Here is a 72,089-nt window from a genome sequence, read left to right as displayed (position 1 = left end):
GAAATTACCGATAGATGCTGCTAATGTCATGTTCCGTTCATGCGCTGCTTATAATTGCATCATCCATTTCTATGATATAGAAATGTTTGTTTATTTCTGGTTGTCTTGTTTCTTTCTGGTAGAATGTTATGTTTTGCCATTGGTCAGTTCAGATAGATTTCCACGCTTCCGATTGGCTATTTGAACTGACCAATGAGAGGAAAGATAGGGAGATGGATTGTATATATACTTGAGTAGGTTTTTTGTATCGTTCAGTGTACGTCTGATGAGGATCTTGGCTAGAAGGTCGAAACGTCATGTGTAAATGTGTTTTTTATATTAAAGAATGCAGTCTTGTTCAGCATTGTGTTTATTTTTCTAGAATTATAGATAACTCCACAATATATGCATGTCATTGGAAGAAATTGTATTCATAAGAAATACTTCTCTTATTATTGAAGAAATAGGCAAACGGTAAGATTCATCCCTGCACTTTCTCATCACTTGCTTTTACACCATCCTCCTCTTGGAAAACAAGTATTCATTTCTGTCGCTTTTCTTCCTTGCTTTTCTTTTTTAAAAAATAAATCTGAACAAAAAGAAATAAGCAGAATAGGAAAGGAGAGGAAGTTAGATTGGTGATAAAGAAACTGCTTGCCATTGCGAAGATGAGTTCCGCCAATTCCTTCTGTCCATTGAATACAAGGAGAGGAAGGGGTTGAAAGACAAGGTCTCATCTCCGACCCAGTTGATCGTCATTGTGGTTCATGTCACGGGTCTAATGGATCACTGGTTCCCTCCGGGGAGTCCAAGCCATCCCTTTTATTTCCCTTCTAGTTTTTTTTCTTTTCTCCCGTGGTTCTTCTGACCATCGCTTGACCATGCTTATTTGTCCACACTTATCAGAAGCGGTGGGCCTCCATGGTAACCGAGCGCCCCTAACGACCTCTCGTGATTGATAAGTGCAGTTCTGTGGTCACCAGACAGCCAATGTCTGTATTTTCCTTCTTTTTCCATTTTTTCCCCTTTTTCTTTCTTTAATATCTACTGTAGTAGCTAAGATAATTCAACTTCAGCGTATCAATTCAGAAAAGTTCCCGACTAGAGATTTTTTTAAAATTCCCTTCTCCACTTTTTTTGTATGTTTATACAAAGAAAGATGGTTTCGACTTCGCAATAGATAACACAAAAGAAAAATTTACAGTAGTAAAAAATGTTATTTTTCGTTCGCTCTATGATATTTTCATTATTATTATTATTATTTGTTCTTAAATTAAGTTTTCATTGTACTATTGTAGTCTACAATGGCCCGTAGAAGTGGTTCCCAAACTAGGGGACGTGAAGAGCGAGCAAAGGGGCGCAACCTACTGGCTGAAATAAATCGTGAAATTATGAATAAAGCACCATTTGTAATGACCCTTTACAATTTAGATTTTGCAGTTCCGTGCCGTGGGGAGGGCGAGCGGGGCGATGGTTCCGGGCGCCCAAGTAAGGGGGCGCCAAATTCGGGAGAAAAAGAAAAGATATGGAAGGAAAAAGAAATAAAATGTACTGAAAATCAATATAAAAAACAAACTTTATTTTTCAATATTTTCGTACGCTTCGCGCCAACCATGGTGGCGCTTCGCAGCTGGTTTGTCCACCTCACTCATGTACGGGAGAGCCGTCGTATATTCTCGCCCCGGGCGCTGAGTTTCCACGGCACGGCACAGCTTCATAGACGCTACTAAATATTGCTCTCTTTCTATGTTACCCGTAACATTTCGTTTTTAAGCTTTTTAAAACATAGTATTGACTTTTTTTTTTCTAAATTCATGGAACGGTTGACAATGTTATTGGAACTACTAAAAACATAAAAGTTACATTTAGATAAATTATAACTGATTTGCAAGGAGCAAGTCTTAATTACGTTATTTCTTAGAGTTATTCAATTTACAGATACTGTATTATGAATGATGTAATATAGAAACGTTAAATTAAATACCATACAAACACAAAATAATTATTGTGAGGATCGTTATAGTGCACGTTACGAACTTCTACGAACATACGTCACAACTGTAAGCACGTGCTACTATTTTACCAACACAGTTATAAGCAGACGATAGTAAGAGGAAACAAGAAGATACGAAGACGGTCCGGAGGAAACCGAAGATGGACGAACCTTCCAGAGGACATCTATAAAAGTGGACCGCAAGACGACCAAAGTATCAGTTCTTGACTGATCAGTTAACTTATATCATATTCTATTGAGGTCGCTTTGGACGAGGGAGTTCCTAATCAAAACCTATCTCTGGAGCCTGCTCTGGGCAAAGGAGATATCCTAACTACAACCTATCTCCCGAAGCCGTTATGGGCAAAGGAGGTTCCTTATAAACCGTCTCCCGAGATCGCTACAGACAGAGGAGACTTCAACAAACCAACCCCGGAGGCTGCTCCGAGCGAAGGTGTTTCCGCACAAAACCTATCCATACTTTAAATATCCGAAGCCACTGCTATGTGCTAAAAATATAACTGAACCTGGAAATGTTTTTATTAATATTAGAAAGAAACTTTAAATTGTTTATAGAAACTTATTTTCATAATAAATTGGTGAAGGAGTTCCGGACGATTTATTGACTACCGAAAAACATTTCACTATTGAGTAGGAACTGCAGTTTTAAATATTAAGAAAAAATCTGGAAAACAGTAATACGGCACAACTATGGTGTTCAGAAGTCTTGGTAGAAATAAATATAAATTGTGAGAAAATAATTATATTCCTTTATTAATAATAATAATAATGATGATGATGATTTGAGGATCCAGTGCTGCATCCGAAATCGCAGAGGGGTTCAGACAAAAAAAAAAAAAAAAAATATATCATATAACCAAGGAACTTAAAGCAGCAGGTGGAGATATGAAGTAGGCGCGCACTCCAGAAATTTTTCCAAGACAAAAAATTGAGTGAGCACAAGTAAGACTTTTGCTCTCTTATTGAATGAGTTGAGTTGATTTTAGTTTAGCGTCCCTTTCAGCAGCGAGGCTATATGAGACGTGGACCTACTGATTAACGTGGAATCCGAACCACATGAGCTCCCTCCGGGAATCGAACCCGGGTCTCCCACGCCAAAGGCGCGTACGCTAACCGCTTAGCCACGGAGGAGCTCTCTCTTATTGAAGTCCAATATGTAAATCACTGAATTCACCCTAACTCTTCCTATTGTACTTTCTTCTACGTATGTACTGGAAAAGAAGAAAAAGTTCAGATTTATCTCATAGTTGGCAACCCTACTATATGTCGTATTTCATCCAAGTTTTCTCTAGACTTTTCTTCCAGTCGTTGTTATTGCATCATCACCATAATCATAATCATTATCATTGTCCTTTTCTCCCATATTTTTTGACGCAGGGTAAGTTTGTGGATATTACAGGATTCTTGTTTTCCGATTTCCATTTAGAAGAAAGAAACAAAGAAGAAAAGAAGAAAATGTGACATAGAAGAAAAAAGAAAACACGAAAGAACCACCCTAACTCTTTGGAGCAGAAATTTATTGCAATCGGCATGGTCAGTTAGTCAAATTGGGAAGCAATTTTTGGAGCTCTGTAGGAACCAAAAAAACAAAGAGCAAATGTTTGTGTAAATGAAGATTAAGAGGCGCTTTTCCTCCTCTATATTTTCATAGCTGTGTCTTGGCTTTTGAATTATTGTGGCGGCATTTTTATCTTTTTTTTTTCATTTAAAGATTACCCATTTCTTTTATGAAAAGGGAAGCGCTATTGTTTTCCAGATTTTGTTTTTAATAGATTCGTATTCCAAACACGTTTTTTTTTAGGTGTTTTTCTCGACAGCAGATTTCTGTTTCTATTTGTCTGTATAACTCGGAGGAGGAGTGGATACTAGACTAACAACAGATCTACGATCACTAGTTTTACGGAAAACGGTGGCTCAGTGGTAAAATACTTATCTTTGATACAAGGGGTCCTTGGTTAGATCCCAGGACACATGAGAATTTGGGGTGGATATCATTGTGTTCATGAGTTTCCGTTTCCTCCCACGTTCTCATTTCACTAATCTTTTCATAATTATTCATTTCCATTAATCAGTCTCTCCCTTGGTCTAAAAATTATATACGTAGGATGTTAAAGTTCTTCTTTTTTTCATGTAAAACAAATAACCAATAGCTTCTTAGACATTTAAAGAAGGAAAATGTTCTCACAATCAGAGAAAGAGGAATAAATGAAAATTAGTGGGTTGGTTTAAACAGGGCCGGTCCTAGGCGACTTCTGCCCCGTGCAATGGCATCATTTACTTCCAGCGCCCTTTCTAAAGAAAGAACAAAATCTTGCAAGCCACGATTTTAAGTATGCTATCCATCATGAACAGTGAAGGGGAGGGAAAGGCACTCGCACTCAGAAAGGCCTAAACATTACAATCTCGTTGTGTGTTTTCAAATAATATTCTCTTATGTTAGTGAAAGATAAAGCAAACACACCTGCAGAGGAAAGATGGTAATTCTTTTTATAGAATTCAATATCGAGCTTCAATCTCAAATATCAGTTTACAATTCGAGCCCAACTAGCTCTTTTATCTTTATTTCTTGATTTTCCTTCTACATCTGTTAAAATTTAAAAAAAAAAGTTTCCACCTTTAACGATAAGAAACTTGTTTGTGACAAAGGCAAAACTAGTTTTCATATCAAAACTGTGATAACTAACTAAATGGATAGGTGTTCGCTACTGTTCAAGACTTGAGTTCTTGTATTTGACAACGATCAAGCAATTCATGCTGAGAATTGTTCGATCATTTGCTTTAGAAGTGCCCATGTGACCTTAAACTAATACAACCTAAACATGATTTATGAATGTAATATTCAAATAGAAGATCAGCTTAATAAATTTATCTACCATCATTACAAATTCTGTTTTCAACAAGAAATTTTTATTTTAAATAATATAGTTATGACAGATTTTGCCGCCCCGTGGAAATGCAGGTGTTGCACATAATGATAGAACCGGCCTTGGGTTTGATTTGAATTTAGTATTTTTTTTAAACACCAAGATTGTCCGTGACTTACAGCTTAATGTGGGTTTCAAACCACACAAACTACCACTTGAAATCGAAACCGACTATCTTGTACCTAACCATATATCCACAAAGAAATTTATGGAATAAACGAAGTATCGTAAATAATGTCTTCTCTGAAATTTTTTAGTTGAACATATTCTTTCTCTGGCTCCTTGATGCTTGATATATTGCGCAGTAGATAGTGACTACACACAATTATGTCGCGACATTTTACGCAATTTGCACAAGAAATAGGTTACTAAGGAACAGAATAGGCAACAATATAAAATGTTTATGTTATAAGGCACACAGAACAAAGCTTCTTTTTATGTGAGAGAAGTTACGTTTTAGTCTGACTTCTTAAATCGTCCTTCTTCGCTGGCCTCACGCATTACATGTACCCCTGTTGGATCTTCCTCTGAAACGTGTTCGGACATTGTAATGAATCAGGTACATTACATATATATCTGCATCATCATTACTGTCCATGACTGCGAAGTAGGAAGAACGTCACGAGAAAAGAAGATACACTTTTCGAGCTGTGCTTTTGACACATTTCAAACTCTACTACCAGTCTGTTATTGCATATTCTTCCTGCTCCTCTCACTGATGAGAAATTGATGACCAACGATCCATCAAAAAAAAAAAAAAAAAAAAGCTTGACTTGTTACAATCGCCGCCGTTGCAGTGATTCATCCAGCGAGTGACCACAGTCATACACAAGCAGCAATTAAGCATTCAAAAGGAACTAAACGCGGGATCAATCAACCGAGGATCACTGTGATGGCAGGAAGAAAGAAGACCATGCACAAAAAAAAGACCAGAGAAAATGGAAAGTTTGCACAAAAAACGGGAAACAAAAATCCAAGATAAAAGAGGCTAAAAAGTGGGTGTTTGTATGTGACTCACATAGAAAGAGAGAGATGTTCATTATGCCTCTTTCTATTGATTGACAAGAAATAGTCTTTCTTGCAAAAGAATGAATATTTAATTGACTAACAAATCCTTAAAAAGAAAAAAAAAATCTTTGTATTACTTGTCCCAATAACAAAGTTTACACCGCTAGCTTATCTGAATCATACTTTATAGAAGTACTGTTTTCCAGATGAAAAATAATGGAATTTGTACACCGGGGTTATAGGTCAATGGATGTCGTTCATGCTGTATACAGGGTGTCTCAAAGGTCCCCTGACATAGGATAACTTATTATCATAGAGTTATAACAAAATGTAAAAGAGGAAACAGTCTCCAAATATGATGTTTTCAATCTAAAGTGAAGGAATTTTTTAAATCGGACGAGAAGTTGGAGCTGTACACTCTTTATGTTCCCAATGCTAAATGAAAATGCAACGTTGCCATTTACCGGGGTGGATAAATTTTGTAAGAGTATGGTGAATGGGGGAATATTTGAAATAGTGGCTAGCCACAACACGTTAGCGTAAAAGACAGTAACTTCATTCACTTATGTTGTGGGTCAAGGTAAATGACAACGTTGCATTTTCATTGTTATCCAAACTATTCAAGTTAGCAAATGTCTAGTATACGCACGAAAACATGACGTACGCAATCCTACGCGTATACAATCAACTGTGAGATGAACTGACAATGGCAGTTGCGCGGAAGAAACAAGAAGTTATCGTCAGCGCCCCCTGTCGTTAGCGTCATCTCAGTGGAGGAATCAAGGTTAGCCAGCCAAAGCGTTAACGCGATCTACCGAAAAAGTCCCCGCGAGTTACTAGTGGCTCGCGATCGACGGTTTGGCGATCAATGGTCTACATGATACCGTATCTGGTAAACCTATTGTGCTTACAGCTTCTTTCTGTCATTTGAAGATCGTTAGAGCACCCTCACAATATTATACCGTACTGTAGATGACAATGAAATAAAGCATAATATGCTGTAAAAAGCACGTTTGCGGTAACCATTGTCTTCAGTTTGCGAATTAAAAGTAATATTCCAGGTAGTATTTTTTTCTTTTCATAGATTTGAGTAAAGCTTTCGATACAGTGTCACACGATACAAGTCCTATCTTAGTGACAGATGATAGAGTGGAAATGAAAAGTTAAGTTTATGAATGCAATATCAGTGGAGTGTGTTACGACCTTTACTCTTTTTTTTTTTTTTTTTTTTTAATCTATGTAAATAAATTTTCTACCTTATAAATCTGTTTCATATGCTGACGACACAATACTTTAAAGTACAGAAAAGACTTTAATGGGAGTTAAAAACAATGCACTGTTAGAATGTCATCAATATGGTTAAAGTATAATAAAGTTTATCTCAACGAATTTAAGACAGAAACCATACAGTTTTTATCTTAGTATTAATATGACTGAGGTAGATGTGTGCTATGCTGTGAAACTTCTGGGAATCAATCTAAACCCGAAGGTAAATTAGAATCTGCATAATGAAAATCTAACAACATTGTACACGTATATAAATTACTTTCAGGCTTATCACATATGTATACGTAATATTAGTATTTTCAACAGCTTAAACGTGAAACACCCCGGTCTGATCAAAATTGCGAAGTGGAAGCAATTTATTCGTTTCAAGATAATTTTTATAATTGATTTTTAATACATTGCCCAAAAACTTTTGATATGACTGACACTAACGATATAGGATGATAGTTATTAGTCTTACCTCTATCGCTTTTCTTATGTTAAGGTGCTGTGATTGTCAATTTAAAGCAGTCATGGAAAATTTCCTCTAGGATCATCCAATTAGATAAGTAAACTAAAGATTCAACTATTACAACATTTTTTCAACAAATTATTAGAAAGAACGTTATTGAATATTATGCATGAATCGTGGATTCTTATGACTGTATCTTCTTCACCCGCTACTACCTATACTATATAATCCTGCGCCACACGAGGGAGGTTCACTATAGCCAGTTATTAATATGCAAGGCTCTCGCTGTTGTTTCCGAGTTCAGTCTTGACGAGGGCTCATGTGATTTGAATCCCACATTAAATTGTAGATACAGGTCTCATATAAACTCAGTGCTGAACGAGACGCTAATTCTTAACTCAACCAATCTATGTGGTAGTAGTGATTGATGGTGGTATGATCTCGTGTAGCGTAATCGCTAACGCTCTCGTCTTTGATGCAAGCGATCCCGGGTTCAATTCCCGGTAAGGGCACTCAGTTGAACAAGTGTGAGAGGTTATTCACGCCAGCCGTCCCGAGTGAGGTTTTCCTCACTCACGTCAGATAAATGCCGGGATGATACCTAACATACAGGTTCCAGGTCGCTTTCTTCCTTCCTCATATCTTTCTTCTTCCTCAATCATCTGGGCAGTGTGATTGCAGAGGGATGTCATTTCTCATAGGTGAGAGGCTAACAGGGCCACAATTGCCGAACCCAATTCCCAGAAATCCCATTGCTAATCCTAATCCTCGTTGTTTTTTGTTGTTGTTATTTTTCTAATTTGAACTTCCACATCCTAACTCTAGGTACATTGATTGAGTAATGTTGCCCACAAAATGAGATGAGACTGTTAGAGTTTTATGAGTTAAACTAGAGCATTATCTACAAGTATTGGACAAGGTGTTTCTTAGAAATAATCAGACAAGGTGTTGGGGAAATTGTAATAACAAAAGAAGATCGTTACTGTAAAATATAAAGAATGTGTAAAAATAATGTTGATGTGGGAAAGGAGTCATAAGTGGCTGAAGTTGTTTTGTATGTTGTAATGAAGCCATAATTGGCTGAAGAGATTGATAATTAGGTTGATGAGCCAAAAGTGGCTGTTTATAATTTAGGCTTATGAGCCAAGTGTGGCAAGTGATATTTTAGGTGGTTTATGGTAAAACCAAGTGTGGCTGGTTATAGTTGTAAGCCAATAAAGGTTGATAGTGAAGAGAAAGTGTTATCTACATTCTTAGCTTGACTTAGGTACATTTGGACGTTAGTTGAAATAATATTTCCGCACACCTAAATTTATACCCTAATAGAGACCATAAATAAGATTTTCTGATCTTGTTTCGTAAATTTTGTGTAAGTCTTATCTCATGAAGGAAGAACTTTTTCTCGTCTCGTCCCAGTACTCGGAAAGCTTTTCTCGCCTCGAATTTTTTTTCTTGTCACCTTTAGTAAAGAGCCTATCCGGTTGCAACGATGTGAACAGACTTTGGGAGAGATGGCTTGAAATTCAACATAAATCTAGAAGAGACGTAGATTGGATATTTCAAAAGAAAATTGTCCTAAAATGGATGGAACATAATTTTAAAAAGCACGAAACATTAACATTAATGTCAATGGAAAATCAAATGAAAAACAAATAATTCCTTCACTTATCTCAAAAACGAAAAGAGGGAGATCGCTGAAAATCAGCTTAGACATAGAACATACTATGCAGATTCTACATTTGAAACAGAAATTGTCCTAAAATGGGTGGAAGAAGCACGAAACATTAACATTAAAGTCGATAAAAAAAATTCCTGAAAAAAGATGAGGTTGCCTACATATCTGCAATAAGATTTCAATTAGCCATATCCTTTTTATAGTTTTTGAAAGACTTAATAAAAAGCTTAAAAACGATGTACAGCACGTAAGGTAAATATGGATAGAACACTGTAAAAAGTCAAGTTGTTTGACTAAAATCAAGAATAATGATGTACTATATGCTTCTTCTTCGAATTGCCCGGAGGTTATGTGCTTGAAATATATGACATCTTGATTTGGAATCTCCAGACTCAATCTAGCGCACAACGTGACTTTTGACTGATCACGTGACCAGAGATGGAGTGGGTCAGTGGGTCAAGTTTTCTGTGTGGGTCAGTGGGTCGTGGGTCACAGCATGCGACCCACCGTGACCCACTGCGACTCCCCCGTGACCCACCACCCACCATGACCCACTGCGACCCACCACCCACCATGACTCACTGCGATCCACCGACTCAGTCTGACCTACCGACTCATTCTGCTCAGTACATTGTAGACAGTATCTTCTGAAGACTGGTGAATTTGCCTGCGTTTTACTTTCAAGACCTTCATTTCCCTTCCTTTTCCATTTGTTTCTGTCTACTTACCTGAGGTGAGTAGGTTATATCTAAGTGAAAAAAGAATTTCAGGCACTTTTGAATATTGATATTTGTAATTGTAATAATAGCGATAGGACTTATACTACTACTTGGCTTTCGAGACCTGTGACTTTTTAGAGCTAACTACTGGAAAAAATACATTTTTGAATCACTGTAATATATAAATTATTATATAAAAAATTGAATGTAACTATGTGTGCCTGATCACGACGGCCAAATTGCAAAGTCAAATAAAATGACTTTTGGTATATAGTTAGGCCTTAATCCAAACTGGGATGTTATATTACTTTCACTATAATACATATTCTAAAGAGGTAGGACCCGAATTTTTGCGAAAAAAAAAATGAGTATCTCGCAAGTCGTTAGACTTACGGAGCTGAAATTCAGTGTATTAACTCTTTGTTGAAAATAACCAGAATGTGTCCTAGCATTTTTTTAAATTCTCCTTTATTGGGGGGAGGGGGCACATTCTATATATGGAAAATTGGAAGTGAGTTGGTTTGTAAAAATGATCAAAAACGATCGATATTAGTTGAAAAAAAATCAGAAACGAAAAATACAGTGCTTCGCTTTATATATCCATTACTTTCTACTATAATAATTGCTGAAGCTTATGATTATTATATGGAGCGCTTACAGTACAGGGCAATCAACTCATAAAGTTGTGAGAAAATATACATAAAATTGCACTGTAAGCTTAACTACACGGAAATTTTAAGTTTGGATTGTATGCATAATTATATGGAAAATTTTACACTTTGTTTTTTTACGTTGGTCTACTTACCTTAATTTGGGACTTTCAAATATCATTCCTTTTTCTGCTGAAAAGTATCGATAATTCAACAAGGAAATAATTATACTGTGATAATTTAATTGAAATTCATCGTAATTTGGCCCATGACAAACAGCAGTGTGGTAATTGAAAGGGAAAATGGGGGGGATTCCCAGGCACCTCTGAACAATTCCCTGAAACCTCGTTCCCTTTTGCCTTCTAGGGGGCAGGGAACTTGGTAATGATGTCAAACTTTCATGTGTAATTACAAAAATTAAATTTATAAACAAATAAGAAATCATCAGTTTATCAGGTTTTAATTGATAATTTATGCACAAGGTTTCCTATCGAACATGTGATAGATGAAGTTTCTCTTCTCCATGAGTTGACATTGTCAACTGATATAGTCGATATGAAAAAGATGTTGTATGGTGATAGAGAGGTGATACTTCTCGCTGAGTATTTTAAAACGGACCAAGAAAAATCGTTATCAGACGTAAGTCTAACAAGCAGATTGTCGATGAGGAGATGCAGAAATTTCTACGTCGGATAGAAGTATTATCAATTTCCACTTCAAAGTGCGAACGGGGATTTCCCCTTATGAATTTACAGATGACTGATATTAGAAATAGATTAAGTGCTCAAACACTGTCTAATTTGTTGTTCATCAATGTTAATAGTAGAGACCTGCATGGGCCGAACTTTTCGACCCGAGCCCAATTCAGCCCGAATGTACCTAGGCCGGGTCCAGCCCGGGCCCGAAAAGTTTTGGAGATTTTTGGTCCGAGCTCAGCCCGGCCTGGCCCGATAAGTTTTTTAAAATTCTTGGCCCAAGCGAAGCCCGGGTCCGGTAAATTTTAAAAATTTTTGGCCCGACCTCGACCCGATAAATTTTTTAAAAATTTAGCTCGAGCCCCAATCTTTCTCAAAATTTAGTATTAAACTTGATCTAACCCTCAGAAACATTTTCTAAACTCTGGTTCACAACCTGACTCTTGCCTCCCGAATGGTACCATTGCCTCCTAGAACTTTTCCTGTCATCGAGTCGAGAGAACAAAAACTCCATTTCCTGTAACAAAAATCTAACTTAATTGATTTTTAGCATAACGTGAAGATGACTGTATTGTTTAGCGACAGACAAAACTTTCCCACCCCTTCTGTCATATTCTTGTCTTGAACCATTTTGGGTTCAGTGAAGATCAAAGTCAGAGCTCAATTTACCGCGCAATGCCTGCAATCCTCTATAGTGAAAGCTAATGCTTTCGCCTTCGGTGCGAGCGGTCCCAGGTTCGATTCCCGGTGGGGTCACTCGGTTTAAAAAGTGTAACAGCTTAATCAGGCCAGCCACCCTGAATGAGGTTTTCCTGGGTTTTCCTCATTCACACCAGGCAAATGCCGGGGTGGTACCTAACTTATAGGTCCTAGGCAGCTTCCTTCCTTCAATTTTCCCGGAGTGTGTGCTCGCCGAGGGACATCATCTCTCAAATCGTGAAGGGCTAAATGGCCATAGATGCCGAAAGCCCAGAAATCCAAATCCTAAATCCGCCTCTATAGTGAAAGTGGAGCCGCTAAGTAACAAAACTGTAAATAGCTATTGCATTCTTTGTAATGTTTTTCACGGGCACACTTCTTCAACGTTTGGCTTTATTCCAATTATCGTATAACGAAAGTCAATAATTATTGAAGAATTGTAGTTAATCGGCCCCAGCCCGGCCCGACCTGAAGAGAAATCAGTGTCGGCTCGTCCAAGTCCGGCCCGGCCCAAAGAAATAACAGTGTCGGTCCGCCAAGGCCCGGCCCGCGGGCCGGGCCTGGCTTCGGGCCGAGCACGGCCCGTGCAGGTCTCTAGTTATTGGCCACCGGTAGACAAGCTCAAAGTAGACGAGGTAGTTGAGGTAGTTATTTCTTCGCTGAAGGGTGGACATCATTCTACTGCGAATGATTTGTTTTAAGGTGTTAAATTACGAGTTATGGAAAATGTATACTTGTATTACTAATGACTTATTTGTGTTATTCAACTTTTTACCGAATTTTTAATAAGTCTCTTCTTTCCTTTTTATAAACTAAAAGGTAAACTTCTTTGAATAAATATTCATAATAATTGCAGTTATGCATATTTGTAACTTAAATTTAACGTGGTGTTTTAGTGATTACACAAATTACAATTATGAGCATACTTTGTGGAGATGCTCTCACAGATTGTACCCGAGCACCTTTATATACTATGAAAAACTGATTTTTCAAGTCTTTTGGAGAAAAATACTGCGAACTGAGAAATCATAACCTTTTCCATATTGTTCAAGGGTATTTTCCTGCGAATAGAAGTTTCTTTTGGAATGCGTTGAGAAATTAACACTTGCAAGAATACTCTCTTAGTACAAGTATATTTTATTCACACACTAATTTCCCTTCAATTTCCTCACTGACAAACACTTTACCATTTTATGTCGTAAAGGTCAGATCCACCGTTATTGCAACAGAGTGGTGCTTGAGCGATTGACCGTAGAAATTCAAACTACGATTAGTGACAATGTCACCGTCTTGTTTTATTACATGTGTAAACTCTTTAGTCAGTAGATAAGAGAACGTGGATCATGTGTCAGAGTTGATGACGATGGATTTTGGTGAGTCAGAGTAGGTCACAGTGGATGACAGTGGTTCATGGTGGGTGGTGAGTCATGGTGGAACACGGTGGGTCACGGTGGGTGTGGGTCATAGTGGTTCGTGGGTCAGAGTGGGTCAAGTTTTCATTGACCCACGCCAACTCTGCACGTGACACAGTCTGGTGCTTATGACAAACCGGGTTGGTCCTTTATATACAAAATTTATGCCTTTTTTTCTTCTTAATGCCATCTAGAAATTATCAAAATTCTTCCACGTCATCATAGGTGGACGAAAGATATAAGAGCATTTAAATCATATGTATCGTTAAAATATATTAAGTATTGGCTTACATTTCTTCAAAATGTTGATAAATACTTTTCATTATGTGCGTACGATCATTTTATTAGTTTACAGCTTTTATATTGTGAATAATGTAACATTAAAACAATGTGAAACCTGACACTTGAGTGAATGAAACATTGTTGGCCACGAGACTCAAGAAAATGTCACATGTCGAATTCGAAAATACACTTCACGTCTCGCCGGCATCACTATTGAGTATCCTTCAGTAAACAGAGTAACTTTATGATGCTTGGAACAGACTTGTCAGTGTAGTCAGTGGAAGAACTTTTCTTTAGTTCATCAGTATTGACTTCGATATGAAACGAAATCCTTTAGTTTAACGTTCCACGATTATGTCCTTTAGGCTAAGGGAGACGGATGATTAAAGCAAGTAAATGATGATGGAAGAATCGATGGAAGGAGAATGTTGGAGGAAACGGGAGTACCACAAGAAAATCCATGGTCACTATGTTCTCTACCACCAACTTTCTTGATCGGGGATCGAGCCAGTGACCGCACACCAGAGGTATGTAAGTGCTCTACGACTGAGCCACCTTGCCCCCAGTGTTGACGTTATTTTACGTACGCATACGTACGTACGAGTAATTTTCATTGTTCATTCTAACGATGAAACATTACAAAATTGAATATCTGTGTTATTATCATTTATGTTGAGCTTCTGAAAACAATAATTCTATTCAGGAATCCAGTATAGCGACACCAAATAAAGAAGAGCTGGCATTCCAGTTCATAATGTACGTAATTATCACACTTTTTTCGCAGGTCTATGATATTAGTCAATCTTCCGTATATAGATACAGTCGGAAAATGCAGTAATCCTTGGTAATAGAACGGTACCCATCAACTCAGCATTGTCTGCCCTTTTGTTTGTTCAAAAGCACATTTTGAGCATCGCTTCTGTGCGGTAGTAATAGATGCATGTAGCTATATATTTATACGTAACATTCTAAGTGCAAACATCATTTACTCTGATTTTGCAGATTAACAGTACAATGGGGCTCCGAAACTGCCGTTTCACTTAAAACATCATAATGAGTGAGATCGAGTGAATGCAGGGCCCAACGGAATTCATGTAATCTTCCATAAGAATGGGTGCTAGAAAGGGACTTCTTGTCTGTATTTCCCCCTACGATGCAACCACATTATTCAGAGTACGCTTTTCGGACAGTTGATTAAATTGAAATGCATGCGAGACTGAATGAGAGAGTTTTTGGTTTGGTCATCTGGAAAGCAAAAGACTCGGTCATAGCCTAAAATGTGTGTGGTCACAGCCAAGGCTTCACATTTCTGCCTTGTTGCTTTTGTTTTAGGTTGCAGGATTGATTGTTGTTTTTGTTGTCACCTCGTTCAAACAAAACCCTGGGTGTTGAGGGGGGTACATAATCCCTCGGGGAGGGATGCCTTTTTCTATTATTTATTTAGCATAGAAGGGAGAACTAAACGATTTTTTGCCTCTTGTCAGATGAGGTTTGGTTTAAGCAGAGGTTCGGGGAGGGGGAGGATATAGTAGAGATGTGATGTGGACAAAGCGAGGTCATTTCCTGAATCGGACGAACGAAAGCCTGTAAGCGGATCTGGGAGGCATTCATGAGGCAGTGGCGGCTTGATGCAAAACAGTTGAATTGCCGTTTCGCTTTTGTTTTCCAGCATCATCCCGGTTCGCTTACTGTGGATGTGATGTGAGGGATCGCCAATGCCATTTAAGTTGATGTTCCAGTGCAAAATCTAGCAATAGAAGGAACATTTTCCCACTCGAGGAAGTCCGAGAAGTTTCAAAAGCATTGCTAAAGTAACACTATGGTAACACACACATAAGTAAAACACTTCGCATGCAAATAACATGGAAGAGAATCTCCTGTTGTAAGATAGTAACACTCCGCCAGTGAAGTCAAAGTAAGTGAAAGGTATCATGAATCGTACAAAGTATCTACTTCATGGTATTAGGAAAATGAACTCTCCGTAAATGTTTGGTCATAACCGGTGGGTCTCGCTTTAGGTGTTTCGTTGATATGTAAAGTACTTTAGAAACAAGGAGGCTTACACGTCAATACCTGCATTTTCGAATGGATTTTTGTAACCGTTTCAGTGGAATTGCAAACCGAATTTATCCATTAGCGGAATTACATAAATGAACTTGTATCCTACATCTAACATTCCACAGGAACTAACAGATTTCTTTTTTCTATCTTTTTAATTTTCTTCTATCCAATATTACTTCCTCAGGGTAAATACCAATCGAAGTTAATTTCAAATTGAGTTTTAAAACGTTGGTTGAATTTTCTACGTTACTGCAATTTTCAACATCTTTTGCTTAACTTTTGGACTTTTGGATAACTCTGAATTGAAGTAATCATTATCATGAGTTCTACAGAGAGACTAATAGTCATATTTTGAGGAAGAATATTAGTAATACATGATTTTCAGTTGATGTTAATTTCTGCAAGTAGTTTAGCCCTTTATGTTTATTTGAATGTAGTGAATCATCTCAGCAAAAGCTGGATAACACATACGGTACTATACAAGCATATCCTGGAGATTCCCCAAGGCTTCATAATTAGTGTGCATATTTCTGGTATGTGTGGTTGTTGGTGCGAGCGATCCTGGGTTCGATTCCCAGTGGACACACTCGGTCGAAAAAGCGTAGCTTTTCAGACCAGCCACCATGAATGAGGTTTTCCTGGGTTTTCCTCATTCGCACCAGGCAATTGCCAAGATTGTAGTTAACATATAGGCCCCAGTTCGCTCGTTCCTTCCCCATTTTTTTGTTCCTCCCCTTTCCTCGGATAGTGTGCTTACCGAGGAACGTCATCCTTCATATGTGACTAGCTAACATGGCCATAGATGCTGAGAGCCCACATATCTAATTCCTAATCATAATCCTGTGGTTGTAGGGTGAAAACCTTTTTAAGGTAAGTGTAAACACTCGACTATAGCCAACAGATGGCAGCACTGACTCTTACCTCTCCAAAGGACCGACAATATCCAGAATAAATCAACAAATTTCAAGAGAGAAATATTCAAACTAAAGATAAGTTCAATAGATAATCAGAGTATAACTCGAGTAGGCTATACTTTTGTTTAAATATTTTGTTTTATTCATTTCCAAGCACTTGATATTACTTTTCAGATGCACGTTTCCAGTAATAAAAAACTGTGGACAGTGAAAGAAACAAACATCAAGAAAGTACACAGATTCTCACATCATTGATTCAGTTTCTTTTCAGGAAAAGTTCTAATATTTCATCTCTTGAAGTTGATTCAACTGCTATGAATAGTCTCACTCGCTACAAAATACATTGGAAAGATAGGAAATATGTACTACTATGATATCTATCGATAATTAACTCTCCTTTGAACTGAGTGTAAAATTAACACTTGTTTGTACGCTCACTTATAGGGATAGTCTTTCTTTTTGAAATACATGTTATTTTATTTACTTCATAAGCTTATCCGTTTTTCTGTAGTAATTCAGTAAATGATCATTCAAAACCACTCTTTAAAGAAATTTCTATAGAATATAGAAGTATAAATTTCCCGATCATGAAAAAAGGAAATCTCTCATTGATTTTAACATTAAAAAAATAATAAGTGCACTACAATTACGTGACGTTTATCCTGAAATTAATGTTAAAAAAAATCCCGAATTACTATTTCGAAGAAGAATAATTAGGGGGGTAAATATATGTCGCACGAACCTTTTAAACGAAACTTTGACTAATTCCAAATTCCAACCTTAATGTACCATGGGTCGGTACTAGAGAGTTGTAGGAACTTATTCGTGGCTAAGCGGTTAGCGTACGCGCCTTTAGCGTAGGACACCCGGATTCGATTTCCGGCGGGAGCTCATGTGGTTCGGATTCCACGTTAATCAGTAGGTCCACGTCTCATGTAGCCTCGCTGCTGAACGCGACGTTAAACTCAGAATTAACTCAACTAGAGAGCTGTACACGAAAATAGTTTACATGCGTACTAAATAGACTAAATTCAAGTGTATCTTCAAGCGAAGTCTGGCCAGGATCGGATGAACTATTTAGAACGCGTACTATATACATATATATATAGGGTGTTCCAGGAGGAAGAGGCATTAATTTGGGATATGGTATATGGGTGATTCTAAGCAACAAAGTTCATATGAACATTAGTCCTAATTTCAACGGTTTGAGAGCTACAGGTTGTGAACCACGTTTGACTTTATGTTGTGTATTATTCACTCTGTAAATACTCTACATAGATGAGACATAGAGGATTTGAAAGGTAATGGAATGGCCTTTACAATGATATACAGCATTCAGCAGTGGTGTCTTTGGAAGAGAAAACTATTGAGGAAAATTTGGGAAATTTAAAGTTGTTTAAAGAAATTGGATGGCAACACTGATTCCCAAATATCCCTCTAAAACTTCTCTACCAAAGACACCACTTCTATATGTCGCATACCATTAGAAAGGTCATTCCATCATCTTTCAAACCCGCTATGTCTCACCTTTGTAGAATAACTACAGGGTGAGCAATAAGGAACATGAATTCAAAAATGGTTTACAAGCTGTAACTTTCAAACCGTTGAGATTAGGACTAATGTTCATATGAACTTTTTTGCTTAGAATCACCCATACTACCATTTTCCGAAGTATTGCACGGTACCAACACTTCTTTTGCGTGTTTTCTCTATCTGTCCTTATGTCTGCCCAGCAGACAGACAGTTCAAGTAGTTCCTTAGACTTTTTTTTTTTTTTTTTTACCATCAATTTTAGTCAGGGTGTAAAGGGTCAGAAGTTAGGAATCGAGTTACTTGATGGAAGTGATATTCCAACACAAATCGGATGGGACACAATGGCTCAGTGCTAGAGCATTTACGTCTTGTGCGTAGGATCCCTGTTTCGATCCCCAGCCAATAAGCTTGTGGTGGACAATATCGTGTCCGTGTGTTTTCCCCTGTTTCCTCTCACTTTTTCATTCCATCAATTCTTCCATGATCATTCACTTGCTTTAATCATCGCCTCCCTTAGCCTAACGATCATAAACGTGGGACATTAAACTGAAAGATTTTATTTTATTTTTCAAATAGAAACTGATAGAAATCTACCATTGCCAGTTTTCACGTTAATCGCTATAGAAAAATGACGATAGTAGAAAGCGAGAAGCGTTTTCCTGCAGTCGATTAAACCTCGCGGAGAATACATTTCGTCCCCTTTGTTAACTCTCTGCTAAACCCAGATGTGATAAAAAATCCACTACAACTTACGGTTCCAATAATAATTGAGACAATATTATGCAATAAAAACGAAACTCTCTTATGTAGCGTACACGTGACACTGCTACCTGTTAATACAATTTTTTTTTTTTTTAAGTAATGTTCAATCACACAATAGTGTACGTAGTTTTATTTCCTCTACTCATTCCAAAACAGAAATCTAATTACGATACTTGGGTTTATAATTGAGAACTTAATACATAAACGATCAAAACAAATTTCGCAAGATATCTTTCCAAATCTGTTTCTTCCTGTCATTGCAAAAATTCACATCCATTCTTTTTGAACTCGGAATCATTCAAATGTGTTACACGCGTGATATCTAAAATTATGGACTAATAGATGTATATTGTCAAACTAAACAACACACTGAGCAAGGCTATGTGATAATATACAAGGTGGCCCAAAAATAGGTATACAGTCCCGTACTGATCGGCTCATGGCATTTTATATCATTTACTTACTTTTATCCATACAGGTTAACTTAGTTTCTTCATTATTTGTTCTTAATTTATTTTGACTTATATCTTAAGCTCGGAAAAAATCGAAGCAAATAAATTCATTAAATTAATCAATTAAAACGTCACACTTGATCGATGGAGGTCTGTATACCTACTTTTCGGCCACTCTGTATATGTAAAACACACAATTACGTAACAGTTTCAACACAATAACTGTGTCTTCATCAGACTTCCACTCCTTCTGGCTACTTGGAAGTTCGTCACCTCTTATGTACTTCTCAGAGATCAACTTTTAATTAGGCTCCGCCCCTTCATTGAAAAGTACAGAGTAGCACTCTCTGGGACTGAGTATATAAGAGGTCATCTCTCTCTAGAACTGACCTCTGGGAAATATATAAGAGGTGACCAACTCCCAAGTAGCCAGAAGGAGTGAAAATCTCATGAAGACATAGTTATTGTATTGAAGCTGTTACGTAATTGTGTTATATATATATATATTATCACATAGCTCAGTGTGTTGTTGTGTATACTTTGACAAGATGGAAACAAGGCCTGATAGAATAGTTAGATAGATATTGTGTGAGATTTTATGTATTGCGTCTATACTTCATTTTTTTTTTTTAAACAGTCAGAACTACTCTCGAACCAGTGTTGCCACAGTCCTAGCTCTGGAGTGGGCTGAAAAATAGTACCAAATTGAAACAAAAAGGGCTGAATTAATTATTTTATACCAGTGTAATACATGGCTCTATAGCACAAAACTAAAAGAGGTAAAGTTCTAGAAGACTCCCCCTGCTCTACCAAGAGTCCAAATCAAGAAAGTATTCTTTTGAAAAATTATTTTTTAAAATCATCTAAATAGGAGGACCCGGAACAATCGTGGAAGTATATTAAACTTCACTCGCATGTACAAAATATAACAGAGACCAAGGGCGCCGATCCTGGGGGGCCGAGGGGGCCCCGGCCCCCCAAAGCTTATGTGGGTACGCGTATTGTATTTATGAATATACAATATTTTGCACAATTTGCAATTAGTCTTAAAATCCTCTATACCTTCTGCATCTGAATCCTCCTTCCCAAATTTACAGAAAAATCGGCGCCCTTGACAGAGGCCGCAAATTAAAAGGGAAAATAGTTATCATCTTCGGTATATATTGAAAGGAAACCAAACGCGCCTCTATTTCAAAGTGACCAATAAACCAAAACGGTGTTATGGCCATATGTGAAATGTATAAAAAGAGGAACAAATCAATCATCTCCGAGTTCTTGTGTAAACAGTACATTATAATAAAATATTAAAATATAAATTATTGCACTTTATTCTCGCTTATTTCACGACCGAAGGAGGATAATAGACTGTAAGAAGAATATTGTGCTTCTTTTTGTTTTTAATATTTCAAGCTAAAATTTCCACCATACTGCTTCTTCCTCGTTTCCTGCGACGAGGTTACGCCCATCTAGCGTCATTTGTTTCTCGGCATAGTTCGAATTACGAATTTTCCACACAAAGTTCGTACAGTTGTGCGGTGTAATGTCACAGAATGAATGTTCAACAGCGGTTTTTAAAGAGTCCATCCAGCACACAGTATGAGTAACGTGAGATGTAGGAAGCCTTACTGACACTTTTAAAAGTGTGACACGAATTTGTTAAATGGTGCTGAATTGGTTAGAATTGTACCAATTTTTTGACAAAAGGGGCTGAAAATGCCAGCGTGGTACCAACAGGCCGATGAATGACAAAAAGGGCTGAATTTGGTACAATTGTACCAAGTGTGGCAACACTGTCTCGGACCCTGAACACGCAAACATTTTTTCGACTTTATGAAAATAAGATAAGCGTTGCTCATGAACTCACCTCACGTTTAATTTTTCATTTTCTTTCCAGAATATGAATTTGAACATAAGTTTAATTTGCATCCTTTTAAATTAAGAGTTTGAGCCCGGGATACAAGTTCAGTTTACATCCTTTTAAATTAAGAGTTTGAGGGTCGGATAGACTTGACTTGATTTTTTAAATTGTAGGATTGAGTGATCCTTATCTCCTCTTCAAATTAAGAGTTTGAAGGTTAGGTTAGGTACGCGTATCTCCTTTTTAAATTATGAGGTTTAGCTTTAGTTGGAATTATTTCCGTTTCTAATTAAAATTTTACGTGAAATGAGCTTCAAATTATAAATCTTAATTGTTAACTACAACTCACCTCGGATAAAACACCAAATAGTGTTGGATCGCATGTTAATAGACACGGTCCTATGTAATATTGTTGTCTTGCACTCTTTCAAGCGCAGAAGAAATCCCAACATCAATGTCGCCTCCACCCCTAACCCAACTTCAAATCAATATGCGCTTCCTAATGATGAGGAAATTACCGTTATGAAGACCAATTCAACCGTCACCGATATATGGATCTAAATTTACGATTGTTCAGTTAACAAGGGCTACTAACTGAAACAGTTCATTGCTTAAAGTGCAACAGGGTACTTATTATAGGGAGCTAGCTTGTTTACCAGCGGGGCTGAGGTAAAGGGGAAAAATTTCAACAATATTTCTGCCTGACTCTTGCAATACTCCCTTACCCTCCTTCTATATGTCAGCGTTGCCAGGTTAAAAATTTGTCACATGAATGTCATTCTGAAGAGTTAGTGCACTGTTGCCACACTTGGTACAATTGTACCAAATTCAGCCCTTTTTGTCATTCGTCGGCCCGTTGGTACCACGCTGGCATTTTCAGCCCCTTTTGTGAAAATTTTGGTACAATTCTACCCAATTCAGCACCATTTAACAAATACTTGTCACATGTTCAAAAGTGTCAGTAAGACTTTCTCTACATCTCTTTCTTTTGATGTCTTTCACGGAAGCTTCTAGGTCCCTTGACTTGTTTTACATTTTTCTTTTTACAAATGTCAGTTCACTTACTTTATATTCTTCATACATTTTATTATCCTCCTTCGATCATGAAATAAGCGAGAAAAAGATTTAATAATTTATATTTTAATATTTTATTATAACGTACTGTTTACACACGAACTCGGAGATGATTGATTTGCTCCTCGTTTTAAATATTTTTTTCATATATGTCCATAATACCGTTTTGGCTTGTTGGTCACATTGAAATAGAGACGCGTTTGGTTTCGTTACAATACATACCGAAGATTAGAACTGTTTTCTCTTGTAATTTGCGGCCTCTGTTAGGCCTCTTTCAAATTATCCGGCGATTTGCCGGATCCGGTTCCGGCTGTTTGCCAAATCCGGTTTCGGATCCTTTCATATTATCCGGTGTTTTGCCGTGGATGAAAAATATGCGAGCAGGGTTGCTGTGCAACTGAAGAAACAAAACTCAGTGACTCTTGTTGTGTTGTGGTGGTTGTAATGGACAGACGCAAAATGTGTTTTCTACTTGTCTTGTTAAGACACAGGCAGAAAAAAAAGGCAGAGACACATATGGGCCTGTTTGTTACCAAATGAGAGAACATGCCACATACAGAAAAGATATGGACTTTTTGTTAGAGAAGTGGTATTTTGGAAGACATTTTTCTATACTGTTTCCACAATTGATAAACTTGGGAAAAATAGCGGCCCGGTTCTGGATATTTAAAATACCGTTCCGGTATTCAACTGTTGTGACTGAGAAAATCAGGCTAAAGTTCTCTCGGGATAGTCAACCGTTGAGGTCTATCCGAGAATCTTAAGCCAACATTCAGCCACTGACCCCGAAGACTGGTCTGTAGGCAATATTATTGTTATTACTAGCTGTTATGGACGTTCTTCGCACGGGTTAGATAAAATATCAATGTAAACAAACTGAACAATGAGAGAAGAATTAAGAAACATATCTAAATTTAGATACATTTTGTGTGAATATATATCCAACAACGTACGTTTTTTCATTGGGAAGGCCGATGGGAGCTGAATTTGAACGTAAGCACTATCGGGAGTATCAATATACATCTGAACGACCTCGATAAATATGAATTCGACACTAATATCGGTCATTTTCTACTACTTTTACATGTCCTGGTAAACGCCTCCCTGAGACCTCCTGGTTCGAATTTTGAGGAAAAAAAACTGCATCGGTTTGATCTGGAGCCTGGACCAAGGTACTCGTGACCAAATTTTGGTAACTTTCGGTCCACTCGTATGGTCCCTAGGCCGCACAAAAACAGACAGACACATAAATTCTTTATTTTATTTATATTAGATTATTATTATTATTATTATTATTATTATTATTATTATTATTATTATTATTATTATTATTATTATTATTATTATTATTATACTATTTCGGGTTTGTTCTTTTGTTTTAAGCGTTCCGACTATTGACTCAAGTCTCTTTAAAGCACTGCTCTAGTCTCTGAATTCAGAGGACTATTCAAGAAATTACAGCCAGATAATTATAAAATATATAAAGTACGGTATATTTATCAAATATCACATCATGAATTCTCTCTTGCTTTGCGTACCAAAATAGTACATAAATATATAGCAAAAGACTGTATTGCTGAAATATTTGATAGTGTATATTTCAATTTTGGGTCACCGCAAATTTATAGAAAGTCATTTGTCCAGTGCTACACGGACATCTCCCAATCTTCTATTACATAGAAAAATAATAATTTATATTGATTTCGACACTTGGGTAGTATTGGTCGTTTTCAATTAATTTTACGTGTCATCTTTCCCCATATGTTGTATATACAGGTTTGGTTAATTACTCCAGATGTACTGGGCTAAAACATAGCCACATACACAAACACACTCCACATAACACACAAAACCACAAGCTCCCATATTATAGCAGCCACTTTCTGATCTTTCCTGGCAACACTTGTTTCCTCCCCCAACACCCATCCGGTAGTTTGCCGCGTATATGTGAAGAGCGTCATTGCTTCTAATGTCCCGCTTGGCTATACACGGCGATTTGCCGCGCCGGATTCTAGCAGGGAGATCCGGCTGTTTTTGCTCGCCGGATGAACGTCCGGCGACTGCCGCACATATGTGAAGAGCTTCATTGCTTGCAATGTCTTTCTGCCTCGTCCGGCAATTCGCCGGAACCGGATCCGGCAAATCGCCGGATAATGTGAAAGTGACATTATACTTTCTATGCGCAACGAAAGTTTCATCTACTTCCAAGGCTGTTCGGGTTCTTCCTATTTGGATGTTTTCTAAAAAATATTTTTTTTAAAGAGTACTTTCTTGATTTTCACTCTTGGAAGAGGGGTGGGGGTGGGAGTGTTCTAGAACTTCACCTCTTTTAGTTTCTTGTTATAGAGCCATGTATTACACTGGTATAAAATAATGAATTCAGCCCTTTTTGTTTCAATTTGGTACTATTTTTCAGCCCACTCCAGAGATAGGACTGTGGCAACACTGAGTTAGTGTGAGTTGGTTATTTGTTGTGTGCTGTTGTGGTTGCGGTTTTGTTGCTTATTATTCATTTGACAATAGCTTCACACAGTGCTTAAAGTGAGGCGGTATGAGCCGGTTATGCATCCGAAAGTTAGAAAATCTGCCGGTATGGCATACCGGTAAAAATAACAAATTTAAATTGTAATTTGCAGATACAAGAAAGAAAGTTTTTACACAGTAATAAGTACGATGTTAGCATTGAGTCAACAAATATGTTTGTACTATCAAAGATTTCGTTGCTACTGCTTTGAAAAGTTAATAATATTTCGCTATCACCCTATTCAATGGCAGAATTTCTGCTCTTGATTTTTTTCAACATTTGTGAGAGCGATTCTATCCCCCTTCAAACAATTCTAGCTACTGTACTGCCCGCCTAAAATGTTTAACCTGGATCCGTCTCTGATATTGACAGGACTCTTTTGTTAAATTCTAAATTATTATTTTCATTTTGTCTGGAATTCTGTGTTTACAACTATATAAGAAAATTAGTGTTGAGCACGAGAGAGACCAGAAGAAGTTTTTGAAAATGGAAATGAAATTGGAAAGAATCATTAAATATTAGGTACTAGAGACGAGACGAGATTGCCTACAAAGCCTTGCAAACGAGACGAAATACATTTGAACATATATGTGTTTTCTTGTTTTAATCCACTTAAGGCCGCGTTGGATCGCTATGTTATTCTAAATACGATGTTCAAGTAAACGTACCATCCGTGTTCCACATTTAGATCGCCGATATGGTCAAGCAAATTTTTTACGAAAGCATACCGCTTCTGCTGCTTTCCCCACTTCGTAATCAGTATTGCTCAACAATCAGTTTGGAGGCAGAAGTCTAAAGGCTAGTTCAACAATAGAAGGCCTAAGCCTTCCAAGCCGCTAAAGCAAGCCTTTACACTTTTATATTTGGATATTCAAAAGTTTTTAAGTTCATTCAGTTTAGAGAAGGGAAATTCAGTTCCTTGCCAGAACTAGAGCCTTTTTATTTCGAGTGTGCCCCTTCTGGAGCTGCTGTCAATAGTATGTGCTTTCCCGTACCTCCCTCGAAAGAGGAAAGACAAGTTGATGTAGCCGAGACCCTTCATTTGTTGGATGCAGACAGAATTGCTACATTTACTAATTATTTCACGGGCTTCGTTGTGCACCGACTGGTTAACCATTCTAGGTAGTCCACGATCTTCACTCGCCAAAAACCACACGACTGAATGACAAATTGGCGACGCAGTCGAAGAAACTCACTTCTTTCCCCAAACCAAAGGGAAAGTTTCCTCCATAAGAGGGGTGGCGGGGGTGAGGTCGAAGTATGTTTCACAAATTTTCCTCTCTGCAGCAAGAATCGTGTAGCTATGAGCCCATTCCCCTTAGCTCCATCTACATCCGCAGAGTACGAACGGCCTGCCAGGTAGGACCAGTTGTCTCTAGAGAAATCGATTTCTTGGGCGTGAGCGAAGAGTAAAGGAAAGTTATACAAGTAATGACAGCACATTTCCGGCTCCCTGGAGCCTCGTTCCGTAATGGTTTGCATCAACGCAACTCAAATTTTGTGTTTGATAGTATTTTGCGGGAATTGGCAGAGCTTTATAGTTACTTGTTTCATTATTTACGTTACGTTGCGAAGGTTCTTACAGACTGAGCCTCCTTCATTGGCTAATCGCCTCTTTCAACGTTCTTCATTACTAGCACAACTCCCATTTTCTCTGGTGAGTAGTATTACAACTTACCCAAAGCATAGGTGTAACTGGAAGGAAACTAGGCTCCCTAGCAAGAACTCAATATTCCAAAGAGGAAGAGTTGTTATTATTATGAATGTACAGGTGTTATGAAAGGTTAGTGGTAGCTGAAGCCAGCAAACCAGTATATATGCCACTGATGATAGTGGAGCGTGAAACATTTATATATTAGTTCTCTCTCTCTCTGTATATATATATATATATATATATATATATATATATATATATATATATATATATATGGTCATATTTGTTCCATACTGTCACCTCATCTGATGTCACTTTAAGCACTGGCTTCACAGCGTAAGAGAGGGCAAACTATGCGCAGCGAAGCTAGAGAAGTAATAAGGAAGGCCATAGTGCAGTGCGACGAAGAAGCGAGGGAGAAAAAACTGAACCATTTGTTATCACCGCCTAATTTGCGTGTGTCCACGTATACAGGGATCTTCGATAGGGATTGTATAATTGCATAAACTCTTTGAATTAAGTGAGCATTAGCTGAATATTTTGACAACGCACTGGCAATCCTGCCCAGGATCGTCGAGTGACCGTTTCTTGGCAACGGGGTTGGGAACCTGCCAATCAACTCTGAATTCCTGAGCCTCGCATTAAAGCTAGCTCCCTATAATACCTTTATTTTTATAAAATGTTACATCAAAATGAGGTGCAAGCAGATTATGACGTCGTGCAAGATATCTGTACCACCAATAAATTGCAGCATGCTACAGAAATACAGGAGGAGGTGGAGAGTATTAAAGCAGTAATCCTAGGTACCAGCCTTTAAGATAGTTCTGATGAACTCAAAGCTAAGGATTTACCCTGTTATTTTCTGTGACACAACTGATGATTCTCAACAGACATACCGGCAAAGGCAAAGTTCCCATACCACCTTCAAGAAGGCGGGGCTCAATGGTAGAGGGCTTACCTCTGGTGCATGGGGTCCCTTGTTCGATCCCCACCCATGGGTACTTGTTTCCTTCCACTTTCTCATTTCACCAATACTTCCATCATCATTCATTTACCGTAATCCTCCTCTCCCTTAACCTAAAGGACACAATCGAGAGATGCTAAACTGAAAGATTTCATTTCGTTTTCACCCTCAAGAAGTCATTGCGTGCTACCAGCATCTTTACAGATGATCTTCTGCATATGAAAGTGTATGTTGAACCGCTCAAACAGCGGCTTTACTTCTAATGTTATAAATGTCAACGCTTAGGGGATTCTCAAGCTACCTGCCAAGGTCTGCCTCGGTGCGTTAAATTTACTGGTTCAGATCGGTCATAAAAATGCGCCAAGAAGAGTGGTGATAATCCAGCTACTTGCGTAAATGTAACCATTCGCCGAATTACTCAGGATGTTCCCGTATCTAGCAGCTACTTATTTTCAGACAACAGAGGAAGGCAAGGACTATTTTCGGATTCTTCAACAGCTGTGGTGGGGATGTGATTATCCACGAATGATTATCTTTCTGATCCAATCTTGTAGATTTTGTTTGTGGGAACCTCTGCTTTAAGGAGCAGACTGCTTCTTCTTACTCGTAACGGCAAGTAACTTTAGCTCACTTCGGAATCCTCTCTCAGAATGAAACGATGACCATCTTCAGATGGATAGTACTTCTTCGAGACATATGGCACTTGGGATTATTCGTGACCTCAGCCAAAAGAACACCATAATTCCTTTAAATCAAGCAATGCAGATACCTGTTGACTCGACTATAGCGTGAATATCTCCAGCGCACGGATGCTCAGTGCCACTGGTCACCTCGATGCATCACTCACTAAATACCCAATTGAAAAATTCATATTGTTCCCACAGTGCAACGAAAGTGATATCAGCGACCCTGCCGGCTGCAGTTGTAACTAATTGCATCGTTTGCTACTGGCAGCGCTTTGAATGATTTGATTCGTTCTTGTTTTCAGTAGTTCGTGCTAATCGAACTGCTTTGAGTGGCGGCGTCACAGTCTCCAGTCACGTGATTTAGTTTCAACAGGAATTACAGCTGAAACCTCTTATACTATATCCTTACTCTATGGTCAGTAACTTCATTCTCTAGTCACCACTACGTCGCGGGGACAGCGGCAGCAGCTTCTCCCACTTTACTACCGATGCCGTTTCATTTCATATTCATTCGCAACCATATGGCGGAGTTTCCTTGAGAAACCCGTAACTCAAGGATAAATTGTCAATACGGGTCAAACGTAAAACAAAACTCGTAAAAAACATACAAGCATATTCTTTGGATAACCATATTACGCAGCCCAGGTTTGGAAACCAAATAGATACGCAAAATAAACGTGAGTAAAACCAGTCTTCAGTATTTTTCATTAAATTAGTTCATTGTTGTAAATATTGTGCAAATTTTGCATTAGAATTGCATAATCTAATAATTGAACTAACACTTGTAGAAATTGTGAAGACGTAAGTTTAATTCACGTAACAAAAGTAAAATATTACAAATTTCTTCTGCATATAGGAAGCAAAGTTGTAAATCAATTCTCGATTTGTGTGTGTGTGTGTATGTTCTTTGATCAATCTTATGTCGAGTTCATTCCGCGGAGATTTGCATATTGATAACACCTAACTTGACAGATTGTAAAACAGTAATTAAAAGTTGCAAGTTTGAATTTTTCTTCTTTTTAAATTAGGATGTCCACCATGGTAGGAAAGGTTTTCTTAGGAAAACCACAATGTTTTGCGAAAAAGGAGAAAGACTGATACTTTCTTTGAAAAGTTTTGCGTAGTGTTTCGCACGTCATGAAAAAGACTCCTACATATATAATTTCCATATATGATTATACGCTTTTAAAATGAATGTATAGTACGTAGAACTCTTTCATACGTTATCTTTTAATCTTTACACTAGCGTTCAAATAATAAAAGTAAGCAAGTCTTTTGTTTAACAACAGTGATTCATTGCATAATTGTACCGTTAACTGTAAGTACAAAACAGTTGACCGCATGATATACTGTAGTCACACTCAGACACACATTGTATAAAACAAGACCTCTTTTTGCATGACTTGCGGTCAACATTTGCGACATGTCGTCAAGACACATTCACACAGACTGTGTGGTGATTGGCGGAAAATAATACATAGATTTATTGACTTTGTTTAGCAACGTTATAAAAGTCCCAGGCGTCGTCATGTGTGTGTGTGTTTTTTTTATTGTTATTATTATTATTATTGAAGTCCTAAAACCGCAGAAGACATTACACATTTCCATATGCTTAGCTATGAAAACTTACTTCTTGTAGGAAGATGGGTTTAGTGTGTCTTTTAAACTACCTAATATTATTGGCATAATTGTCTACCCTTTTCTTCACAAGATAACATTCAACTAATGTTGTACAATGTTTTGATTTATCAGTCTATTGATTGATGTTTCCAAACTTCGAAATATTGATTGATAAGAGCTTACGGGTAGGAACGTCAGCTTCTAGGCCAGGGGTGAGAAACCTTTGTTGTTTTCAAGGTTCCATTGACAATGCCCATTTTTCAAGAAGGCCGTATATGATAGTTTTGAACAGACCTGACTTTTGTTGTTATTTCAGCGTCATCAGTGACATTAATAATGTACATGAAAATGTTTAACACGATTATTTGATATACCTGGGTATATAACTTCAGAATAATATTTTTTGTATATTTCATGTTCCGTATATAATATTTCACTTTCCACAACAGGCTCAAAGACCGAACTTTGACTCTGAAGATCGCAGGTTCTCTACTTCTGGTCTAGGCTATATGCAGGGCCGTCTCTACCATATGTGCAACACGTGCATTTGCACGGGGTGGGAAGTTTCGAGGAGCGGCAAAATCTTTCACAACTATATTATTTAAAATAAATATTTCTTGTTGGAAACAGTAAATTTAACTACCATAATCATGAAGTCGAAGCTGACCTTCTATTTGAATACTACATTCATAAACTATTATAACTGTTATTCGTTATCTGAAAATTTGTCGAATAATTATGCGAATAACGAGTGTTATTCGAGTAATTGTTCGAATACTCGTTATTCATGTAAATTTTCAGCTCTTAATTGAATTTCCGAATATTCATTTTAAAAAAGGTATTCGAACAATTTGAATGAATAACTATATATGTTATTCGAATATATTTTTTTCAAATTATTACGTCGTTTAATTCGACATATCCTCTTAACTATTTCGAATAACGAGTATTTGAAGAACACAAAATTTCTAATTTTCAAATAATGAATTATTTGAATTTTAGCATCTATTACAATTTTACCCTTTGTAGATGAAAAACGGATAGAACCTTTCTAGGAAAAGTTATTTATTGCCAGTTGTTCCTTGTAATTTTTTAGACAGTGAACAACTGGCAACGACTAACTTTTACTTAATGGTCAAACTTATTTCTTAATACTATACTTACAGTTATTCAGTCACAATGGCTCTTATTAATACATATACTTACAGTAATTACCTACGCACGTGCAATTAGCATAATCTGATATTCTTACTTGATGGTTTCCGTTAAATAGTTGAAGAAAGAAAAACACAAATGGGAGGAGATTTTTGAGACAATTATTACGTTGTTGTTTCTGCATGAAGAGAAATTATGACTGAAGGTCTTCCATATTTCTCACTCACAACGCTCTTTGTGGTTTTTCCTGGAGCTGAAAATATTTAATAATACACTATCCTTCTCCCTCCTCCTCCTTTTCTTGCCCAAAAAGGTATTAACTATCCTATCTTTTGTGTACCTTTTGTGTTAGGACATTCTTATCTCCAGTTCGTTTCCTTCAACATGTTGGACATCGTGTTTATGATGAGTCAGACGTTTTTAAGACGAAAAGGTTCTCCCAAGAATTACTTTGCACAGTATGTACAGTATACAACAGCATGCGTCAGCTGAAATTCATAAAGAAAGCTTTCAGTTGTTGACACGTCAGTTGTCAAAATGTTTTCAATCAAGATCCATGTAATTTCCTAAATATCTTATATGATAGTCAACACCTAGATAAATAGGAATTACCATATTGTTATGAATTAAAAAATAGGAGACATACATAAAGCGCCGGATAATAAAATTTTATTCATTGAAATTAAACAAAACAGATCTCATAGTGCTGTCAAAGGACGTAATTACAGATCAATCAATAAATCAATTAACCAGATGTTAACGCTTTGTTTCCGTAATTATTTTGAAGATTGTGAACAGAAGTGGCGAGTTCAGTAACTCCTTAAGTCTACTGAGTTATTTTGTTTTCTTGAGTTTGTAATGAATAATTGGAAGAAGCAGTGCATTAATGGTAGAACTTTCACCTCTGGTGCTTGGAGTCTCCGATTCGATCCCAGCTCGCGTCAAGTGGGTTTTGTGGTAGACAAACACGTGTGCATGGCTTTTCTCAGGATTCTCTCATTGTCTTCATTCCACCACTTCATGTATTCTCATCATTACCGTCTGCATGACAACGATGGGGCACAAAACTGAAATATTTCATTTTATCTATACATAAAAATGAAAGTATCTATGTTTGTGACTTCGTATCCCTTGAACCACACTACCGATCTCATTTTCTTTCAACATACGTGAGGGTCAGGCCTAGGATAGTTTTTATCATTTCGCTTTGAAAGTAGAACTTAGGGGACAAGGAGGGAAGGGAGAGATATATAAAAATAACTAAAACTTAACTCTTAAACTACACGAGCTATCTCGAGCAAATTTTCAACATACTTGAGGTTCAGACCTTTGATGGTTTCTATCATTTCATTTTGACGGTGCATCTTACGGTAGAGGGAGGGGATATATTTAAAAATGATCGAAAATGACCGATATTAGTGTCGAATCCATAGTTTTCTGGATCGCTGAGATGAACAGTGACACTTCCGATGCCGTTTAAATCCAAATTCAGCTGTTTATGTCAAAAATGAAACGTATTCTCCCACGTGAAGAACGTGTATTTTGCTAGTAATGAATATTTTTTAAAAGAAATAAGACTTTTAAAAGAAATAAGAATAAGGCTAAATAAGGTGGGGGGAGCAACATCGCATTTGAACGTAATGAGGTAGCGTAATCATTATGAGAACTTAAATTGTATACATTTTGTACATCACACTGCACGTGTTCTTAAACTGAATAATATAATAGCAGGGATGATCATCTAATACTAAACTGCGCAGCTCTTTTGGCATGGGCGATCCTATACACAGTATCTCCTCGTGACGTGATTTTATTTTGACATGGCTGCTTATCGCGGGATAATGCAATGATTGTGTGATGTGACTGGAGGCTGGATGCAAGTGAAGTTTTGATTTATCGTCCCAAGCAACGGGCTGTGACAGAGTCCATTCAGAGATGCTGTAGGGGTTTTAGTGCGTAAGCGATGTCCCGGAGCACTGTTAAATATTCTAATCTGGTCGCGGAGATTTAAGTAGTTAATCAATCATAGACGGGAAAAGGGAGAGACACATACACATATCCAGTAATCAGACACTTTTCTCCTCAAAAATTCTTAACACGTGACCATCCAATTTGCCAGGAGTTTAATTTAAGCGTGCTTACATCACTATCAATGATCGAGATGTCCCTGTCTCTTCAGTTCAGCTCCTCAGAAATGAATTACGGGTGAAAACAAAAGAATATGTTTTTAAAAAATCGTCTACCATCTTGTTACTTTTCTTGTCAGGAAAGATTAAAATGACTAGCCGAGCGAGTTAACGGAGATGAACAGTTGCGTCTCAACTTCATAATCGGTGGTCCCCGTTCGAATCACGGAGATTGTCATCCTATTACAGATCTTTCCAAGGTTTCCCGTCAATTAACAAAAAAAAAAAAAAAAAAAAAAAAGATAGGATTTACCTGCCTGAGGTTTCTGCTCGAAATAGGATATAGCCCACTTATCGTACGTAGCTAGCTGGAGCAGGAATAGGATTGCCAGTTACTTTTTTTTGTGTGATTCAAAAGAAATGTGACAATCTGGAAATTAAGAGCTGGGTAAGAGAAATAGATTGAGAATTAGGATTAGGGATACCACGTATACAATAGGATATGGCAAATGGGAAATTAGGAGCTGAATTAGAAAAATAGGTTGAGAATCAGGATTAGGGAGACCACGTATACAAAAGGATATAGCAAGTGGGAAATTAAGAGCTGTGTTTAGAAAAATAGGTTGTGAATTAGGATTGGGAAATTACTATATTACAGAAATAGGTTGTGAAATTAGAATTAGGAATACTAGGTATACAAATAGATATGGAAAATAGGAAATCAAGAGCTGCATTAGAAAAATAGGTTATGAATTACGATCAATACTATCGCGTATACGAGAACTGGTGTAATTAGGCTTAATTATACAGATAGTCGATTATACACGCCAGTTTATATTTCCTTTGATATAAAGCATTGTCACGTTCTGAAATGTCTAAAGACTAGAACTTTTAGTGGTACTTTTTGTAAGTCTTTTTTGTTAATCGTATCCTTTTTACTTTCGAAATTTCTCGTCCATTTCCTATTGTTAAATTTTCAGTATGAGATCTTCTTACAGCTCCGTTTGAAACTTTATTAAATAAACCAATCAACGGCTGTTCTTGAGGGAAGTCACACTGGTTTAAAAATTCTGATTTTTATCGCTACAAGCTAACAAAGGAAAACTTATCTGACGTCCTCAATTCTTGTCTGTTGTAGTTTCCCTCACTAGCCGCCAATGGAAACAATTACTTTGTCGTATACTGCTATATGTACAGGATGGGCACAAAAGCGCTTTCCCCAAAACAAGTATTCTTAGTATATTGAGGAAATTGACTCTGTGCCCACTTTGTCCGAAACATCAGTCATTGAAGTCATCCTAGTTCTCATTGTCATGGACTTTAACATGGAATAAAAGACGAACATGAAGGTTTGCTGAATTAGGAAAATCAGCAAAAGAAACTTAAGAGAAGATTAGAACTATTTACGTGAGAATTAGTTCACCTAAAGGAAATGCACCCACCCAGTCATTATTAAACAAGGAAAGAAACAGAATGAATGGAGATGGCAGGATTACATGAAACACTAAGTGCACACTCAATTATTTACCACAAATAGAGAAGCAGGCCCGTAGCCAGCCCAAAAATTTAGGGGGGCCCGACCCAATCTTATTATACTTCTCACCATATTATAGTTCATTTGCAAGCCTATCGTGAAACTTTTAGGGGGCCAGCCAAAGTTTAGGGGGGGGCCCTATCCCCACCGTGGATACAGGCCTGTAGAGAAGACACCTAGATTGTGGTTATAAGCTATCCATTTACTATTATTCACGTAGAAATCATGTTTAATACCAGTCTTCAATGTTAGCCTTTTTCTTCTCTTCTCCCTTTTCCTTCCACCATACGTTCTATCACGTCTTCTATGTTACAATTTTTTAGGAGGGCACAGTGATCAGTGGTAGAGAGTTTGTGTACCTAGTCACGATAGAGATTCCTTTTATACACCTCAAGGTGATATTTAACCTCGAAATGAATGAGACACAAGGAGGTAAACAAATGGAATCCTGTAACTCATTATCTCGACAAGTTTTCTGTTCTGACTTTTCTTATGTTTGATTCTAATTTTTTTTTGAAGTTTAATATTGAAAATTCACCAGACCAAAATATTCCGATCCATACTCAACTCAAGAAAAATAACAGAAAATGACCATTTTTTTTTAAAACTCGCAAACTTAGTAAATAAATATTTTTAGAATTTTCCTTCATTTTTTTCATGCTACAACGGCTCTCCACGGTCTTACAACTAACATAGCCTTCTGAAACTCGAGTTCTGACGGCCAACAAACATTGATAGCTAATTAGTTCGTGGGAAAAATAATAACTTTTTTTTTTAAAGATTTTTCCCCATTTTGCATGTGTACGTGTTCTAAGACACTTGAACCATACTTGTTTCAGGTTTTTTATTAATATTATTACTTGAATACCAAGAATCAGTCTTTTATTTTACAATTCCGCCTGCAGTTTTTCTTTCTTCCTTTCCTTTTCGTTTTTCTTAGTTGCCTCAAACTCTTTTGTTTTACTCATCCCTACTTTCGTCGTTTTAGTACTGTATTTATATTTAACCCATATTCTCCATAGCTTTTCCTAATTTTTTCCAATATGCTAATTTTCGATTCAGATTCTGCGATAATTTTAGAAATAAATTACCTGTAAATTACGCTGTAGTCTTTCTTTAAGCCCATAGATCCTTTGACGGTGCTTATTCAGTGATATGTCCCGTGATCATTGTATCTAATGCCAATGCAATTGTTTCTCGTTCCTTCATCCAGCCCATTGCTTAAAAAGAAAACAAACTTTATTTCCTCACTACGCTGGGTTAGCACCGAAAGTCAGCTCTCTTTCTACTGGAATCGAACACCGAACTATCTGTATTGTCTAGTTATTTAAAATCTGAACGTCGAAGATTATTTTGATCTATTATTATTGTTATTTTGTACGAAAATGCTCTCGTCTTTGGTGCGAACAGTCGCGGGTTCAATTCTCGGTATGGGCGCTCGGTCGAAAAAGTGTAAAAGCTTTCTCAGGCTAACCATCCTGAGTAAGGTTTTCTTCACTCACACCAGGCAAATGCCGGGATGGTATCTAACATACAGGTCCCAGACTGCTTTCTTTATTCCCCAATCCTTTCTTTCTTCCCTTTCGTCGGATAATGTGATCGCTGAGGGACGTCATCCTTCATGGGTGACGAGCTGATGTGATAGATGCCGAAAGCCCAGAAATTTAACTTGTCAGCCGTTATTTTATCGAGACAGCATTGCAGAAGTTGATAACTGCCAACACTGCACTCGTGTAGGTTTGGTTGCATAAGTATAAGTGATTGTTTCTTCTATAGTTGACGGAGAAAACGTCGAGTCAAACGTGACGAATTAAATCAGACCCTTAGCTACGGATTTTCCGCTGTTTGTTGGTATCTATGTATGAATGCAAAGTGAACTCAAGTTATCCCCCTCCCCCTTTTCAGAAATTATCTGAGTCTCCCTCGCTTAGTGCTACTGCTACGGACCTGAATTAAATAAGACGTTATCTTTTGCATATACCGAAGTGTCTAGCATGCGTGGAGCCTTATCTTCAGCCTGTCCGCAAGTTTCTTAAGGAAAATTTGGGACGGGGAGTTCTTTATCCCTTACCGTCCATCATTTGATTTTTCTATTTAAAAAAAAATTAAAAGGATAGTATATTTATATCATACACAATCTATACAACTCATTCGACCTTCATCAAACTTGGCACTGACATAGATCGTTAGTCGCTTAGTAAGCAGCTAAAATGTTTTCCTGTTCAGGTCTTCAGTTTCCGAGTTATTGGATATTAAAGTTGGGATTTCAACTTAATCAAAAATTTTACTACTGTAATTGCTAATAATTAAGAAGAAATACATGGAATAAACTTATTAAACATTAGTTGAGTTGAATTTGAGTTTAACATCCCTTTCAGCAGCGAGGCTATATGAGATGGGACCTACTGATTAACGTGGAATCCGACTCACATGAGCTCCCGCTGGGAATCGAACCCAGGTTTCCCACGCCAAAGGCGCGTTTGCTAATCGGTTAGCCACGAAGGAGCTCTGTTAAACATTAGGTATTACATATAATAAAATTTTTCTCAAATCAGTGGAGGATGGTGAAACATTAAGTAAATGAAGTGTGTACTTACAATAAAGATTTGCTCAAATCAATAATGGATTATATTTTGTAACCCCCTCGTTAAGCCCTTCATTTGCAAGAACAGAAAATATTTCACTGATACCTGACTTTTGCGCCTTAATGGTATGGCTAGCGTCTTCCGTACTGAATTATATGTCACAACATATGAGGTTTCCAGAGCACAAGGTACTCAAATCCAATTACCAAATTTATGAGAAAAAGAGACATAAAATTTGAACGCTCCGTTTAAATAGATGGAAAAATGAAAATGGTTTCCTACATTACAAGAATTATTTACAATAATATCTGGACATGAATCCTTTAAAAACTAAAAGAAATTGAAAGATAGAGGTCTTCCAGGTGAAATTAAAATACCGCTAATTTTACAGTAATTATGTGATGTCTTCAAATAGATCAAAGATAATTAAAATGCGGAACAAGAGCGCCCTAGACATTATTATTTTGTGTGAAGTGCCGTTATCACAAGTCACCTAGTGGCTTTCTGTTTGCAGCCATTTAGAAACGCGAAAATAAATGCCGATTTTCAAAATGGCCAGAAATCGAAAGCAGATAAGTGGGTCGTGATAACGATATCTCATGTAAAATGATATTGTCTAGGGCGCTCTTGTTCCACATTTCGATTATCTTTTATCTACTTGAAGATATCACATAATTACTGTTAAATTAGCGGTGTTTTAATTTCGCCGGGATGAAGCCTCTTAAATATGAAAAATGTCAAAAATGACCAAGAGTGACTTGAATCCCTTGTGCACTGACCGTCCCATATACCATGTGTCATCATTGAAGTTTCTCTTAAACCTTTTGAGTTTTACGTAGGAACAAGAAACACAGAAAATTAATACATAGACGTGAACAAATCTTCTGTTAGTTTCGCCGTAGTCGGCTTCCCTTCGTTTGTTCACGCCCTCATTCCGCGAATTGATTGTTGTTAATATTATTGATGGCTCGCTCTGCTCACAACTGTAATTTTTAAACTTCTCATCAGTAAGCATTCTGTTCATGCAATTCTAGCCCATAAACTTCTCCCAGGACCAATTTGAACCAAAATTGACAAAACACTAAACAATTTTGGAAAATTATTAATGTCCTACTTACGTTCTCTTCTCCATTAAGGGCAGATTCGTCAAGGATAGCGGCCAACTTTGGCTGAAAACCAGCCAGACGTGAAATTTTATTTCTTTCACCGAACAGATCAACCGATTGGCCCTTGCGGTTAAGGGAGACGATGATTAAAGAAAGTGAATAATGATGGAAAAACCGGCGGAATGAGAATGTGGAAGAGTACGGGAGTACCCCGAGAAAACTCAAGGACACGATGTTGTCAATTACAAACTTACCTATTCAGGGATCGAACCAGGAACCCCATGCGTCATAGGTAAGCGCTCTATTACTAAGCCACGGTGGCTCCTTCACCTTCAAGAGAGAGAAAGAGAGAGAGAGAGAGACCACGTTGAGTGCCAATCCTACGTGAAGTCATTTATATAAATAATCAGTGTGAAGATTTTTCCGTGATAAGAAAGCACCGTCCAGAATTGATCTATATTGCTTGAAAAAAGGGGTGTGAACTGAGAAGATTAATGGAATAAGAGTGTTTTAAAATTTGGTTTTCTCCACTTTTGTTATGCTGCCACAGTTGCACGGGGTCTTGAACAACGACTTGTGGGTGAAAAAGTAAGAAGAAAGGTGGATTTCCACGCTAACGTAAAATAAGGAGGGAGTTAGTAAACTAAAATCTTCATCTTCAGCAGAAGGCTTGCCCATCAAGCGTTGTCGCTTCGTGTGGTGATTAATACGCCGAGTGCGACAAGTTCGGGTTTGAAACAATGGTGTCTGACGTAGATGGATGATTATCCTATCTCCCGCCGACCGGAATTACATAACTGGTATCGTAACGCGAAAAGCGAAGAGAGAGAGAATTCTCACTCTAGCCTCTCCCCTCCCAACACTTTTGTCTTCCCTTGTACATCAACAGTTTCTCATAAATCAACACTCTAAGAGATACAAAGATTCTTCTCAAGTGATAGCGAGATGAGAAATTCACGTCAAGAAAAGTGTACAAGACACACTCACACACACACGACAAAAAAAGGTGTTTTGGTTTGGTGCTAAATAATGAAGTTAAAAGGAGTTCCCTTATTCGGATTCATGAGACCTTTTTTTTGTTTTTTACTCTACTGAACTGAATGTGCTTGTTTCACAACCCTCCCTGTTTCTTTGTTTTGCCGTAAAGTTAGGCTGTAGAGCATAAAATACAGGAGAAAAGTGTATGGTTTTCATGAAAACAGTGTTGCTGATAAGCCAATAAGGCTGGAAGAAATGGAAAGAACAAGGAGACACGTGCCTGTCCGTCATCCAGCAAACTTTTAGAAAGATCATGCCTTTTGTTTTCGTCCTCCTTCCCTCTTCTGCACGTGCACAGAAAAACTTCCTTTTTTTAAAAAATATACTATTTTCGGAAAGAATTGAGAATACGGGCAGCGGGGGGAGGGAGAGAAGCGAAAACTTTGATAAACATATCTTCCAAGTCTTTGCTACAAGAGCTTCTTACTTGTCACTTTTACGAAAAGAAAAAAAATTCCTCCCATGAGATACGGAGGTTGGTGAATATGTGCGTGTTGCTTCGTGATATGCAAGCATGATGAAAAAAAAAAAAGCATTTTGTCGTTTGAAACGTCGCGAGCCAAGTAGGGTTGCCAACCGTCCGGTATTTTATTGGACAGTTCGGCTTTTGACCTCTCCTTGTCCGGTGTATGGTACGACTTCAAAACTGGACGTTCAATGTACGGTAAGCCTCTTACTAGTCTTATTCTCTGTTCTATTATTTTGGAATGATGGTTAAGGCAGAGCTTTGTTATCGATCTGTCGTGCACGGAATTTGCTGAAGAGTAGAAGGCAGGAAAATTTATTGAATTTAAAGGTCAACAAAAGTTCATTTCTAGAGCGCAGCTAACACTGCTTCATTCTCAGCTACATCTTCCAATTAAATAATGTATCCAGATCTAGTAAAAGTATGTAGGCATTATGAGACATTATTAGCCACGGCGAAGCTGCTAAGACTTATTTTTCAAGTATATTTTGTGCATGCCATGGTTATATTGCCAATTATATTTGATTTTCTGCTTTAAACCAGGCCCGTATCCACTGGGGGCTAGGGTGGGCCGGGCCCCCCTAAATTTTCACTGTCCCCTCTAAAAGTTTCACGGTAGGCTTGTAAATGAACTATAATATGGTGATGAACTATAATATGGTTGGGTCTGCCCCCCCTAACTTCTACCGCCCCCCTACATTTTTGGGCTGGCTACGGGCCTGCTTTAAACATGATGTATTGTTGATGCTCGACTACAAAAATTACATGTGCCGACTCAACCGAAACTGGAATAAGTAAGCTTAATAAATGCTACAAAATGAAATGAAATGAAATCTTTGAGTTTTACGTCCCACGCTTATGCCGGTTACACCAGCCATACACTGGCGTATTTTTCAGTCGTAGCCATAAAATTTCATGCGCTAGTCTTGTTAGCAGCTGTCAATACGTTAGTGTATGGGACCTGGCGTACGTTTACGTACCGAATTTTTATACGCTTGAAAAGTCTGGCTGCTTTTAACTTCGAGCGTAAATACGGCGCGTAAAAACGGCTCAGATGAAAGGGTTTTCGAGCAGCAGGTGGTCTCTTGCCCTTTCCACGGCCTTCTCCCTGGTCTGGTCTTATTGTTTTCAGAAGAGAAAACCTGTTCTTGAGTTGTCCTCGCGAATCGTTGCTGAGGTTTGCTGGTAGACTCACCAGAAATCTTCATTCCAATCTAGTTTCAGTCTTTCTATACAATACATGATTTCGGCTAAATTAATATTTTCTATTGCACAAAACGAGACATTACTTCCTAATTAAAATTCATAATTAATTTTCAGTACATAGAGGAAAAGGTATTTAAATCCAATACATTCTAATTAGAATTCGCAAATGATGAGAGCTCCTCCGTGGCTATATGGTCAGCGTAAGCGTCTCCGGCGCAGGACATCCTGTTCGATTCTCGGCAGCTCACGCAGTTTGGATCTCACTTCTCATATAGCCTCGCTGTCTGAGAGGTCGCTTAATTCAAACCCAATCCAATCGGACATGATGTCTTTCGACTACGAATTTAACATTAAATTAATATTTGACAATTAGTCCCCCCCCCACACACACACAGAAAAATGAAGTCACACTTTAGAGTTGCTCATATTCTGATATTAAAAAAAGAAGTATAACATAACTTTTAATAGCATGTGACCAATTCCCGACAAACTAAAAATGTCATGCTATTTAGAAAAGAGAGAGAAAGCAAGAGAAGGGAAAGAAGGTAAGGGCAACCAACAGTAGAGTACGCAGGAATTTATTTCGGGAGCGGTCCAAACTCAATTTGATGGTATTTTATATTAAAATTCCTAAAATTGTCCCTAAAATTAGGCTAAATTTACATAAAAGTAGAAATTTGGGGGGGTCCGGACCCCCAGGACCCACCCCCTGCGTACGTCCCTGGCAACCAACATAAAATGTTACTTCCAGACACTTTCTCGTTCACTTGGTTCTCTCCGGTCGAATATGAATAAAAATGTCCCCAGTACGGTAGCAAAGATAAATTACATTTCACTCTTATGAAGAACACTCCTTCACCAAACAATGTTCAAATTCAGCTTTCTGATATTTTGTTTTGTCCCACGCTACCCGTACAATATTTTTAAAAGAAATCACTACCAGCATAGAGGCTACAGGTACCTACTAGGTATATTTAAGAATAAAAAGTAATAATTCTGACCTTCAACAAGATATTATCTCGATATCTGCCTGATAAAACAGCAAAATATTGCGTTTGATTATCGAAATTCGGTGAAAATTTTATTCTATTTCGACCACCTGCTGCTTGTTATTTTAAGTACCTTCTCAATTTTACAAGAACTTGTAACAAAATAGGTTCAGAAAGTCACTATTTTTTCCCGTGATCTTAACATTACTCGTGAAAAAGAAAATGTGAGAAACCGCAATACATGGCCTAATGTTTCTTTCTTTGTGAATTATTTCAAACCTCAGATTGTACACATATTTAAATTTAATAGACCTAATAATCCTATTTCACCATTAATGCTCACATACTAAGTCTAAATAGCACAATCATTGTACTGCTCACTTTAGTGTGCTTGCTTTTCAGCCTGAAAGTTCTAGTTCAATCCAGGGTACCAGCTATGTTGAATATTTTTCAACATTTTATTATATCTCGTCATGATGGGGACTGTACCAACACTTATTTCAAAAGCTTAAGTAGACTCAAAACAGAACATACCTAACACCAAAATTGAAATGACACCCATTTGCAGGAAACAGGATTACACTCATAATAGTTCATGTTAACTTGTAGTATACCATTAAAGCATTTCTCAACTTTTGTGGTGTGGTTACTATCAATTCTTCCCAGATAAACGTTAACTTAAGGTCTATTATCACAAAATATTAAATAACAATGAATATCTGACACTTAAATAATTTCTTTCACGAACAACTCAATCATTTTACTGAGCTCCTCTGTGGCTAAACGGTTAGCGTGTGTGTTTTTGGCGTCGGAGATCCAGGTTCGCTTCCCGGTGGGAGCTCATGTGGTTCGGATTCCACGTTAATCAGTAGGTCTCGTCTCATATAGCCTCGCTGCTGAAAGGGACGTTAAATTCAAAATCAACTCAATCGTTTTATTATGTTTATAAGTAGCATGTCCATCAGTGTTAGGAGAATTTATATAATAATTGACACAACTTCTTACTTAATAGTGTTATTTTAGTGTCATTTTTACTACTAGAGTTTCGAAATTAATTGATACTTAATTGTTTTCATTTTCGTATAACATACAAGTTTGTTTGCATTTTTCTTTTTACTTTCTGCTTAATTCCTTATAACTACGCTTTCTTACAGTGAAATATGTCTTATTCAATGAATACAAGAACTATGAGTATTAAAAACATACAATTCGACGGATCTTTACACTGAGAAAAATGAAAATTTAAAATAAAACAAATCTGTTTATTTTCTAAACCAGTAAATGGAAACTCTTCCGACATAGATTGCTTCAAATCATTGGTTCATAAGTTGGGAAACAAATGTAATAATAATAATAATAATAATAATAATAATAATAATAATAATAATAATAATAATAATAATAATAATAAATTTAAACGAACGAATGGATTTGGTTCAAAGTGTCTTTAATGAGTTAACAGTTTAAACTTCATTTGAAAAAGAAATCTGAACTAAGATTGGGTAGCTGAGTTAATTTTAATAAGCAGTTGGATGTTTGTACCAACATTTAGTGAAATTTAAGCAAACCAGTCGTTCAGAATAGTTTAACTTTGTTTCAAAATAACCTAATCTGAGATGAATTGGAGATTAAAGTGTTGTGAATAGCTAATGTTTGGACCGAATTTGACTAAGTTCGAAATTAAATAAATTAAGGTCTATATTGTGGTAAAGCTTCGTGATAATATGCCAAATATGATAGCTACGCCAAATTCATGAAACAGCTATAATCATTTGTAACAACTGCACATTTTATTATTTGCAGTTTCTTATGTTCCCATATAACATACACGTGCAAACCTTTTTTTTTTTTTTAAAGACAAATTTAATATTTAGTATACTAAATAACTATAATAATTTTAATCAAGCGTTAAAATTATCTTACTTTCCGTAATCAATTGTAGTTGCGCAAAAACACAGATCTATTCGCTTGAAATGGAAAGTACCACTGACGGCAATTGGGTATGAACACTAAAAAGGGGGACAAAACACTACTAATAGTAAGGAGCATGTAATTAGGTTATGGTGTAAAGCCAAAAAAGTGGGGGCAGCAATTACCTTCACGCCCCTAATCGCCGATGGACAGCACATTTGTTAATAATATTCCTAATTTAAGTGAATTTTAAGACTTTGTTGAGGAATAATTTTAGTAGTATTTAATTAGATCTATACGCTTTTATTTGAATCATTTCACTTCAGATTTACAATTAGTTTCATTATATTTTCATTAACTGTTAATCATCCAACGATGCGTTCAAACGTAGAATATTCACTAATAGTCATTACACTGGCCAACAACTTAAATTAATTTGTTTACAATTAACTAAATTGATTTTTTTTTTTTTAAAAATACACCAAATTTGTTATATTTAATTTGAACATGTGGTTTGGTCCAGTCATTAGAATCAATCATTTTTTAATTTAAAAGTTGGTTTACATCGATCAAAAGTGTCTGCTTACTGTGTCAAAAGCTTTTCAGTAGACCTTACATTGAATGCTGTAAATTTCTTATATCTTATACACTAACATGAGAGGCGGACATAGGGCGTATTGTGAAATTATATAATCAGAAAAAATGTATGTGGAGTACTTAAAAACGTAGGTTACATGTGTAAATCATGCAGTTTTAGGACTTAACGTACAGCAAATGTATAACTGAAAAAAGTACATTTTATACATACTTTCCGCATACATGTTTCGAATAAACGTACTTTCTGTACGAACGAAAGAACTGTATATAGATGGTCAGGATCTCACATACAGATATACGCATGTAACATACAACTGGCGTATGTAACATACGTATACGTATGTGATATATGGAAGACTGTTAGATGTCATACATCCTGCAACGGCATGATGTAACATCTAAGCGGGGAAAGTCTGTAGCATATGGATAACGTATGCTCCGTGCAGGTTTCTGTAGTAAACATAATGATTCCGTATAATTGTACAATATACCGCTGTCCGGATAACGGACTTTTCTCAGTGTATTAATTAATAAGAATTTGCGTCCGGTGAATGAGAATATTAAAAGTTCGAAAAATTATTATATATATATATATATATATATATATATATATATATATATATATATATATATATATATATATATATATATATATATATTATAATAATGAGGAATATCACAGTCGAATCGATAAGTGTTAGTAAACAATACAAATGTTTAGAAGGTGGATGAAAAACAGAGCAGTAGCTAGAGATTTCGGCGCCAGGGACGAAGTAGAATTCGGCGCCCCTACACTCACCTTATCAAGCTTCCTTCCTTCCTTTATTTATTTATTTATTTACAAATAAGAGAAACAGCTGTTCTTGTTATGCTACGTTGAATTTTTATCATGCTGCTTGCACAGACTATTGCAACAACTGAAAGTGATCATTCTCTATTCTTTTACAAAGCTGTTTTCAAGAGGCTTATTTTAGACTTTTTGTTAAACTTACAAAACTGCCTTTGCTGTACACAAATCCACTTTGAGAAAAGTTATAAAAAATTACAACTTTTTACGTTTCATACTATATATAAGAAATGAAATTTTAATACGTTAGAAACTATGTGATTTAAAAATGTTCGAAATGGGTAACAGCATCAATATCCAGTAATAATTGTAAACTTTTGTAATTTTATTCTGTATGTGACCACATAAAGAAGATTTTAATTTTGATTGTTTTACGGTCAAAAATATTTTGTGAAATGTAACGGAAACTCTGAAGAGACAGTATTTGCGAATTTCTTAATATTGATCGATGGAGGTAAAGAATATGTTTAATGTTCGTACTTGAAATCCAAAATGTAGTTTGGCTACTACATACACTACGTGATCAAAAGTATCCGGACACCCAAAAAACATACGTTTTTCATATTAGGTACATTCTGCTGCCACATACTGCCAGGTACTCATTATCAGCGACCTCAGTAGTCATTAGACATCGTGAGAAAGGAGAATGGAGCACTCCGAGGAACTCACGGACTTCGAACGTGGTCAGGTGATTGGGTGTCACTTGTGTCAGAAGTCTGTACGCGAGATTTCCACACTCCTAAACATCCCTAGGTCCACTGTGTCAGATTTGATAGTGAAATAGAAACGTGAAGGGACACGCACAGCACAAAAGCGTACAGGCCGACCTCGTCTGTTGACTGACAGAGACCGTCAACTGTTGAAGAGAGTCGTAAAGTGTAATAGACAGACATCTATCCAGACCATCACACAGGAATTCCAAACTGCATCAGGATCCACTACAAGTACTATGACAGTTAGGCGTGAGGTGAGAAAACTTGGATTTCATGGTCGAACGGCTGCTCATAAGCCACACATCACGCAGGCAAATGCCAAACGACGCCTCGCTTGGTGTAAGGAGCGTAAACATGGGACGATTGAGCAGTGGAAAAAGGTTGTGTGGAGTGACGAATCACGGTACACAGTGTGCTGATCCGATGGCAGGGTGTGGGTATGGCGAATGCCCGGTGAGCGTCATCTGTCAGCGTGTGTAGTGCCAACAGTAAAATTCGGAGGTGGTTGTGTTATGGTGTGGTCGTGTTTTTCTTGGAAGGGGTTTGCACCCCTTGTTGTTTTGCGTGGCACTCTCACAGCGCAGACCTACATTGATGTTTTAAGCACCTTCTTGCTTCCCACTGTTGAAGAGCAATTCGGGGATGGCGATTGCATCTTTCAACACGATCGAGCACCTGTTCATACTGAATGGCCTGTGGTGGAGTGGTTACACAACCACAACATCCCTGTGATGGACTGGCCTGCACAGAGTCCTGACTTGAATCCTATAGAACACCTTTGGGAGTTTTGGAACGCCGATTGTGCCAGGCCTCACCAACCTACATCGATACCTCTCCTCAGTTCAGTACTCCGTGAAGAATGGGCTGCCATTCCCCAAGAAACCTTCCAGCACTGATTGAAAGTATGCCTACAAGGGTGGAAGCTGTTATCAAGGCTATGGGTGGGCCAACACCATATTGAATTCCAGCAGTACCGATGGAGGACGCCACGAACTTCTAAGTCATTTTCAGCCGGGTGTCCGGATACTTTTGATCACATAGTGTATGTTTAAAATTATAGTACTTACTTAATTTCTTAATGACTGAAAATTCTGAATTTAAGGTTACTTTTATTAATAAAAATATTAAAATACACACACACACACACACACACACATATATATATATATATATATATATATATATATATATATATATATATATATATATATAACGTGTGTGTGTGTGTTTTGTATGTATGTAGATAAATAAAAAAATATCACACAACTAGATACGTAAGCACAAAAAAGAATCCTGGCGACACAAGTAGTTAATGGAGAAATGATAAATTTCTTGAAATTGGAAGCATTTCATATGTCAATGAAATAAAAAAAAAAAAAACACTGGTAGCGATCAGTCTTTGAAAAAGACGAAATTCGTGGAGTAAAGTTCTGACCCATTAAGCCCCTATTCTTCAACTGTTTCAAATTCAAGAATGTTATTATTCTCCTTGTTTACCTTCATTTTTAATATTCCCGCGCAAACAACAACTTGTGTGTCTCTTCACTCCTTTCATTTTTCATACCTTTATTCTCACCGTCATGATTAAAACGATTGATTAGAAAAACGTGATTAACTAACCAAACTCATCATCATCAAAACGCCGAATACGTACGTATTTAAGACTGTGGCCGTTTCTGATTTTGAAAACGCTCTTGTTTACACTGTAAGTCATTACTTGGCAGCATGTATGTCACATCGTCATTAAGAAATCATATATATATATATATATATATATATATATATATATATATATATATATATATATATATATATATATATATATATATATATATTTAAAGTAATAAGTAAAAACTTGTTCTAACTCTTATTGAAACATTTGGATTGTGGGCGTAGCAAACAAGAAAATTTTTAACAAATATATTTTCATTTCCAATACTTTCCTTTCTTCTTGCTTCTTCGGCACCCTCTTGATATCAGCGCCCGGGGCAACCGCTCCGCTGGCCCCCCAACTTAGTTACGACTCTGATGAGAACTATTCTAAATATAAAGCAATCTATTCTACAGTTGCTAAATGGATAAGGGATAACACAAGCACTTATATATTTAAAAGTTAGTTGTATTTAAGGTAAAGTATTTTTTATCTTAAAAAGATATTTTAACTTCCAAAAACTTCTTATTATGAGCAAATGTACTATCCAATGTAATGGTTCATTAATATCGTCACTGTTAGAACAAATGCTATGCTTCAAAGATTGTGAAAGAAAACAGGAGAGTGAATTAGTTGCTGCATTTCATATTAGTTCATTTGGTTATGTTATATTCCAGATTAAGTGTTAATTCGTTTTCTAAATATAAAATTTTAATTATTCTAGATATTCTTTGTAACTTTTAAATAGCTTGTCAAGTCACACTTCGAAATTAAAACTTGGTTTGTTTGTACTTGGAGACGGTTGATTTTCCTTTTTTCTGTTGACCATTTCATTAAGGACTAGATTCTACAAGAGCAGCAGATGTGCTGAGCATATATTACCCAATAGCAGTGCGCGAATTAGGTTGTGTATATTTGAAGGGGGATAAAATAGTTCCTAACAGGAGATAGTTGATTGCTTTGTGAGGGACCAATGTTTCAATTTGTTGCTTTTGGAAGGGATTAAAACAAAATAGAAGGAAATTCCGGCCCGGGATTCGCACCCTGCCCTAAAGGCATGAGTGGCACAAGCTGGATGGTAGGCCCTGGTTCCATGAGATATGTTACGCTACAGAGGGTAGATTTATTTATTTATTTATTTATTCGAGAAATCTAACAAATTCAGTGAGAAAATTTATTAAATTGAATTACTGCTTTCGCAAAATCATGGATTTAGCTTTTGTTTTTGTTTGTTTGTTTGTTTCTTTCTTTCTTTCTTTTTTTTTAAATCTGTCTGATTTAACTTTGTTAAAACATTCTATGTGAATTTTCACATTCCGATACTATGAAAAGAAATAAAAGGTACTCCTACATTGAATATCACTTGCTAGTCCAAATGTTTCTATTGTTTTGTTCTTTCTTTTTATTCGTTTCCTTAATAGCATAATGTTTATAGGACCTGCATTTAAAACATAGATCTGTCCTGTTCAAACAACTTGAGCAAACTGGAAAACGACTGCGTGCTGAAACAACAGGCAAAAGGAAGAGCGAAAACTGGCCGCTTCTTTTTCTTCTTCTTTTACGCGCCTATTTTTACGCTAGGTGTATGGGCCGACTTACGGACCGAAATTTACGACATCATTTTACGGACCGAAAATGCGCGCTGAAAATACGCTAGTGTATGTTGGCCTTTAGGCTAACACAGGCCATACACTGACGTATTTTTCAGTCGTAGCCATAAAATTTCATGCGCTAGTCTTGTTAGCAGCTGTCAATACGTTAGTGTATGGGACCTGGCGTACGTTTACGTGCCGAATTTTTATACGCTTGAAAAGTCTGGCTGCTTTTAACTTCGAGCGTAAATACGGCGCGTACAAACGGCTCAGATGAAAGGGTTTTCGAGCAGCAGGTGGTCTCTTGCCCTTTCCACGGCCTTCTCCCTGGTCTGGTCTTATTGTTTTCAGAAAAGAAAACCTGTTCTTGAGTTGTCCTCGCGAATCGTTGCTGAGGTTTGCTGGTAGACTCACCAGAAATCTTCATTCCAATCTAGTTTCAGTCTTTCTATACAATACATGATTTCGGCTAAATTAATATTTTTTATTGCACAAAACGAGATATTATTTCCTAATTAAAATTCATAATTAATTTTCAGTACATAGAGGAAAAGGTATTTAAATCCAATACTTTCCAATTAGAATTCGCAAGTGATGAGAGCTCCTCCGTGGCTATATGGTCAGCGTAAGCTTCTCCGGCGCAGGACATCCTGTTCGATTCTCGACAGAAGCTCACGCAGTTTGGATCTCACTTCTCATATAGCCTCGCTGTCTGAGAGGTCGCTAAATTCAAACCCAATCCAATCGAACATGATGTATTTCGACTACGAATTTAACATTAAATTTAATTTTTGACAATTAGTCCCCCCCCCCCCCACACACACACACACAGAGGTCAAGATGGTTATAAAAATGAAGTCACACCTTTAGAGTTGCTCATATTCTGATATGAAAAAAGAAGTATAACATGACTTTTAATAGCATGTGACCAATTCCCGACAAACTGAAAATGTCATGCTATTTAGAAAAGAGAGAGAAAGCAAGAGAAGGGAAAGAAGGTTAGGGCAACCAACAGTAGAGTACGCAGGAATTTATTTCGGGAGGGGTCCAAACTCAATATGAGGGTATTTTATATTAAAATTCCTAAAATTGTCCCTAAAAATAGGCTAAATTTACACAAAAGTCGAAATTTGGAGGGGTCCGGACCCCCAGGACCCACCCCCTGCGTACGTCCCTGGCAACCAACATAAAATGTTACTTCCAGACATACTTTCTCGTTCACTTGGTTCTCTCCGGTCGAATATGAATAAAAATGTCCCCAGTAGCAAAGATAAATTACATTTCACTCTTATGAAGAACACTCCTTCACCAAACAATGTTCAAATTCAGCTTTCTGATATTTTGTTTTGTCCCACGCTATCCGTACAATATTTTTGAAAGAAATCACTACCAGCATAGAGGCTACAGGTACCTACTAGGTATATTTAAGAATAAAAAGTAATAATCCTGACCTTCAACAAGATATTATCTCGATATCTGCCTGATAAAACAGCAAAAAATTGCGTTTGACTATCGAAATTCGGTGAAAAGTTTTTGCTATTTCGACCACCTGCTGCTTGTTATTTTAAGTACCTTCTCGATTTTACAAGAACTTGTAACAAAATAGGTTCAGAAAGTCACTATTTTTTCCCCGTGATCTTAACATTACTCGTGAAAAAGAAAATGTGAGAAACCGCAATACATGGCCTAATGTTTCTTTCTTTGTGAATTATTTCAAACCTCAGATTGTACATATATTTAAATTTAATAGACCTAATAATCCTATTTCTCCATTAATGCTCACATACTAAGTCTAAATAGCACAATCATTGTACTGCTCGCTTTAGTGTGCTTGATTTTCAGCCTAAAAGTTCTAGTTCAATCCAGGGTACCAGCTATGTTGAACATTTTTCAACATTTTATTATATCTCGTCATGATGGGGACTGTACCAACACTTATTTGAAAAGCTTAAGTAGACTCAAAACAGAACATACCTAACACCAAAATTGAAATGACACCCATTTGCAGGAAACAGGATTACACTCATAATAGTTCATGTTAACTTGTAGTATACCATTAAAGCATTTCTCAACTTTTGTGGTGTGGTTACTATCAATTCTTCCCAGATAAACGTTAACTTAAGGTCTATTACCACACAATATTAAATAACAATGAATATCTGACACTTAAATAATTTCTTTCACGAACAACTCAATCATTTTACTGAGCTCCTCTGTGGCTAAACGGTTAGCGTGCGTGTCTTTGGCGTGGGAGATCCGGGTTCGCTTCCCGGTGGGAGCTCATGTGGTTCGGATTCCACGTTTATCAGTAGGTCTCGTCTCATATAGCCTCGCTGCTGAAAGGGACGTTAAATTCAAAATCAACTCAACTTAATCGTTTTATTATGTTTATAAGTAGCATGTCCATCAGTGTCAGGAGAATTTATATAATAATTGACACAACTTCTTACTTAATAGTGTTATTTTAGTGTCATTTTTACTACTAGAGCTTCGAAATTAATTGATATTTAATTGTTTTCAGTTTCGTATAACATACAAGTTTGTTTACATTTTTTCTTTTTACTTTCTGCTTAATTCCTTATGACTACGCTTTCTTACAGTGAAATATGTCTTATTCAATGAATACAAGAACTATGAGTAGTAAAAACATACAATTCGACGGATCTTTACACTGACAAAAATGAAAATTTAAAATAAAACAAATCTGTTTATTTTCTGAACCAGTAAATGGAAACTCTTCCGACATAGAATGCTTCAAATCATTGCTTCATAAGTTGTGAAACAAATGTAATAATAATAATAATAATAATAATAATAATAATAATAATAATAATAATAATAATAATAATAAATTTAAATGAACGAATGGATTTGGTTCAAAGTGTCTTGAATGAGTTAACAGTTTAAACTTCATTTGAAAAAGAAATCTGAACTAAGATTGGATAGCTCAGTTAATTTTAATAAGCAGTTGGATGTTTGTACCAACATGTTGTGAAATTTAAACAAACCAGTCGTTCAGAATAGTTTAACTTTGTTTGAAAATAACCTAATCTGAGTTGAATTGGAGAATAGAGTGTTGTGAATACCTAATGTTTGGACCGAATTTGACTAAGTTCGAAATTAAATAAATTAAGGTTTATATTGTGGTAAAGCTTCGTGATAATATGCCAAATATCATAGCTACGCCAAATTCATGAAACAGCTATAATCATTTGTAACAACTCCACATTTTATTATTTGCAGTTTCTTATGTTCCCATATAACATACACGTGCAAACCTTTTTTTTTAAAGACAAATTTAATATTTAGTATAGTAAATAACTATAATAATTTTAATCAAGCGTTAAATTTATCTTACTTTCCATAATCAATTGTAATTGCGCAAAAACACAGATCTATTCGCTTCCAATGGAAAGTACCAGTGATGGCAATTGGTTATGAACACTAAAAAGGGGGACAAAACACTGCTAATAGTAAGGGGGCATGTAATTAGGTTATAGTGTAAAGCCAAAAAAGTGGGGGCAGCAATTACCTTCACGCCCCTAATCGCCGATGGACAGCACATTTGTTAATAATATTCCTAATTTAAGTGAATTTTAAGACTTTGTTAAGGAATAATTTTAGTAGTATTTAATTAGATCTATACGCTTTTATTTGAATCACTTCACTTCAGATTTACAATTAGTTTCATTATATTTTCATTAACTGTTAATCATCCAACGATGCGTTCAAACGTAGAATATTCACTAATAGTCATTACATTGGCCAACAACTTAAATTAATTTGTTTACAATTAACTAAATTATTTTAAAAAAAAACATCAAATTTGTTATATTTAATTTGAACATGTGGTTTGGTCCAGTCATTTGAATCAATCATTTTTTAATTTAAAAGTTGGTTTACATCGATCAAATGTGTCTGCTTACTGTGTCAAAAGCTTTTCAGTAGACCTTACATTGAATGCTGTCAATTTCTTATATCTTATACACTAACATGAGAGGCGGACATAGGGCGTATTGTGAAATTATATACTCAGAAAAATGTATGTGGCGTACTTAAAAACGTAGGTTACATGTATAAATCATGTAGTTTTAGGACTTAACGTACAGCAAATGTATAACTGAAAAAATAACATTTTATACATACTTTCCGCATACATGTTTCGAATAAACGTACTTTCTGTACGAACGAAAGAATAGTATATAGGTGGTCAGGATCTCACATACAGATATACGCATGTAGCATACAACTGGCGTATGTAACATACGTATACGTATGTGATATATGGAAGACTGTTAGATGTCATACGTCCTGCAACGGCATGATGTAACATCTAAGCGGGGAAAGTCTATAGCATAGGGATAACGTATGCTCCGAGCAGGTTTCTGTAGTAAACATAATGATTCCGTATAATTGTACAATATACCGCTGTCCGGGTAACGGACTTTTCTCAGTGTATTAATTAATAAGAATTTGCGTCCGGTGAAGGAAAATATTAAAAGTTCGAAAAATTATATATATATATATATATATATATATATATATATATATATATATATGTATATTACAATAATGAGGAATATCACAGTCGAATCAATAAGTGTTAGTAAACAATACAAATGTTTAGAAGGTGGATGAAAAACAGAGCCATAGCTAGAGATTTAGGCGCCAGGGGCGAAGTAGAATTCGGCGCCCCTACACTCACCTTATCAAGCTTCCTTCCTTTATTTATTTATTTATTTATTTATTTATTTATTTACAAATAAGAGAAATAGCTGTTCTTGTTATGCTACGTTGAATTTTTATCATACTGCTTGCACAGGCTATCGCAACAACCGAAAGTGATCATTCTCTATTCTTTTACAAATAAAAGCTGTTTTCAAGAGGCTTATTTTGGACTTTTTGTTAAACTTACAAAACTGCCTTTGCTGTACACAAATCCACTTTGAGAAAAGTTATAAAAATTTACAACTTTTTACGTTTCACACTATATATAAGAAATGAAATTTTAATACGTTAGAAACTATGTGATTTAAAAATGTTCGAAATGGGTAACAGCATCAATTTCCAGTTAGGGATGCATTCGAGTCGAGTCGAGACAGACTTTTCCTGACAAAATTCGAGTCGAGACACAGCTCTTCCAATAGAAATATATATATTTTTCGAGTCGAGACATCACTTTTACGGCACATTTTCGAGTCGAGACAGTCTCAAATCTTGTCTCGTGCGCATCCCTATTTCCAGTAATAATTGTAAACTTTTGTAATTTTATTCTGTATGTGACCACATAAAGAAGATTTTAATTTTGATCGTTTTACAGTCAAAAATATTTTGTGAAATGTAACGGAAACTCTGAAGAGACACACACATATATATATATGTCACACACACACACACACACACTCACACGTTTTAAGTAATAAGTAAAAACTTGTGAAAGACTGTGACCCTTTCTGATTTTGATTTTGAATATATATAATGTACGGTATGTGTCTATTTTATATGTATGTAGATAAATAAAAAAAATATCACACAACTAGATACGTAAGCACAAAAAAGAATCCTGGTGATACAAGTAGTTAATGGAGAAATGATCCCAATAAATTTCTTTAAATTGGAAGCATTTCATATGTCAATGAAATAATAATAATAATAATAAAAAACACTGGTAGCGATCAGTCTTTGAAAAAGACGAAATTCGTGGAGTAAACTTCTGACCCATTAAGCCCCTATTCTACAACTATTTCATATTCAAGAACGTTATTATTCTCCTTGTTTACCTTCATTTTTAATATTCCCGCGCAAACAACAACTTGTATGTCTCTTCACTCCTTTCATTTTTCATACCTTTATTCTCACCGTCATGATTAAAACGATTGGTTAGAAAAACGTGATTAACTAACAAAACTCATCATCATCATGCCGAATACGTACGTATTTAAGACTGTGACCCTTTCTGATTTTGAAAACGCTCTTGTTTACACTGTAAGTCATTAGTTGGCAGCATGTATGTCACATCGTCATTAAGAAATCATATATAATAGTTTTTTTTTTTAAGTAATAAGTTTTTTTTTTTTAACTCTTATTGAAACATTTGGATTGCGGGCGTAGCGAGCAAGAAAATTTTTAACAAATCTATTTTCATTTCCAATACTTTCCTTTCTTCTTGCTTGTTCGGCACCCTCTTGCTATCAGCGCCCGGGGCAACCACCCCGCTGGCCCCCCAACTTAGCTACGACTCTGATGAGAACTATTCTAAATATAAAGCAATCTATTCTACAGTTGCCTTAAATGGATAAGGGATAACACAAGCACTTATATATTTAAAAATTACTGTAGTTGTATTTAAGGTAAAGTATTTTTTATCTTAAAAAGATATTTTAACTTCCAAAAACTTCTTATTATGAACAAATGTACTATCCAATGTAATGTAGCATGGTGCATTAATATCTGCACTGTTAGAACAAATGCTATGCTTCAAAGATTGTGAAAGAAAACAGGAGAGTGAATTAGTTGCCGCATTTCATATTAGTAAAGTACAGCAATACAATTGATATTGTTTTCATTTGGTTATGTTATATCCCAGATTAAGTGTTAATTCGTTTTCTAAATATAAATTTTTAATTATTCTAGATAATCTTTCTAACTTTTAAATAGCTTGTCAAGTCACACTTCGAAATTAAAACTTGGTTTGTTTGTACTTGGAGACGGTTGACTTTCCTTCTTTTTGTTGACCCTTTCATTAAGGACTAGATCCTACAAGAGCAGCAGATGTGCTGAGCATATATTACCCAATAGCAGTGTGCGAATTAGGTTGTGTGTATTTGAAGGGGGATAAAATAGTTCCTAACAGGAGATAGTTGATTGCTTTGTGAGGGACCAGTGTTTCAATTTGTTGCTTTTGGAAGGGATTAAAACAAAATAGAAGGAAATTCCGCCCCGGGATTCGCACCCTGCCCTAAAGGCATGAGTGGCACAAGCTGGATGGTAGGCCCTGGTTCCATGAGATATGTTACGCCACAGTGGGTAGATTTATTTATTTATTTATTTATTCGAGAAATCTAACAAATTTAGTAAGAAAATTTATTAAATTGAATTACTGCTTTCGCAAAATCATGCATTTAGCTTTTGTTTCTCTTTCGTTCTTTCTTTCTTTTTTTTTTTTTTAAAAAAAAATCTGTCTGATTTAACTTTGTTAAAACATTCTATGGGAATTTTCACATTCTGATACTATGAAAAGAAATAAAAGGTACTCCTACATTGAATATCACTTGCTAGTCCAAATGTTTCTATTGTTTTGTTCTTTCTTTTTATTCGTTCCCTTAATAGCATAATGTTTATAGGACCTGCATTTAAAACATAGATCTGTCCTGTTCAAACAACTTGAGCAAACTGGAAAACGACCGCGTGCTGAAACAACAGGCAAAAGGAAGAGCGAAAACTGACCGCTTCTTTTTCTTCTTCTTTTACGCGCCTATTTTTACGCTAGGTGTATGGACCAACTTACGGACCGAAATTTACGACATCATTTTACGGACCGAAAATGCGCGCTGAAAATACGCTAGTGTATGTTGGCCTTAAAGGAGACGGTGATGATGAGTAATGAATGAAATGGTGGAATGAAGAAAGTGGGAGGAAACGGGAGAACCCCGAGAAAACCCACGCACACGGTGTTTGTCCATCACAAAGTTCACTTGGCGGGGGTTGGGATCGAACCCGGGACCCCAAGCACCAGAGGTGAACAAATGCTTCAAAAGTAACTAAAGTTAGTAAATTCGAACTCCGAATCGCTCAATTTTATGTGAAGTATTCACTTTCAAGTTGTTCACTTTTTTGACGAGCGATTATGTCACAATCTTTTAAGAGTATAGGGTTACGTACTCCAGGAGGGTGTCCAGTATTTCCATTTTCATAAGTTGGCTACCCTACATCCAAGGGGAGGAAGAAGTATTCTTATTTTCTAGTCGTTGACACGTTTATGCGTTATGCTGTTAGCGATTTTTTTTTTTTTTTGATAGCCTCTGTTTCCATCTCTATTATGCATTTATTATTTTTTTTCACCTTTCAATCAATATTTCTCTGCAGAGGTTACTCATTTTCTTTCCTTTCTTCCTTTCCCTCTCTCTGTCTTTTCTCTAAGAAGGAAATTGGTTCAGAATTCTTCTATGTTCATTGTTGACAGTGTTTTGATCTGTCAATTTCGTACTTTTTATTTTGTCTTCCATTATTTCCTTCCGGAGTTCAACTCGTGTAGCTTTTTGGTAGATGGGTTTGACAAATGACAGTCGTTGCGTGATCTGTTGTATTCATACCTGTTATATACTTCATGTTCATGCTTGCTTTGGGACTGCGTTTAACATATTAATTTTATAGATGTTTCCGCTCTATATAGTACTTGTATTTGCAAAGGAAAGAAGAGGGAAAAATTAAAATAGACGTAAGTACTTCTTTTACTCCAGAGATTTTACGAAGTTCTTTCTTCTTTTATTAATAATAGATCAACGTGAGTAAGATAGAATCTTTTTTTTTTTTTTTTTTTTTTTTTTTTACAATTTCAACTGTCTGACTGAAAGCTTCCCTTTTATTATTGTTCTAGTTTTTTTTCTGTTTTGTTTCTTCAAGTTAAAGTACGCGGCTTTGGAATGGAAGGCCCGGGTTAATTCCCGGCGGGAGCTCATGTGGTTCGAATCTCACGTTAAGCTGTAAATCCACGTCTCATATAGGCTCTCCCGCTAAAAGGGATGCTAAACTTCAAATCAAATCAAAATCTATCTCTCTTTCCGTTATGGGCCAATCATTGCACTGGTCTGCAATAGTTTGGAGCTTTGGACGAAAGTAGATGAATGTTGTTCGCTTTTGTACATTGATTCCAATTATAACGTTAATTTATTACAGTCATGTACAGTTTATCTAGAATAACTTATAACTAAACGGCGTGACAAACATCTTGGCATTTGGAGGCGGCGCTCCAAATTCCCTTTAAATGCTGCTAGCAAATGAGAGGTCTGCGGTATTGCCACGTTTATTTTTACACATCCACGTCTATCCCCTGTCACCTGATCACGCTGTATTTCCTCTACTTAGTCATAGCCACACGCCTTTACCACTTGGCAACGTCGCGTCAGAGCTTGCGTTTTATTCGTTTAGCTGAAATGCCAAGATGTTTGTCACAGGCTGTAAGACACAGTTAGACACAGTTAGAAGAGAATACCTCTCCTGATCTGCTTTGAATAATGGTGAAAATAATATCATATTAAGGGATGGTTTGACGACAGGATTGTGTCTCCACTCTTACATATTAGGCTCATCCTTATGAAGCAATGTGTTAAGGCACTGAATAAAGATGGAAACTGTTTTAAATACGGAACATATGTTCCATACTTTTCATTTTTGTCCGAGGTTAAACTGAAAGAAGATATCTTCGTGTACCCTCAGATAAGAACACTGATGAAAATGCATGCTTGGAAAGTCTGATAACACAAATGGATAAAATGACTTGGACAAGATTTTAAAATATGGATGATTTCTTGGGACGTACGAAACAAAATGTTGTTTCAGCTTATGGCACTACCCAAGATTTACTGATCAGCAAACATAGGAAATAAGTAATATCATTGATGAAATCTTAGCCTATTTTTTTCATAAGAATTTAGACGCAATCGTATTTTTGCACTAGAGATATTCTTCCGATTGTTTCATTTAGTGGATTTTCTTCTACAATTTCAGTTCAGTGCTTTCTTTCTGACTTTACAAATTAAACTTCAGGGGTATAACGTACCTCACTTCTGTTAACAGTAACAAAATGCAGGACCAGAAATCTCGTACAACTGCCTTCATTTTAAAACACCATCAAGTACCTAGTCTCAACCCGAGACGGTCAGCAAATCAGGGGTTCACATGCCTATTTTGCGTGGCAACGTTACTTTAAACAAGAAAAGAAAGTAAACATATGCAAGACTATGAACACAATCCGCCTACTTTTTAAATAATCATCAAAGTTTCCGAATGAATAATTTTGAAAATATTTATTGCAATTAAATAACTCGAATATTTAGAATACTGAAATAATATGAATTTACATAATTTAGAAGTAGTTTCCTAAATAAATGGAATTCGTTGGGTAACAAACTTGATCATTATTATCACTGTGCCCCCTATAAGGAAATTAAATAACGACATGACTAACTAATTGACATAAACGAAAACTTGAAAAAATTAATATCATTAATATATGGAATTGGCAACAAAATATATTATAAAAAAATTAAAGGAAAAATTAAAAGTGAGATTCCTTCAGTACCTTCTGAGAAATAGACAGATTAATATATATCTATATCTATCTATCTATCTATCTATATATATATATATATATATATATATATATATATATATATATATATATATATATATATATATATATATATATATATATATATACAGTATGGCGCTAAATTCGTTGTACAAAAGCAGAGGAGTGATTGCTGAGAGTAAAAGTTCCAATAAACATAGGACGAAAACCCCATCGTTTACGTGTTATAGGCTGCCGAAATCATGAAAAAAAGTGAATTTTAAAGGTTCATACCTGTAGCTCCAAAACTATGGGACCTGCCTTGGTCGGGTCAGGACTTCACTTAGGAACTAGTATGTGCCCTATCCAAAAATGCGTGTTTCAGAATCCTGAGGTGCTTCCACAACAATTTTTGTAGAGGGAGTTTGACTACGGGCCTATGATATAAAGTACTCTGCAACTACCTCCATAAAAATTGTTGCGTGAGTACCTTAGGATTCTAAAACATGTATTTTTGGATAGAGCACATACTAGTTCCTAAGTAAAGTCTTCACCCGACTACAGTAGGTCCCATAGTTTTGGAGCTATAGACCTTTAGAATTCATATTTTCATGTTTTTGGTAGCCTATAACACGTAAACAATGGGATTTTCGTCCTATCTTTATAGGAATCTTTTTTTGTTTGTTTTACTCTCAGGAATCACTCATCTGCTTTTGTACAACGAATTTAGCGCCATACTGATATATAATATGTATAACATTTCAGATGTTTCGGAAAACCGACGTACGCTGTGTTATTGAACAAGCTTTCGCTTGTTGTACATTCATTTAATTTAACCAAGTAAAGAAAATATATATTTGATTGGGAGGAGGAATCATTTTTAAATGTAGGAATTTTTCTTTTCTTGTCAATATTCCGTTTTCGATATTGAGACTTAATACAAGAACAGAATCAGAAGTAAGAATATTTTAAACTTGAATATCTTTTATGAGTAAGAAATAAGCAACATAAAGAAGATAGAAGTAATAATAGAAGAACTGTAGAGCTGAGTGACAATAAAAGACATGAGAGGACCTACATGATTCTCTACTTTCAAACATTAAAAAAAAAATGTCGAAATGTAGAAGAAAAAAGGGGAAAAATACATCTTTGTGTGCTGTGTTCATTGAAGCAAAGACACAAACAAAGTAAAAAAAAAAGACTGACACAAAGCAAGAGAGAGATCCACCACGACTTAGGATGCTCTTGTCTTTTATCCACTGTTCTTTTCTATCGGCAGTCGTTGGTTGATGAGCTCCCACAGATTACATTCTATACTCCTCATAACCTTCCTCCACCGTCAACACAATGGGCTTTCAGAGTTATCAGGAAGAAAGCTGTAAAAAGAGCTGTTTGGAAGGCTTTCTTTTATCTTGATACTGCTCTATCGTCACCAATTTCTTTCCTCCTCCTGCACGATCGCTGTGTGGATCGTCAGTTGTTTCTGTTAAAGAAGACAAGAGTGAAAAAAAAAGGAAAAAGGGGAGAAAATAAAGGAAAATAACCACGATCAAGAGAGAAACCATCTCACCCATAATTTCTTCCCACTCCCTGCCCTTTTACTCATACTGTCTTGTGTGTATGTGTGTGGCAGAGCATATATATATATATATATATATATATATATATATATATTCTTAGTGCCACCCTGGAGAATCTTTATAACCATGTAATTCGGTATGAAATAGAACTGATAGAACTGCGGTGTCAGGTGTGTCGTTTACACGTAGGCACTTTGAGAGTAGTTGCTTGTAACTCAATAATTTACAGACAAAAAGAATAATGTATGTATGTATATATATTAAGAATATATGTAATCTATACTGAAACACTGTAAGGTACTACTAACTGCGAAGAGGAATTTATTGTATTTTCGGTATGGCGGAATTGGACTACTTGCTACTCCAGAAAATTACTGGATCTCATGAGCAATATTGAAGCTTACCTCAAGCAAAGAATTGTCTTCAGTTCTTTTCAAAAAGTATAAAAATGTTGTGGTATTATTCCAACCATTATCACATACCTAGGTATGTTGGAAATAATTCAAATATTTTGTTTCCAGACATTCGAATCTTCCGTTATCATCTTATATACTCAAATTTTCAGTGGGTTTAGATGAATAATTAAGATTCTCGCTATGTGATCAAGATGATTACAGGATTGATACTTTAAAAAATAATCGCTATATCAAGTCACAATATCGCTTTTTAAAAAAAGGGACACACTATTAAAACAAATAAGGATACCAAGAAATGGATAAGCACACCTTTATTTCATTCGACTACAAACAGATTAAGAAAATTTTTCAGGAAAGATAATATTAAAATGATTGGTGGAGATACTTTTATACCCTGTAAAATTTTTCTCAATTTTCATTGTGGGCACTGATGCGGTATTGAGTGTGCAGGTGTCTATGAAATTTCGTGCAGATGCCAAGACAGTTATATAGATACGACTGAAAAAGAGGAGCACACTCATTAGTATAATAGAACACACTCTTGATGCTAAATACGTCGATGACTCAATATCGGGTTTTTCAAAACACTGATAGACTCTAAGCATCACATCGATACAGTAAAAATGAGCACAAAAATCTTCATCATTGGCAGCAAGGCAAGCTTTTCATATTCGTACAAGAGCACCAAAATTAAATTTGGACATGGACAATGTGGATAGAAGTCTGAACATCATTGACAGTTCCACCATCGACACTGTAGTCACTGAATAAGAAAAGATTAAGACGTGTATTCTGTGGAGCAACAAGATATTTTCGAGTAGAATAATTTAATTTCCATTTTACTTACCTTAGCCTTGATAATGCTGAAAGTTGACAGCGAAAATTCGTTTTTTTTTTTTTTTTTTTTTTTTTTTTTTTTTTGAAAACAATCTTAAATAACATAAAATTTAGAGAAACAGCAACTTGAATACGTTTTAGTTTATTGATACGATTGCTCTTCAAGCGATACATATTATAATATTTCATCTTCAGTTTTCTATACATCCTTTAAAACCAAAATGAAAATGATCCCTATACTTATTCTGCTTGCTTGGTATCAAGGTTATAAGCTAGACCTTCGGCTTTGGATAGAACACTAAAATCAGATAATAAGTGTTCCAATAGAATTTCAAGTACTATACATTCTTAACAGTATGTGTCACTCCTAACAGATGTGTCACTTTTAAAAGTATACAGGATGGCCCAAAAGTAGGTATACAGTACCGTACTGATCACCTCATTGAATTTTATATCATTTCTTATTGTTATCGTCAGGTATACTTATTGTAGTTTCTTTATTTTTTTGTTCTTAATGCCTTTTTACTTATTTGTTTCGGTTGTTCCAAGCTTAAGGTATAAGCCCATAAACTAGAATGTTGTACTTGACCAATGCAGAGGTGTAATCCTACTTTTAGGCCACCCTGTATATCACTTCTAAGACTGTGTATTACTTGTAACAGATATGTCACTCCTAACAATATGTGTCACTCCTAATAGTATGTGTCACTCCTAATGGTATATGTCACCCTTAACGATATGTCATTTCTAAAACTGTGTGTCCCTTTTAAAAGAAATCAAGCAATAAATACATTCCTATACAGTAAGTTAATAAATAAATGAACAATCTGTTTCGGCAGAAGAAAAACACTATCTAACCCATCAGGTTGGAACGAACTAGTTTTAATACCATAAAAATTAGGTTCTTTCCTGATTTCTTCAAACTATTCACGAAAATTTACCCACAAGTATGTAATTTTGTTTATGTAATCTATTGATATATATATGGCTTATTTTTTTTCTAAAAAAAAAGGTTTGAGTTAATCATAATTTTCTGCCATATCTTATTAAACATACTGTGCACTGTGGTCTCCTTTGTGCCGTAACGAGAAGATAGATCACTGTACACTTCAATACCAGCTTCATCTTAATACGTGGTGCTGGTTCTTGCAAAGTATCAATTTCCAAGTTTACCATAGCGAGTAGAGGAGTAACTCGCTATGGGTTTACAAAAAAAAAAAAAAAAAAAAAAAAAAAAAAAAAAAAAAAAAAACTTTTTTTCCAAAACTGTGCCAGTGGGGTTTATGTATAAAGAGTGTCCTGGGAGGAAGTAACAATAGTTTGAGAAATGTAGTGTGGGCGATTCTAAGCAAAAAGAAGAAAAAAATATAAACATGGGTCTTATTCTCAAAGATTTGAAAGCTACATATTGTGAACCATTTTTTATCTTTATGTTGCTTACCCTGTAGTTTTTCTACAGTCACACATAGCGCATTTTAAAGGTGATGAAATGGCCTTTCTAACAGTATGCAACAAGTGGCCATTGTGTTTTTGGAAGAGAAGTTATTGAGGAATAGGAATCAATGTTGCTATCTAATCCCCTTAAATAATTTTCACTTTTCCAAATTTCCTGCAATAACTTCCCTTTCAGAAACACCATTGTCATATGTTGCATACACTTGGAAATTCCATGCCTCGACTTTTCAGATGCGCTATATCCGATCTCTGTAGAATAACTACAGCCTGAGCAATAAACAGCATAAAGTCAAAAATAGTTCACAACCTGTAGCTCTCAAACCGTTGAGAATACGACCCATGTTCATGTGAACTTTTTTTTTTTTTTTTTTTTTTTGTTTAGAATCATCTATAATACTTTCATTTCCCAAAATATTGTCACTTCATCCCGGAACACATACACACGCAATATTATATATAATATAATATTAATATGAGAGAGAGAGAGATTGTCCTTATAAAATATAAGCAATTATTATGATACGGAAAAGTTTCAAAATTCAAAGGTAATGTGAACAAACGTAGAAACCAATCATTTATCGAAAGTGTTCAAATTGTTGGCCATTGTGGTTCAGATACAGCTAATAACGCTGACGGATAGAATCCAAAACATTCTTAATCATTGGAGTTGGTATTTTGGCATATTCGTTTTAAATGGCTGCTTTCAACTCATTGATTGTAACTGGTCTTGCGTTATAAATATTGTGCTTGACATGCTCCCCACACACACAGAAAAAATCCATAGGGATCAAATCCGGTGAGTGTGGAGGATACTCGATACTGCCTCTTTATCCAATTCATCTGTTCGGTAGGTGTTCGTCAAGGTAGGTTGTTACGTCACGATGGTAGTGGAGAAGTGGTGGAAAGCCAACTGGAAATACCATTTTTAACTGTTATGAGCTGTTAAAAAGTGTAACATTTAAATGTAAAATTTTTTAAAAAAATGTTAAACAGTGTATACATTTTATTGGGACATTCTATATATTCAGTTCAATGAGATTTGTCGATTGCTATACACATGTCTCATTTTTGGACAAACTTTTTTCCATTAATTATACTCTTGTAGAATTAGATATTTCTTGGTATAGTCTGGCCTTTTACTTAACAGGGGGTATTCTTATTACAGCTCTAACTAAACATTGTATGTGCTTGTTGGACAGATGTGATGATAATTATGACTGTTTGACTACCAAAATAATCACTGAGGGGAAAACTATATATATATCTGTGTTGTGCATTTCTCACTGGGTTCTAATATTGAATTATACAATGATTTATTTAGACGTCTTGAAATTAATTGTCCTCAAGGAAGTCCTGTTCTCCTGATTGGTGACTTCAACTTATCGGAAATATATGGTACTGCATTTAATTTTGAAACAAGCTCTTCTAAATGCAAGAATTTATATGAATTTATGTCTTATTGTAATCTACAATCTTTACATAATGTGACATGTAAACAACCGTACATTAGATCTGGTTCTGTTTAATGTAACGAACATAGAAGTCTTAAGGGAAGGATATCCACTAATTCCAGAAGATGTACACCACCCATCTATGGTAATAAACGTGATACAGCAGTGTACCGTGAAAGTTAAAAAAAAAAAAAAAAGACCAATATATCTGGATATAATTTTAGAAAAGCAGACTTCTTACGGATGTATCTTGAATTTTCATATATTGACTGGACTTGCCTAAAAGACCATGAAAACTTTAACGACTTAGTTAATAATCTGTATAATATTATTTATAGTGTATTCGATAAGTGGGTGCCGCTTAGAAACAACTCGCGAACAGATTATCCGTGTTGGTTCACAAATGAAATTATCAAAAAACTCAAAACGAAAGCAATCTACCATAAAAAGTACAAACGTTACAAAGAAGTATGTTATCTTAATAAATTCAATGAATTGCGTAGGGAAATAAAGAAAGACATTAAGCTGTCATACGGAAAGTTCATACAAGAGACCGAAAATAGCATCAATAACAATACCAATGAATTATGGAACTTTGTAAAAAAAAAAATAAAAAAAACATCTTCCTGGGGGGAAATTGAATTACGAGGGACGTGAACTTTATCGTAAAAATGAAATAGCCAATGCATTTTAGTGTTGCCACGAGACGAGACGAGACTTTAGGCTGTCTCGTCTCGTCTCGTGTAAAGCGTGTCTCGTCTCGAAAAATGTGCTCGTCCCGTCTCGTGTCTCGTCTCGAGAGGTTCTGTCCCGTCTCGTCTCGTCTCGTCTCGTTTTGTCTCGTAAAAAATATAGCAGCATACCATGGGAACGAAAGTAAAATGTAGCAGACTGCACCATGCTAATCAAGATACAACTAAGTTACAAGTATTACCCAGAACATACAAGACAAGAAATGTCACGGTAGCTACACCGTGAAGCCTGGCTCTGGTGTATGTGGTAGTCGGTTCGATCTCGGTTAGTGCCATGTGAGCTTTGTGGTGGACAAACGTCGAATGTGTGTGGGGGCCGTGGTAGGTCAGTGGTAGAGTGTTCACCTCTGGTGCTTGGAGTCTCGGGTTCGATCCCAGCCCCCGCCAGGTGAACTTTGTGGTGGACAAACACCGTGTGCGTGGGTTTTCTCGGGGTTCTCCCGTTTCCTCCCACTTTCTTCATTCCACCATTTCATTCATTATTCATCATCACCGTCTGCTTTAGCCTAACCGGCATAACCGTGGGACGTAAAACTCAAAGATTTCATTTCATTTCATTTCATTTTTCGTATGTGTGTGTTTTCTCGAAGTTGTGTAGTATCCTACCACTTTCTTCATTACACTAATTTTCCCATCAACATCCATTCGGGGTGGGCCAAAATTGCCTAAAGGTCTTAAAAATAAATTCAAATAAGCTCACGAGGCAAGGAAAAATAGTTTACAAGATAATATATCTCTGCTGTTAGTTGTCTGAGGCTTCTCGACCCTGGCTTTTTTTTTTAACATTCTGAAACATTGTAATTTGTTTCACCAGTTTCAATACACGAATACAGTAAGTTGCTCATAGGTACGTCGAAGATGAAGACACTAATGTCAAATAATGTTTACACGACAAGCAAAGTTCGATTTATAAAGGTGTCACCATCCCCGACATTATCGTATACTACACTGGTATACAAAATTTTGCTTATTATAATTTCTTGATGAATTTTTATGTATTTTGACCCCCTGAACATGAATCTGGCACTTATTTTTATGTAGTGTCAATATTTTCAATGATATAAGCATGTTTTATTTTTCTCCTATACTGATTTATGCAGAGTAATTTGCATCCTTTTACTTCGATACTCGCTAGGTGGTATCGCATTTGTTATTAAAGATAATTGTTCGGAGTACGAAACAGAGAATATAGATTCTAAAGATACATAGCAGAATTGTAAATTGATTAAATAGAGTTATTCAAGTGTGAAGCTGATTTTGGAGAAAACAAAATATAAGGAACATCAATGGGACATGTGTGGGGATTTCAAAATTATTGGTTTTCTTCTTGGGTTGCAAAGTGGTTATACTAAATATTCCTGCTTTCTATGTCTGTGGGACAGTCGGACAACTAACCAGCATTATGATCAAACCACGTGTCCTGAAAGCACGGAGTTTATTCCAGGAACACATAATGTGATAAATGAAGCATTAGTGCCCAGGGAGAAGATTCTCATGCCAACATTACATATTAACCTGGGATTGGCAAAACAATTTGTGAAAGCTCTGGGTCGCAATTCACCTGCCCTACAATGTATCAAACAAATGTTTCCAGCTTTATCAGAGGCAAAAGTTCTGGCTGGCATTTTCACAGGGCCTCAGATTCATGCCATGCTTAATAGTGGTCCACTTAAACAAAAAATGACGGAGTTGGAAAGAAACGCTTCGGGGGGCCTTTCATAAATTGGTGACGAAATTTCTTGTGCAGAACCGAAGTGAAGCGTTTGAACACCAAGTTAAGACACTCATTGATCAATATCGAGCATTGGGATGTAGAATGTCTTTAAAATTACATATGCTACATTCGTACTTGGATTTCTTTAGGGAGAATTAAGGAGATGTTAGCGAAGAGCAGGGGAACGTTTCCATAAGGGCATTGAGGTAATGGAAAGCAGATACCAAGAAAGGTGGGACTGTGCAATGATGGGTGATTATATTTGGGGGTTAGTCCATGACGAAGTAAACGTTTCCCACAAAAGAAAAAGAACCACTAACTTTCCCTTTTGACTACGGAATTCCAGTACTTGATGAACACTTTCCTCCAATCTCAGTACTTTTGTATATCATTTTTATAAGAAATGTAATATTCATATATTTTAGTATTTATGTATTATTATGTAGATTTTTGTTACCCAGAAAGTTGATGTCCAAAATGTGTTATGTTTGTAATTCCATGTTCCTATAAGACACAATTGTATAATATATTACTGTTTGAGTAAAATCTAATATGCTTATAGCACTACAAATTTTGACATTACGGGAAAGTAACTGTCATACTCGTGTTCAGCGGGTGCAAATCATTAAGAAACCGACGAAAGACCAACATAAGCACAACCTTGATCAAAATTTGTATACCAGTGCAGCCCACTTGCTTTATAGTGTCTGTATATGTATATATATATATATATATATATATATATATATATATATATATATATATATATATATATATATATATATATATATATATATATATATATATATATATAATAGAGAGAGAGAGAGAGAGAGATATGGAAAGATATATAGATAAATAGAGAGATAGATATATGTGTACACTTTCATTTCATATATTCCAGCCTTTAGGTTTCCATACCAATCCAAAAACTACTTTCCATTTTAGCATATTTAGATTTGTTGCAATTATTCTTTTTTTAAAAAAAAAACAAAAAAAGCTCGGAACCAAATAATTTTATTGAGTAATGGAAAGTATTTGATTGAAATGTTATATGTTACTGCACAGTAAGCTCTACTTAAAGTGCCATAGTAATGGTAGCTGAAAGACACATCGGACCAAAGAATGCTTGGGGCCAGTCTTCACCTCCATGGTACAATTCTGTTCCCATAACCGCGGGGTGTGTGCCACTATATGGTGGTTGCCCCGTTTGTGTAACAAAGTCATGACAGTACACCCAGATTAGCTAGTGATCTAAAAAAGTAGTTGATTTTTGGGTGGCCATTTTGGATTAAAGTTTCTTATATTGTCGTGATCTATTCGCAATCATACAACGTACATCTTCATACCGAGCCGAGCGGTCTGCGGCGATAGACCATCGGCTTGAAGGCCCCGGGTTGAGTCCCGGAAGGGACATGTGTATGGATTTTAACAGCATTTGTTTTTTCGTATTGTGTCAGGGGGTGAAATCGTACGGGATAAAAGGATTTCAGTCTGAAAAAATTGGAGAGAATATCCTCCCCAGGATACTTTCATGGGAGTAAGAAATTAGTAAAAATATAGGATATACATTTTATAGCAGGTTTAAAATTATGGGTATCCTATTTCTTTTCTGTTAATTATGTTCTTCAATGTTCGAATTTTGATCATTCTCATGATATTTTCTGCTTTCAACGGAGTCCCATGAATATTATACCAAATGTTCTTTACACTCTGTAAGAAACCATTTCTGAAGATAATTTGGGTCCTAATGAATATTATTCACTAGGAAAGGGAAGTATTCCCCTCCTCTGAACATGGAAGCAGAGGGCAATTTCGCAGAGGTCAGATCAAACATTTCCGCGTAACAAAACGAAGGTCCCCCTGTAAAGCCTCTTCACTTAAAGTGTTATTATTAGTATCATAAATTTGCCGAAAGCAACCAATTTGAAGGGTTCGTCGATAATATCTTTGCTTTTTTTTTTTTTTTTTTTTTTTGTCCTTCGACCGCCTTGCAAACAAAGAGGCGAATTTTACAACATGACTGCTGTATAATAAGCGAGCGATTGGTAAAATGGTAAAAGTGTGTTTTTATGTGTATGTGTGTGTGTGTGTGTGTGTGAGAGAGAGAGAGAGAGAGAGAGAGAGAAGACAAAATTTTAGTTGCAAGATGACATACTTCAATTGCCGTTTTCGGTTCATATAGCAAAAAGAATACCGCCACCAGAGAATAAAGACAAGTGTAGTGTGTTCTGTTCTCTTCCGCCATCCCAGGCAGAACTTCCAACTACAGCCTGTAATGAGTGTAGACCTTATCCAGTTTTCAAATTGAATAGATGGTCGTGGTAGTTCGGTTTCTTGACCTTGTAAAAATCTTCCGTGTCTTTGATTTTGTTTGTCATCATTCCAGCCAGAAATGAAAAAAATGAGAATTCCTCAGTTTACAACAAGGGGAATTGGGGACAAGACATTAAGGATGATATTTCTGGAAGCTCATGTATCACGATTATTTCATTCAATAGACAGAGGACACTTTTCTATGAAGGCTTTCAACATGTTTTCACACGAACATGTCTTCTCCTTTTGCAATCTATATGACTATTGGCAATTTCAATCTTGGCCATTTCCGTTAGTGTTTTCATTTTCGAGACACGAGACGAGACGAGACATTTCAAGAGACGTCTCGTGTCGTTTCTCGTCTAAAAGGTTCTGTCTCGTCTCGTGGCAACACTAATGCATTTGCACAGTATTTCTCTTCAGTTTTTGTACATGACACAGACAGCACTAATACCACTATAGTAAATTATGTAAATGAAAAACTAGAGTTACTTAGAGTAGATAAAATCACTCAATCTGAAATAGAAATGGCAATCAAAAAATTAAAGCCCAGAACATCTGTTGGAACGATGGAATACCTCCATACATTATAAAGGGATGTATAGATGCATTTACGTATCCACTATGGATCGCATTCAACCTCTTTCTGAAAACATGTGTTTTTTCAAGGTAAATGGAAATCATCTGTGGTTTGCCCAATACCAAAGAACAATAATAAAAATGAAATAAACAACTACCGGCCCATATCAATTTATCTACTTTTACAAAGGTATTTGAACAAATTTTATACAGACAGATAATTCACCACATACAACCAATAATATCATCATATCAACATGGCTTTATTCCACACAAATCAACAACAACTAATCTTGCAATTATCACAGACTTCATAGCAAATTCGTTAGATGTTGGATGTCAGGTAGATGTAATATATATAGATTTTGTAAAGGCGTTTGACAGAGTCAATCCCCATGTATTATTACATAAGCTAAACCACTACAATTTCTCTCCACCTTTGATCAAGTTCTCATCATATTTAAGCAATCGTAAACAAAACGTTATCTACAAAGAGTTTAAATCAACTGACTATACTCCGTACTCTGGAATTCCACAGGGCTCCAACGTAGGTCCGTTATTGTTTCTTTTATTCATGAACGATCTCCCTGATCACATATCATTAAGTAACAAATTGCTCTTTGCGAATGACCTCAAAATATACGCCAGGATAGTGACCATCCATGACTGTCTCAACTTACAACATGACTTACAAACTATTGCAAACTGGTGTTCTCTTAATAAACTTAGTGTAAACATAAATAAATGTAGTATTTTATCGTTTACTAGAAACAAAAATCAAGTAGAGTTTAATCATTCATTTAATCAGATCGTATTAAACAGATTAAATTCAGTGAAAGATCTCGGGGCTACGTTTGATACGAAACTAACATTTAACGATCATATAGTGAACATAGTTAATGAATCTTTTAAAATGTTAGGATTCATAATTAGAACGGGAAAGGAGTTTAACAATACCATCACACTAACAAAAATGTATTACTCTTATGTCCGATCAAAACTGGAATATGCTGCTGTCATCTGGAACCCATCGCAACAACAATACCGAAACCAACTCGAAAAAGTCTAATCCAAATTTATCAAATACTACAAGAGTACTGGAATCTATCCATCTTACGAAAACTATCTTACATTAATAGACAACTTCTGTATCCCTACACTAGAACAAAGGCAAAATGTGGTAGATCTGATCTTTCTTCGTAAAGAAGTACAAAATGAGTTTAATTGTACAGATGTGATATCGACACTAAATTTTCATGTCCCGACACTTAAAACTCGTGTTGAAAAC

This window comes from Thermobia domestica, chromosome 5 (genome assembly GCF_964235325.1).
Source record: "Thermobia domestica chromosome 5, izTheDome1.hap1.1, whole genome shotgun sequence".
In the NCBI taxonomy this organism is placed as follows: domain Eukaryota; kingdom Metazoa; phylum Arthropoda; class Insecta; order Zygentoma; family Lepismatidae; genus Thermobia; species Thermobia domestica.
The sequence above is the reverse complement of the archived record's forward strand: the minus strand, read 5'-3'. Positions refer to the sequence as shown.